Source organism: Dipodomys spectabilis, unplaced genomic scaffold (genome assembly GCF_019054845.1).
Source record: "Dipodomys spectabilis isolate Male_0828 unplaced genomic scaffold, ASM1905484v1 ptg000093l, whole genome shotgun sequence".
NCBI lineage: Eukaryota > Metazoa > Chordata > Mammalia > Rodentia > Heteromyidae > Dipodomys > Dipodomys spectabilis.
In genome coordinates, this window is record NW_024870770.1 from 1,935,377 (window position 1) to 2,007,465 (window position 72,089).

Here is a 72,089-nt window from a genome sequence, read left to right on the forward strand (position 1 = left end):
GATGGCTCTACAGTCCTCATATCAAATGTAGACAAAACTCAGAGCTTCTCACACATCTGGAATGGCTCATAATTCAGCATGGCACTTCCTACTGTACTCACTGCTATGAAGAAAAGCCAGCTACCTTATTTTTGGTTGTCGGTCATGGGGTTTGAACTTTGGGCCTGTGTGTAGTCCCCCAGCTCTTCAGCTGAAGGTGTGCGCTCTACCACTGGAGCCATAGCATCACTTCCGGTTTTCTGGTGGTTCACTGGAGATAAAGTCTCTCAGACTTTCCTGCCCAAGCTGGCTTTGAACTCTCATCCTCAGATCTCAGCCTCCTGAGTAGCTAGGATGTTATTTGTGAGCTACGGGCAGCTCCTGGCTTCAGCCACCTTCTTAGACCCAGTGGAAACCCAACTTGTCAGGCCACAAAGCACTTTCAACCCTTCACTTCAGACTTTGGCACCAGCATCCAAAACCATTCTTCCTTGGATGGAGAGAATAAAATTGACACTACCCTCCCACCCTTGCTCTCATTGGTCCACTCCTTAGGTAAGATAGGACACAACCTCTGGAGTTCTTGGTAAGCCAATGCACACCCTGCTGTGACTTCACACTGGGGCAAACCTGGGGAGTTCTTAGAAATGTCTGTACAGTGAGGCCAGCATCTGTTCTTCCAACCACAGCAACCGCACTCCTTCACCATCTCTTGTAAGCAAGGGGTGCATTCTTTTTTGTTTTTTTGTTTTTTGTTTTTATTTTTGGTTGAGGGGCTTGAAATCATGGCTTGGGTACTGTCCCCGATGATGATTTTTGCTCAAGGACAGTGCTCTACCACTTGAGCCATGGCACCACTTTTGGTTGGAGATTGGAGATGAGACTCTCATGGGACTTTCCTGCCTGGGCTGGGAAACAAGTTCTTCTGGATCTCAGCCTCCCAAGTAGCCAGGATGACAGGTGTGAGCCACCAGAGTGGGACTTATGGTTTCTCATTCCTTAGAATTTCCAACTCATTCTCCTCTAAACACTACCACCTAGACACTCCTCTACCTCCCTCAGGCATGGCAAATGGAGGCTCAGAATTGGGGTAGGGCCATGGGTATTAAAGGGCCCCCTTCATATCACTACCTCTCTCTAAGATCTCATCTGCCTCCTCTGGATGGCCTGGTCTTCCAGGGCAGATGAGACCACTAGGTGTTCAGCAGCCTGCCCTGTATCCCCCCGCCGAACCCAACCAGTACCTGAGAATTTCTGGGGCCAGCTGCTCCATGTCCCAGTGGAAAATGTTGGGAGGGTTGCTGATAAGTGGGTCTAGGAGTGCTCAGGACAGAAGGAGTGTCCAGATCCTCACTGTCAAAGAAGGAGACACAATGCATGGATTGATCTACTAGGAGCTACAAGGCATAGCCATCCACCTGTCACCCAGGTCCCGTGGAATGCTGTTTTATATTGTCAGTCCTGGGGCTTGACCTCGTGGCCCAGGCGCTGTCCCCGAGTTACTTTTGCTCGGGGCCAGCACTCATCCACCTGAGCCAGGGTGTGACTTCTGGCTTTTTCTGTGTATGTGGAACCTAGTAATCAAAACTAGGGTTTCCTGAGTGCCACGCAAGCCCACTACTGCTAAGACACAATCCCAACCTTGGAAAGCTGTTCTTCTGTGACCCCTTGGACCTGTCTCAGCACAGTCTTGCACAAATTTACCGAGTTTCTCAACAGCAGCCCTGGCTGGAAATGAACACACTCTGCTGTGTTGTCCTTGATTTACAGCATCTTTGCTCTCTGTGCTTCTTGTCAGATCCTCCTTGTTAAGCAATGCCCCATTTCAAGTGCTGTCTCTTAGAAGCCCACTCCAAAAACCCTGGCAGAGGAGGATCTTTTCCACTCTTCAAGCTGCCAGTATTGTCATACTCTGTCTTCCAGTTGATGTGGGTTGAGAGCACACAAAGGGGAAGGCCTGGCTTCCACCATCCAATTTCTTTCTGAAGGCTCTGATATACTACCCAAGGACCAGTGCTGTATTTAACTCCATGACAAGGCACTCGAGGCCCAGGCAATCTGGGGGCAACAAATGGGGCCATTTCTTTATGTGGGCTTGAACTGAGGGTCTGGGAGCTGTCTCTCTGAGATTTTGTGCTCAAGGCTGCTACTCTATCACTTGAGCCACAGCTCCACTTCTGGCTTTTTGGTGGTTCCATGGAGAGTAGAGTCTCACTGACTTTGCAGCTTCTGGTTGGCTACAATTTTTGATCCTCAGATCTCTGCCTCTCCAGTAGCCAGGTTGTCAGGTGTGATCCTGAGCCAGAGGTGACAGGCACCAGGGCCTTTATTTTGAGATTTTGTTTATCTCATGTCAACTAGCAAGCCCTAGTTAAAATAATCATTTACAGGGGATCAAGTTCCTCTCCTAGGTCAGTTAATCCAAGGAGATAAAGTGCCTTTGGAAAAGGTTAGTCTGAGTTGGCTAGGTGAGTGTGTGTATGTGTTTGAGTATGAGTTTCTGGGATACCTACCAACATCACTCTGGTGCTTCATTCTCCCAGCGGTGAGTACATCCAGGATCTCCACCCCAAGGAAGGTGGGTAGAATAGGGTACATAAGGTCACACCAAGTATGATGATCTGAATTCTATCCCACAACTGAAGCCGGGAGAGTTAATAGAGAGAAGGAGAGGTTTAGTGGAACATCAAAGGAAGCCCCTTACCTTTGGCTACAAGTACCAGAGAGAAGACTGAATCCATCCTTTTTGGTTGTAAGATAACAGGTGCCCACTATTCATTTATTATTTTTTTGTGAGTCCTAGGTCTTGGATTCATTCCCTGAGCTTCTTTAACTCAAGGCTGAGGCTCTAACCCTTGAGCGACAGCACCACATCTGCCTTTTTGTTGGGGGAGAGGTGGTTTATGGGAGATTAGAATCCCTCAGACTCTCCTGCCTGGGCTGGCTCTTAGTCATAACCATCAGTCCTCAGCCTTCTGAATAGCCAGGATGATGGGTGAGAGCCACTGGCACCTGACCGCCACCATCCATGTATAATCCCCTAGGGCCAGTGCCGGGCCACCCTCAGTGCACCCTCCTTGTTGTGAGTGGGAAGCAGACATGGGTGGGTTTGATACTTCAACAGCCTACCTACCTTTGAGCATTGTTCTGGGTCAGTCTGATGGCTGCTTCTTCCTTATCCACAGCAATGACTTGGCTCTGTCACAAGAACAAATGTTCCCCAGGAGATGTTAGTTCTCAGGTCTTTCCGCTGCACACCGCCCCCCACCTCTCCGAAACAACACACCACAGCAAAGCGAAGTAGACATAGAGTGAATTCATTTTCTTATAGTCAGAGTCTGGCCAGATAGGTGGCGGTGAAGATCAGAGGCCCGGGATCGTGCTGTGCAGTTGGACAACGGAACACTTCCTCATCCACTTTCCTTTAAATGTCTTAGCAGAGGGTAGTGGGGAAGGTCTCACCAGACGGACTGACAAGGAATAACCATCATAGCCTATCCCGGGCACAGAGAGGCTTACCTCAAGGAGCTAGTTCAACAGGCTGAGCGAGACAGCTCCTAAACCACAGCCCACCTCCAGAATGAGAAGGACACCGTGACTCACAGCCACATGGGGACCCTGGGCCACCTCCTCCAACACCCATTTAACCAGTTCCTGTGAGAGAGTGAGAGAGAGAGAGAGTCAGAAATACACTTAAGCCGGGTGCCAGTAGCACAGGCCTATAATGGTAACTACACAGGAGGCTGAGATATGAGGATCATGGCTCATAGCAGCCCAGGCAGGAATGTCTGTGAGACTCTTATCTCCAAAGAACCACCAGAAAACCGGAAGTGGTGCTGTGGCTCAAGTGCTAGAGTGGTAGCCTTTATCTGAGGAGCTTGGAGACAACGCCCAGGCCCAGAGTTCAAGCCCAACAACTGACAATAAGTGGACTTTCCACCACAAGAAGTGGACTGAATAGCACTCATTGTCCTAGGGAGCATGGCAGAGAAGTCAGGCTGAGCTTCCTGTCAGCTTGGGGTCATGAGTAGGTCACCCAGTTTCTCTGTGCCTCATTTTCTCCAGCTACAAAACTCAACAGTGAAGGATCCCCTTCCTCATTGGATAGTGTAAGGATGAAAGGGAGCCATGTTTTGTTTCATAATCCCATACCTGCATCACAATAAATAATAGGCCCCATTTGAGCTCTTTCCAGGTATCTTCCTGTCATATGCTCACATAATTGCCAAAAACCATATCTGATGACCACTCCCTCAATGCCTGGTTCTACCCCACAGATCCCCCTGTATTGATCCCTTCTTTCCTCACAACTGTCCTGTGAAGAGACTGAGGTCAGAGTGTTGAGGCCCAATGCAGAGCTTCAACTGTGGTCAAGAATCAGCTGCCATGGATTAAGAGTTTGGGACAATCCATCTAACCAATGACTGAGCATGGCGTTATATGTCTAGCATCCCAACTAGAGAAGGACCAGGCATGGTGACCAATTCCTGTCACAGGAGGACAGCAATCCAGCCCAGCCTGAGCATATATTGAGTCTCTATCTCAGAAATGACCAAGACAGAAAGGCTTGGCTCCTGTGGTAGAAGACCTGACTGGAAAGCCTAAGGCCTTGAGTTTATACCCTAATATACCGAAAATAATCAGAGGCCCACTGCCAGAGGCTCGTGCCTATAATCCTAGATACTTAGGAGGCTGAGATCTGAAGATCACAGGTCAATATTTAAAATAGGGTTGGCCTCTTCCATCAGACATCATGATGAGAAGACCCAGTCTGACCCATGCAAATATGCTCCATACTAACGGGGCTCACATCCATACTAAGTGCTGGCCACGTTCCCTGTTGCCCTGGGTAGCCACACCCTGTGGGCCCCACGCCCAGGTCCTCCCAATCTCCCTCTGTCACCAACCAGGCCCAAGGGAGTGAACAGTTCCAGGGCACACAAATCCCTTCATCTTATAATTTAGCAGCCCTGAGTCCCCTTCAAGTCTCACCCTTTCAGGCCCCCAGACCTCAGCCATAAAGCCCATTCACCCCCCAAAGACAGCGGTTAGAAGTTATCAAAGATTCAGGTGCTCTTTGTTACAACCCACTTTTATACACACACACACACACACACACACACACACACACACACACACACACACACAAAGCCAGCTCAAGTGGCTCCTGTCTGTCTTCCTAGTTATTTAGGAGGCTGACATCTGAGGATCACTATTCAAAGCCAGCTCATGCAGGAAAGTCTGTGAGGTCCTTATCTACAGTGAACTACCAAATAGCCAGCGGTGGAGCTGTGGCTCAAGAGTCAGTGCAATAGCTTTGAGCACAAAACTCAGGCACAGCACCTAAGCCCTGAGTTCAAGGCCACTTTTTCTACCTCCAAAAACACACAGACGCAGACACACACACACACACAGACACAGACACACAGACACAGACACACACACACACACACACACACACACACACAGACATGTATAGCCCAAGCCTTCAGCAGTCCCTGAGAACGGAACCATGAACTCCCTCCATTAGGGTCATATCCCATCCCCAAGAAGCTGGCACTCCCGACTTCAGACCCACTGTAGACAAAACAATGAGCCTCTCACATATCTGAAATGTCTCACAACCCAGCATAGAATTACCTACCATACACAATGCTATACAGAAAACTTAGTCACCTCTTATTTTCTTGTTGGTCATGGGGTTTGAACACTAGGCCAGGGTACTGTCCCTCAGCTCTTCAGCTGAAGATGAGCACTCTCCAATTGAGCCACAGCACTACTTCCTGTTCTCTGGTGGTCCATTGGCCATCGAATCTCACAGACTTTCCTGCCCAAGCTGGCTTTGAACCATGATCTTTACAGCTTTATGAGTAGCTAGGATGACAGTTGTGAGCACCGGCGGCGCCCGGCTTCAGCCACCTTTATATACCCAGAGGAAACCCAATTTGTCAAGCCACAAACTTCTTTCAAACCTTCACTTCAGACTCTGACACCCAGCATCCAAATCCATCCTTCAATGGAGAGAATACAGACACAACAATCCCACCCCTGCACCCATTCACCCAATCCCTGCCTGCTACAGGCCACGTCCCCCTGAAGCTGTGGCTTCAAACTGGGGCAAAATTGGGGAGTTCATAGAAATGTCTGTACAGTGATGCCATCACCTAGTCTTCCAACCACAGCAACCGCCTGCCTGCCCCCCCCCCACCGCCCCCACCCTTTGCAGGCAAAGATGTCTGACTTTCTTCCTTTTTTTTCTGTTGTGGGGCTTGAACTCTGGGTCTGGGTGCTGTCCCTGATCTCTTCAGCTCAAAGCAAGCACTCAACAACTAGAGCCACAGCTTTACTTCCAACTTTTTTGGGGTGTTTAATTGAAGATAATGAGTTCTCATTGACTTTGATGCCAAGGGTGGCATGCAACTACAGTCCTCAGATCTCAGTCTCCTGAGGGGATAGGCTGACAAGCATGGAAAATATCTTTCACTGGATGCCAGTAGCTCATGTTTGTCATCCTAGGTACTCAGGAGCTGAGATCTGAGGACCATATGTCAAAGCCAGCCGGGTCTGTATAGAGCCTGAGACTCTTGTCATCAAGGAACTGACAGAAAACCGGAAGTGTTAGTGTGCTAGCTTTCAGCATCAAAGCCAAGGGATAGGACCCAGTTCCTAGTTTCATGCTTTTTCTAGCAAAGACCCACCCAAGAAAGAGAAGCAGTTGGGCACATGGGAGCTCAAAGTTAACACATAATACTCAAGACCCCCAGAACAGGCCCCATCATGCTCTGATTCTTTAGATTCTATGTCCAACATCATGACAGTCTTAGATGGGACTGACCATGCACCTAGTTAGGACATTCAAGTACAATCTCATACTGAGGATCCCCTGACCTTATCAAAGACTCAGGATCTCTCACTGTACTGCCTCATTACTGAGGAGTGAGGTGAGTTCTAGTTATCTAACCACAAGATGTGGGAACGAAAGGATTTCTGGGCCAAGGGTTCCTCTCTCTTCGAAAGGAGAAAAGGGCTCATCCATCCCAGGAATGTTCCTAGGTGGTGAATATCCTCAAAGAAACAACAATGCTCAGAGCCTAGTGCCTCTAGTTTTCCCACCAGCCTCTACCCAACCTTTCCCCACCTTCAGTTGGCCCTCTCTGAGTCCCAGATCTGCCATCTAGACTAAAGGCTGAGCCAGCAAAGACACCCACCTCTGCCTCTGAGAATGGCAATCACAGGGTCCTAACGCCCACTCGAGGAAGACTGGCACCACTGAAACCGACTCCCCCCCTCATTCCCTGTCTATCCTGTGCCAGTGGCATGCTTACCTCTTTCTCTGGTCGAGAAATGAACAACGGGGATGTGACCTTCAGATTGAGCCTGGAAATCCCACTCCCCAAAGTCGTACTGCACAGGCTCCTGCGGTGGATTATAGCCAGGTGGTCAACGGGCACCAGGACATTTAATTGCAACGTAGCTGGGTCAAAAGCTCTATCAGTGATGGTCTAGGTTGACAGGCAAGGTCCTGACACACCTGAACTGGGATCATCCTCCCTCTTCATCTTCCTTTTTATCCCTTGCTCCCCCCTCTTGACACTCCATCACCCCAACACCTCCCTAGCCCTTACACATTTCCTTCTTATCTGACCAGAAAATAAACTCCTTGGGGCCGGAGATGATTGAAACCTGGTGACCCACCCTGAGCCCAAGGGTCTACTCTAGCCTGCTTCCCGCTTCAGTCGGTGACCACCAGGCTTCTGGATGTCATGAAGTTGCTGAGGGGTCTGTGGCTTGGTCCTACATACTGCCTTTATGCTCTGAAACTGTCCCCACAGAGATGTGAATGGTTGGCTCCTTGATCCAGGGATTCCAAACCAAGGTTTGCATGTTCTTCCTTCTTCCTTCCTTTCTTCCTTTTCTCTCTCTGTAATTCCCTCCTCTTTCTCTTTCCTTTCTTTCTCTCACTCCTAGGCCTTGAACTCAGAACCTGGGTTATGTGACTGAGCCTATTTACTCAAGGCCAACAGACTACAGCTTCAGCCACACAAACACTTCTGCTGTTTTCTTTTTGTTAGTTAGTTGGACATAACAGTCTTACAGGCTTTCCTGCCCCGGCCTTAAGCCTCTATCCTCCCATCTCAGCCTCTTAGTAGCTAGGATGACAGGTGTGAAGCATCGGCATCCAGCTCAAACCAAGGTTTCTTCATGTACTGTGGAATCAGCACTGGAACCTTTCATTGTCTATCGACCCCCCGGAGCCTGGCTCACACTGTAACTGTTTTTTGGATAAATAAATGAGCATATTCCTACGACAATACTACAGAAAAATCCCATCTGATACAGCTAAGCATCCAGGTGTGGGGGGGGGGGAGCCTGATGTAGCTCTCCCACAGTTCTCTGTCTTCCCTCTTCCTGCCCTCCTGGTGCCACTGCACTTAACTGTTTTGGCTCCGAGGAAGTGAGCCACGATGTACTTGCTGGATTCCGGGGCCTCTGGGATGCCTATCTTCTCAAAGATCTCTGTCCAGTGGCTGACCATCTCTGTGGCACTCAATTCCCCACACAGGTGTGAACGAGGTTGCCTGGAGCTGAAGGCCTGGCTGAAGGGGCCTCCTCTTCTCCCCCTAGGGCTAGCCAGGATGGTCTACCATATCTGGCCCCCAAGATATGGTAGACCATCTCTGTTGCAGAGAAAGGATCCTTGAAGGATCCCGGGTTTCTGAATCTCCAAGAGTCCAGTGCAGATGCTGGGAAAAATCTCTGCTCACAGCAGGAAAGCTGGAGATGGTGAGGTCACAATCTCTGCCCCCCCCCCATGTCCTCGACTGTGGTGGTCACCCTAGAGAGAGCAGGAATAGAATCAACAGCTGCCAGAGAAAGGCAGTCAAGGCATGATGTTCATAGCAGGAGACCATCTGGCTAGGGAACTCTGCCTGTGGTGCTTTGAACGTCATTGTTTGGTGGCTGAAATGGTCTGTCAAATTTGACCTATAATCCCAGGTGTTAGTGCAAATTGCCAGCTTCATGATAAAACCCTAGAAAACATGGTATTTAATTTGTCCCAATCAAAAGGTTCCAAAGTCAGCTGTCCCCTTTTCCTTCTAGACAGACTACACAGGTTACAGAAACTGGCATTCAGAGGAGTTCCTGGAAGATGGCGGAGGAGAAGCTCGAGGCTCAACAAGCTCTCGCAAAGAAAGCAGTTTTAGAGTTCCAGTGAACAGTCCTAAGCCAGAGAATCACACCAAGTGTCCCAGCACAGGACAGAGAGTTAGGCCAGAGAGGGAAAATCCAGGCAAGGAGACAGATCTGAACTCTGGCCAGCAGCGGCCGCCGCTTCCGCTGCGGCGGTGGCTGTACTGCCATACCTGAAAGAGAGAGAGTCTGGGACGAAAGAGCCAGATGCGGCAGGCAAGCGGATTCCACTCAACACCACCAAGAACCGACAAGGAGCAGCCATCTTCATCCTGCAGTTTGCAGACCAGAGACGACCCAGGAACCAAGGCTTGGCGTGAGTAGAAGCCTGACATCCTCAATCCTTCATAGAGAGCAGAAGAGGGAAGGCCACCCCTCCCCTCCCAGTACGGGAGATCTCTATCTTGGATACCAACAAAGCTCGGCGGAGCTGCTAGCTCCAACTCAGGCCTTGGAATAAAAGGCGTCATTTATCAGGTCACAAGAACTTAACGGCATGAACTGCCAGACTCAGCTCCACCCAGGGAAAAGTCACCCAGTTCGGGTGCCAGCCCTAGGAGTGGCTTTCTTCACTGGGTAATCAGAGCCAGAGGCTGCCCCTACCTTTAGCAGCCTCTATATCAGTAAAGAGAAACCCTGAGAGTGGCTCCAGGCTGGGCTCTGTGAGTTTCTCACAAACTAGCCCCCGGGAAAAGCTACTGTTTACTGAAAGGCCTCAACTCTACCCAGAACCTAGCCTCATCACAGCATCTCCAAACTTGAGGAAAAAGCCATCTCCCTCTTTTGTGATAATCAAAGCAGACCCCCCTCCCATTGAACTAACTTGGATCACAAAATCCTGGGTAAAGCAGAGCATTTTTCTGCCTGTCCAAACAAACTGACTTAAGAAATCAACAAAGCCACAGGACCACAAGCAGACCATAGACTGCAACCAGAGGCTGATTACAGACACAAGGGAGATACAGGATTTTTCCCAACCCTCCCAAAAAAAATCGAAGAATTTTTTCTTCTTCTTCTTCTTTTTTATACCTTTTACAAAAATTTTTTTCTTTTCTAAAAGTTTATTTTAATTTTTAAATTTTTTGAAAAAAATTGTTTTCTAGAAACATTTTCCCCTTATAATCTTTATTTTAGTGATACATGCGTGTGTGTGTTTTTCATTTTTTTCCCTTTTTAAAAAAAATATTTTTTTCTTTTTGTTTTTTGCTTAGCTTGACTGAACTTCTGATCTTTTTTTTTGCTTTCTTCCTTATCCTTCTCAACTTTTTCTCTCTTTCGTTCTTCTTTATGGGACTTAATTGTTGTTCTGCACATCCTCACATAAACCTGTATTTGACTCTTAGACCCTATCCCATATTGTGTACACATTTAATCCACAAATTTATTACTCAATTCAAAACCTCTGAGACTTAAATTCCTTAATAGCAGTACTACCTCTTTATACCTATATAATATTTTAAGTATTTTTATTTTTAAATTTTTCACATCTCCTTTATATCCCTCCCTTTCTTTCATTACATTCACGTTCTTTGAATAGTTTGTTCTGGTTTCTGCATATTAATAATTTTTATTTTTGTATTTTTTCTGGTCTCTTTTTTTATTGCTTTCTCTTTCTTCTTGAATTCTCTCTCTCTACTTTCATCCTATCCAACCTATTTCCTGCTTTGAGACTAGGATTTAGTTAAGTTAACTCTCCCTGTACCTTCCCACATCACACTATTCCTATATTTTACCCACAACTCTCCCTAACCCTAATAATTTCTGGTTTATCAAATTCTTCTTTGAGGTTCATAGTCCATTAATATATAGCTGTTTGATGTTGAATAGAGGTATCTGTTGAACTAGATTGTATCTGCAGACTATTGACTGTGCAAATTCAGACTTTCGTTGATGCATGCCTTAAGTTAGTGTTCTAGCACAAAACTGGTGTTCTTTTTATCGCAAATGAGCAGAGTAAGCCGGAAAACCACAAGAAAAATGGCATTATAATCAAGGGACATAACAGATAATGAATAATCCAAAGGAGAGTTCCCAAATAGCTCTACAAACACTGCTGACAAACATGATAAATGAAAACACACAAAGAACCCTGTATGAGCAAGATAGGAAGAGAGAGGAGGCAAACAAAAGGTCAATACAGGAAAAGATTGAAAACCTACAAAAGACTCTGTATGAGCATGATAGGAAGAGAGAATAGGCAAACAATAGGTCAATGCAGGAAAAGATTGGAATCCTACAAAGGACTCTGTATGAGAGTGAGAGAAAGAGAGAGGAGGCAATCCAAAGCTTTATACAGGAATATCATCAGCGTGAGGAAGCTACTCAAAAACTGATACAGGATTTGCATGAGCAGCTTGAGAATACTCAAAGAGAAAGGCAGGAATGGTGTGAACAGGCTGAGAACACTCAAAGAGAACTACAGGAATGGCATGAACAGGAGGAAGCTAAGCAAAGAGGAATACAAGAATTGAGAGAGCAGGATGAGAATACAAAACGATCACTAAAGGCATTCATGGGATCCTTTAACAAAGAGTTGAAGCAAGTCAGGGAGACCACAAAGGGAATGCTGAATGGAACCCAACAGAAGGAATGGGAGTCCAAGGAAACCATAACCAATCAACGAACTGATTTGAGAATAAAGACTGACCACCAAATTAAGGAAGTAAAGAAGTTCATACAAGATCTAAAACAAAGCTTCAACAAAGAATTTGAAAACATCAAAGCTGACCAATTGGAAGGAAAAGAAATAAAAAACAAAGTCGAAAGTCTTGACAGCAGGTTAGACCATGCAGAAGACCGAATCTCAGGGATTGAAGACAGCCTGGATATTATAGAGAAAGAACATACAACCATCCAAGACAAGTCCAAGAAATATGATAGATCTATCCAACACTTGGAAGACACCATCAGAAGACCTAATCTAAGGATAATGGGTGTAGAGGAGCACGTAGGAACAGAAGTTAATGGTCTAGGAAATTTGTTTAACAGGATCCTAGCAGAGACCTCTCCAAAAATGCAAAAAGATGGACCTATTCAGATACAAGAAGCTTTTAGAACTCCAAATAGACCATCCCACCGTCACATTATAATCCCCACAGGATCAACTCAGACCAAGGAAAAGATCCTTAAACCTGTGAAGGAGAAAAGATTAATCACCTATAAAGGAAAACCAATTAGAATCACCTCAGATTTCTCAGCAGAGACAATCAAAGCAAGAAGAGCCTGGAATGATGTATGCCATGCCCTAAAAACAAACAACTATCAACCAAGAATACTGTACCCATCTAAACTCTCCTTCATAACTGAAGGCCAAATATAAAACTTCCATATCAAAGAAAAATTGAAACAATACATCTCCTCCAAACCAGCCCTACAAAAGATTCTTAAAGATGTCCTACATATAGAAAACCAACAAGACCACAATAAAGGCCAAGAAACTGCACCCAAACTGAGAATCCAAGAACCATAGGAAGAACTCAGTTTTTGCAACGCCCAAGAAGGTGGATAACATGGCAGGAACTCCCAAATACCTCTCAGTCCTATATCTTAACATTAACAGACTTAACTCTCCAATTAAGCGACATAGACTGTCTAGTTTGATTAAAAACAAGATCCTTCTATCTGCTGCTTTCAGGAGTCACATGTTGCCCATAAAAACAAACAAAATTTCAATGTTAAAGGCTGGAGAAAAATCTACCAAACAAACGGACCCCATAAACAAGCTGGAGCTGCAATCCTAATATCAGATAAAATAGATTTCAAATTAAAATTCGTGAGAATATGTAAAGAAGGTCATTAAATACTAATTAAGGGATCCCTCCTTCAGGAGGATATTACAATTCTAAATATCTATTCGCCAAACAATGGAGCACCCAAATTTATCCAAGAAACACTACTTTCCCTCAAATCCCACATAGATCCAAAGACATTAATTATTGGGGATTTTAACACACCACTCTCCCCACTAGATAGATCAACTCTGCAAAAACTCAACAGAGAAACCGCAGATCTAAACACCTGCAAAATCAACTAGATTTAACAGACATCTACCAAATATTTCACCCAGCAATATCATAATACACGTTTTTCTCAGCAGCACATGGAACAATTTCTAAAATAGACCACATTTTAGGCCACAAAGCAAACTTGTCCAAATTCAGAAATATTGAAATTATACCTTGCATTCTCTCTGACCACAAGGAAATAAAATTAGAACTCAACACCAAAAGCCACCAAAGAAAGTCCGGTAACACAAGGAGGCTGAACAACACACTACTGAATCACGAGTGGGTCATGGAAGAGATTAGAAAGGAAATTCAAATGTTCATGCTATTCAACAAAAATGAGCACACAAATTACCAGCTCCTCTGGGACACAGCAAAGGAAGTACTCAGAGGCAAGTTTATAGCTCTGAGCTCCTACATCAACATATTGGAGAGATCTGAAACCAACAATTTAATGACACATCTGATACTCCTTGGAAAAGAGCAGCAAGATAAACTCCAATCCAGTAGATGGAAAGAAATAATCAAAATTAAATCAGAATTAAATGAATTAGAATCCACAAAAACTACAGAAAGAATCAACAAAACCAAAGTTGGTTCTTCGAAAAAATTAACAAAATTGACAGACCTTTAGCAAATCTTATCAGAAAAAGAAGAGAACACACCCAAATAAATAAACTCAGAGATGAGAATGGAAACATCACCACGGAAACAACCAAGATTCAGAACATTTTAAGGGAATACTTCTCAAAACTTTATGCTAATAAGTTTGAGAACTTGGCAGAAATGGACCTTTTCCTAGCAAATATTGACATGCCAAAACTAAACCAAGATGAGTTAAACCATCTTAACAGGCCCATATCAAGCATTGAAATAGAAACAGCAATAAGAGACCTCCCAGCTAAGAAAAGTCCAGGACCAGATGGTTTTACAGTGGAATTCTACAAGGCCTTCAAAGCAGAGCTCACACCAATACTCCTCCAACTCTTCAATGAAATTGAAAGAGAAAGTTCACTACCGAACACATTCTATGAAGCCATCATAACCCTCATCCCAAAACCAGGCAGGGACTCATCAAAGAAAGAGAACGATAGACCCATTTCTTTGATTAACATTGATGCAAAACTTCTCAACAAAATTTTGGCCAATCGACTCCAACAATTCATCCAAAAAATCATACACCACGATCAAACAGGATTCATTTCTGGGATGCACAGCTGGTTCAATATATGCAAATCAATTAATATTATTCATCACATCAACAGGAGCAAGGATAAGAACTACATGGTTATCTCAATAAATGCAGAAAATGCATTCGACAAGATCCAACACCCCTTTATGATGAAGGTTTTGGAAAAATTAGGAATCTATGGAACATTCCTCAATACAATAAAGGCTGTATATGACAAACCTACAGCGAGCATTATACTTAATGGTGAAAAAATAAAGCCATTTCCTTTTAACTCATGAACAATATAAGGACGACCACTCTCTCCACTTCTCTTCAATCTCGTATTAGAATGCCTAGCTACAGCAATAAGAAAAGATGCAAACATAAAAGGGATCCAAAGAGGGAAAGAAGAAAAAAAACTCTCACTTTTTTGCAGATGATATGATCTTGTATTTAAAGAACCCCATAGACTCCAATCCCGAATTACTCAAGCTGATTCAAAACTTTGGCAACGTAGCAGCGTATAAAATTAACCCCCCAAACTCAATGGCTTTTCTGTATGTCAACAATGAGAAAAGTGTGGCTGAAATTAGGAAAGTAACTCCATTTGTAATAGCCCCTCAAAAATAAAATACCTAGGAATTAACTTAACGAAAGAAGTGAAGGACCTCTATGGTTAAAACTTTACAATCTTGAAAAAGGAATTCAAAACAGAACTTAGAAAATGGCAAAACCTCCCATGCTCCTGGATTGGAAAGATCAACATCGTGAAAATGGCAGTACTTCCCAAAGCTATCTACAAATTCAATGCGATACTTATCAAAATTCCAACCTCATTCTTCAAGGAAATAGAAGAGCCAATCCAAAAATTCATATGGAATAATAAAAGACCCATAATAGCTAAAACGCTCCTCAAGGCAAAGAACACTGCTGGAGGAATATCAATACCAAATTTCAAACTCTATTATAAAGCCATAGTAATCAAAACAGTTTGGTACTGGCATAAGAGCAGACCTCAGGACAAATGAAATAGAATTGAAAACCCAGAAATGAACCTACAGACCTATAGCCATCTAATCTTCGATAAGGGAGCTAAAATGATAGAATGGAAGAAAGACAGCCTCTTCAGTAAATGGTGCTGGCAAAATTGGTTAACTACTTGTAGAAAACTAAAGCTAGATCCTTATATATCACCCTGCACCAGTATCAACTCCAAATGGATCAAAGACCTCTGAGTCAAAGCAGACACTCTGAAAACATTACAGGATGGAATAGGAGAAACCCTAGGTCTCCTTCGCTCAGGCCGAAATTTTCTTAATAGAGACCCGGAAACACAACAAATCAAAGAAGGGTTTGACAAATGGGATTGCATGAAGTTGCAGAGCTTCTGCATGGCAAAGGACATATCTTGCAAGATCAGTAGAAAGCCCACAGATTGGGAGTAGATCTTCAATAGCCTTACAATGGACAAGGGTCTCATTTCTAAAATATACTTGGAACTCAAAAAATTAAATCCTCCAACAACAAATCCTCAAAGAAACAACTGCCCAATAAATAAGTGTGCTAAAGACTTAAAGAGAAACTTCTCTGAAGAAGAAAGAAGGATGGCCAATAGACACATGAAGAAATGCTCAACAACCCTAGCCATAAAAGAAATGCAAATCAAAACAACATTGAGATATCACCTCACTCCAGTTAGAATGGTTATAATCAAGAACTCTAACAACAACAGATGCTGGAGGTGATGTGGACAGAATGGAACCTTACTTCATTGTTGGTGGGAGTGTAAACTTGTTCAACCACTTTGTAAACAGTAAGGAGGTTCCTCAAAAGACTTCACATAGAGCTCCCCTATGACCCAGCAATACCACTTTTGGGCATTTACCCTAATGTTTACAAACAAGACCACACTAATGCTACCAACACAACTATGTTTATTGGAGCATTATTTACCATAACTAAGATATGGAACCAACCCAGATGCCCCTCAGTAGATGAATGAATCAAGAAAATGTGGTATATATACACAATGGAATTCTATGTCTCCATCAAAAAGAATGACATTTCCCCATTTGTTAGGAAATGGAAAGGCTTGGAAAAAATTATATTAAGTGAAGTAAGCCAGGCCCAAAGAAACATAGGTCCCATGGTTTCCCTTATTTGCAATATCTAGTATATGTATGAGTCAAGCAGAAAAGGTCAGATAATGTGATGTTAGGAAAATGAACCTTTAGATATGTATTTCAATGTTTTATTTGCTTTCATGCATGTGTTTCTAACTCATTTATAAGATTATTTCTTTGTTGCTTTGTGTGTCCCTCCTCCACAGTATAACCCCTGCATTCACTATATTTGATATCTGTAATTTGTGGAGGAGATGGGGAAAAACAAGTCGTTTAACGTTTCAACTTTGAGAAGTAGAAGTTGTCATGTCGAAAACGAACTTTACAACTTTGGTGCGGGGCGGGGGGAGGGAGGTTGTGTCGGGGGTGGGCGGGTGGAGGCTGGGAAGGGATGTGAAGGGTAAACAAAGGAGGAGGCTGCAATGCTTGGTAAGAAATGTACTCATTATCTTGCTTATGTAATTGTAACCCCTCTGTACAGTATGTTCACAAAAAATAAAAATTAAAATAAAAAAAAAGAAACTGGCATTCAGAGAGCCCTTGCTAACTGCCATGGCCTGATAACGAGCGGGATCCGCAGGGGGAATGCACGTGCCTACCACTGCCCAGCTGGAAACAGCCCAGGCGGGACACAGATTGGAGTTTTCTGGACCCCAGAGATGATTGACCACTGGTACAATGCCGCGCGAGGGAATCCATGTCACCAGTGGGGGTCCAGAGCACCCTGCCCAGATTCCCACGGACACAGTCAATGCTCTGGGTAAGTTTGCCTTCTCATCCTTGGTCGTGGTGAACCATGTGCCATGTCACACCGTTCACCACTCTCCAAACCCTCCTACCCTCACAGCCCCTGCCCTCCTCCCTCACCCCTCCGCATTTAATTCCTTAATTATATTTGGCAGGCACATTCCCAACCCTTGAATTAGCTCCAAGTATACACATGAGAGCAGACTGTCTGGCTAGAAGAATACGGCTGCATTCACACTTGCCTCATCATCCTTCTGGCTGAAGACAGAAAGACAGGTGTCCACTCTGGTCTGCAATTCACACAGGCCTCCTAGGGGAGACCCACACAGGCCCAGCAGCTACTGTGGGCTAGAGGAAATAGGGAAGAGGTAGGTGGAAAGGAACGTCTACTGAAAATTTCTCCAAAAAGGAGCCAAGAAACGTTCAAGGAGAAAACAAAAATTATGGCTGGACTCATACTTGGCATTGATGAAAAAAGAAGCATACACACACACACACACACACACGCATACATATAAAATGCTTTTGCTCTTTTTAGACACAATGACTTAAATATGTTTTCATTGTTCTCCCTGTTCTCCGAACACACACACACACACACACACACACACACATAAATCCAGACCTGTGACAGAAGACTCCTCCATGCAGCACCTGCAATTTGCCAACTGATCACTCACCTGAGCACAGACAGGCAAGTGTAAGGAGAACGATGATCTCTCTCTCCTTCTCTCTCTCCCTCTCTGTCTCTCTTCCTCTCTCTATCCCTCTCTCTCTCTCTGTCTCTCTCTCTCCCTCATCCCTCTCTCTCTCTCTCATGCATACACACACACACACACACACACACACACACACACACAAATAGACCCAGCAGTGTCTCTCCTGAGTTTGTTGGTTCCTCCTCTGGGACAAGGTACAAGCTGGAGCACAGGGATTCCCTTGTCAAACTAGTGGCTCCCACCCAAAGGAGGACCGCTCTAATAACGCAGAACCACTCTGCCTCTCCCTTTCTCAAGGGCCAGACACTTTCCCTTGGGAACTACCAGCATTTCCTCACCATTCACCAAAATCCCAGGCCAGGATTCTCTATGAAGGTGTCCTGAGATAGGTGGATCCTCAGAGCCAGGATTAAAAACAAGCAGGGGTGTCACAGTATCCCAGAGGGGTGTCTGACCTGGGGTGGGGGCAGTGTTGCAAAATGCATGGGGTCCTAAAGGCTACATACATGGACAGACTCCCTATTTCCAGTTTAGATGCTTCTGGGTGACTTCGGGGATTCTTGTGAAGGACTAGGAGAGCAGATGGAATGTGAGCCAGCAGATACTGGGAGAGCTAGGAAATGTGATCACCCTGTGAGAACAGTTGACAGCTGATGTGCGGGGACAGGTCAGGTATATGCGTGTCAGAGGAGGTGTGTTCTTCCCAGATATTCACCTTCTATCTGATTCCAAGTGCCCTCACATAACTATTGGGCTTTTCTGGGACCCTCCTCAGGTGAAAGGGTGACCGAGCACAGAACATAAGGGCTCACACAGCAAGGAGGGCCTATCTTTTGCATCCAACACCCACCACCCCCAGCAAAAAGCAAAAGACCCAAGAAGGCAGGTGTGGAGGTGCTGCTTCCCACCTCTGACTAAAGCCACCAGGTTCCCAACAGGGAGAGGAAAGGTGCAGATGCACAGCTGTGTGGCTCCCACTGTTCCAGGCCACGAGCTCTGGGATCCCGGGGTCAACACCCACTCCCACTCTCCAACCCTGGGGTACATTTGTGGCAGGGACATGACAGGCTGTGGGGCATGGGGCACACAATAGCAGGACAGGAGAGGGGAGGCAGGAAGGGCGGGTCAATGTCAGCAGGAGAGGGTCTTTTGGCAGGAGGGTTCCCAGGGTGCAGGCCCATGGGGCAGCCACTCATGTGTGCTACTGGGAGAAGCTGTAGGCAGAGGCTCCAGAGGCATGCAGGCCCAGAGTATGAGGACTGGGATCCGAGACCTGCTAGGGGCTGCAAGCAAACCAGGGGCGTGCCATCTCTGCTAGGCGACTTCAAGAGGCACCATGGGTCTGAGCCAAAAACACCATGTTTGAAACGCGATGCTGCAGGAAGTGGGCAGGTTCACGTCTGCGGGGCATGTAGGGACTGCACATGGCCTCTGCTCCTCCTCATGAGCCAACACTGCCCCCACCTCAGCCACCTCCACTGCCATACTCCCTGTGCAGGGACCTCAGACTCAGGCCTGCCATGGCCACCACACCTCCGAGTAGCTGCCTGTGGCAATGTCCTGCTGCATAAGCTCCACATGCTCTGTGCTCCCCGACAGGACATGCGCTAAGATTTGGGAGGTTGCCAGCCTATAAAGCTGCTTGCCTTTATGTGTGTGCTCACTCTTCGATCTGCTCTCTCTCTCTCTCTCTGACCTCACTCCTCTCCTGGGCTGCCTTGTCCCCACGGAGTGCACCCGCCCCCTGCTGCGAACACAGTGTGCCCTGGGTCCTACCCCTCCTCCCCTTGCCATGCTCCCTTCCCCTTTGCCCCCCCCCACCCCTGCTGCAAGCCCAGCCCTGACTGGGCCCTAAGGCTTCCAGGCCACGCAATTGTAGCCTCACCTCAGCTCATCACTCCCCCCTAACCCCAGTACCTGCCCAGGTGATCGAATCTCCCCTCAGCCCCACCACAGGAGGAGACTCTCCTCCTTCCCCCTCCACTCTACACACCAAGCAGGTGTACAGTGACCCTTGTGTGCATGTGTGTGTGTGTGTGTGTGTGTGTGTGTGTATGTGTGTGTTTGTGTGTGTGTGCTTGTTGGGGATAACTTCCTCTCAAGGACTCAGAACATAGCACCCTTTGAGATGACTCAGCACACAGCACACTTCAAAAAACAGCCCAAAGCACTCTGTGTAAAAGACTCAGTACACAGCTCCCTTTGAATGACTCAGTATATAGTACACTGTGTAGAGTACTCAGCACACAGCATCCTTTGAAAGAGGGAGTCCATAGCCCACAGTGTAAAGGACTCAGCACATGGCATGCTTTGAAAAACTCAAGCGCACAGCACTGTTTCCCAGGGACTCAATACATAGCATCCTGTGTTAAGACACACACAGCCCCCTTTGAAAGACTGAGTACATTGCACTCTGTGTAAAGCACTCAGTGCATAGCACCCTTCAAAAACTAAGCAGATAGCACAATTTTGAAAGACTCAGCACATACCACAGTGTGGAAGGACTCAGTACATACCACACTGTCAAGGGATTCAGCCCATCGCACCATTTGCAGGACAGTACAGAGCACCCTATTTTAAGGTCTTGGCACAAAGCACTTGAAAAATTCACCTCCTCCCTCATTTCTCAAAGGCTCAGCACATAGCAGGACCCTTTGGGGTGAATTAGCACACCGCAACTTTTGAAGGACTCAGCATATAGTACGTTGTGTAAGGGACTCATCACACAGCACCCTTTTAAAAACCCAGCATGGCCCACTCTTCTCAGGGACTCAGCACATAGCACCCTTTGGGATGACTCAGAAAACAGCACCTTTTTGAGGACTCAGCACAAAACTCCATGTGGGAAGGCCCCAGCAAACAATACCCTGTGAAGGACTCAGCACATAGCTGTATGTCACAATTTCAGCTGTCATTAGAATTAGGGTGCTTTCTTTAGTATCACCATTCTTCAGAAACACTTCACAAATCCTACAAGTTTACTTTAGCCAACCTGTGTTTTATGGGGCAGGGTCAGCTGGGGGTCTTGAACTCAAAGCTTGGGGGCTCTGTCCCTGATCTCTTTGGTTCAATGCTAGAGCTCTAGCACTTTGACCCATAGCTCCAATTTTGTTTTTTTGGGGTTGTTCTTTGTCAGATCTTATGGTGATCAGGAAGGCCAAGTTGGGGTGTCTGTGGGCAAAGACTCTTAGCTCGGCCTGGAGCTGACCTCTCCCTTCCTTGTGCCCCTGGGATCCGGGACTCCTGGCACTCTCTTGGCCTAGGGTGGAACAGACCTGCTCTGGCATCAGCACCCATGGTGAGCAAAAGTCAGCTTGGCCCTGGTCACTTCCCCCAATTGAAATCTAGAGGAAAATGGCACGGCCTCTCATGTTCCATGTCTGGCCAGCAGGGGGCAGGAGTTGCCCACCATGGGGATTGTACCTGTGAGTTGTGTTTACTCTTGATCCAAGCCACCTTGGACAGGAAAGTGCATGAGACTCCTACCTACAATTAACCATCATAAAACAAGTGGGACTGTGGCTCAAGTGGCCAAGTACTAGGCTTGACCAAGAAAACTCAGGGATAGAGCCTAGGCCCTGAGTTCACACACACACACACACACACACACACACACACACACCACATGCATGCAAAATCAGAGATTTCTACACTGCAATCTTTGGGTATTCTCTATCTATTCCCCACTAAGCCTGATAGCTGTTGGCCTAGGTATTTGATGCATACAACACCAACTGGCATCTTTAATTTTGGAGAACAGAATGGCTAGAAGGTGAGCCTTCTCCCATCCCAGCTCCTTGATTGGGTCATGGTCTATCCAGGCCCTTTGCGACTCCTTTTACAGACTTGACAAAATGCCTTCAAAAGTCATCACAAGCTGGGCACTGGGGGCTCATACCTGTCATCCTAGATACTCAGGAAGCTGCGATCTGGAGGATCATGGTGCCAAGCCAGGTTGGGTAGGAAAGTGTGTGAGACTCTTATCTTCGATGAACTATCAGAAAACACTCAACTGGTAGAATGCCAGCCTTAACCAAAAAGAGCTCAGGGACAGGGGCCAGGCCCTGAGTTCAAGCCAGAGGCCTTGAAGAACAAATCTTTGTTGGAGGTTTTTCTTTCCTTTGAAAACAATTTATTGTTTGAGATAAGCATAACATAGGTCTCTTCCCTGGCCACCAATGGGCTATTAGATATCCCTTGAATTCGGGCCGCTTCCCGGCAGCTTCTGCCCTAACTGACCTTCAGTTTACCCTTCCCATCACACGGCAGATGGAGGCCTGAGAGAAGGCTACCTGGCCACTTATTTCTGGTGGCTGAAGGGGCTTTTGAGAATCAGTATGTCACATAGAGAGTCATCATCCACATCAGTCTACAGAAGAAAGAAAGGGAGCGCTCCTTGACCAATCCTACCAGCTGTAGGTGGCTCTGGATGTGGGGCATCTGCTGCAGGATGTGCTCCAAAGGGGAGTCATCTATAGGGTCGGGAACCCAGACCACTCCTCTGTCAGTTTCCAAGCTGTCTTGAAGTTGCAATTCTTCAAAACCTTTCTGCTCCTTGCTCATTTTGCCCACCCCAGAGCCTGAGGCATCTGAAGCAGCTGCAGTTATGGGGGCTCATCCTGTGCCGGCATCTGGAGCCTTCTATCTGCTCCTTCCCCTGCAAGAAGGGACAGCAGCTCCCCCAGCTCTCTTTTCTCCATCTTCTCCTGGGAGAGCCAGCACACACGCTTGGCTTTCTCCAGACACAGTTCATCCAGGATGAACATTTGCTCTTTACACGCCATGAGGGACTCCAAGACAGTCCAGATGTGTGCCAACAGCTGGCTGCATCGATGGTGGTGCTCATCTGCTAGACTATGGAAGTCCACGTCATCATACAGGTCATGGATGAAGCAGATTTTGTTCTCGGATGCCCCCTGTCCCATTTCCCATCCCCACGCCTGCTCTGGTGTCAGCTCATGGGGCAGGAGGCCTGTGGTTCCAGCTCTGTCTGCCACTGAGCTGCTGTGTGGTGATCCCTGCAAAGGGGTCACCACTCCTGCAGCAGGAGTTTCCCCCTGTGGATTTCAGCCTCTGAGTGCTTGCAGAGCCACATCCCTCTAGGTCTGGGGCATGTCTCCATCCTCTGCGATTCTCAATTTCTGGAGGTGTCACCTCCTCAACTTTTGCTTCTCCAAGGCTCACAACCTATGTTGTCATGTAGGACAATGCTTCCACAATAACCCGCCATTAAAAAATTAGCCCCCTGGTTTGCAATTCGTGCCATTTTTTCTGCCAGGCCTGGTATTTGAACTCAAGGTCTAGGTAAATAAGCAGCACTGTGAGAGAAGGGAATATGACCATGCTTGAAGACAAGAAAGTCAGGCCTGTTCCCTAGGTCTGAATTCAAGCTTCAGGCTGGGAAAACAGACTCTTCATATCCATTTTAAACACAGGATTTATACTTCCATACAGATATTCAGTACGTATTGTGTTTGGTGTAGTTATTCATTTTATTTCTGGTTTTATTCATTTATTTAGCAATTATTTTATTGACTCTGATGACACAGTTACCATTTATTACATTGTTTACATCCTATCACAGCATCCAGATTTGTAGATATGATATCCATCATGCCTGACACTCAGGACTCTCCCAGAAAAGGAAAACATGTGTCATACTCGGCTTCTTACTGCAAGATTATATTTTTGGCAGTGCTTGGATCTGAAGTCAGGGCCTAGCAGTCCCAATTCATGAATGGATGTGTGTGAGCACAGCAGCCTCTAGCCAATGAAGCTGTCAGGTGGTTCCCAAGTGCTGAGATCCAGTCCCAGTTTTGGCCAAAACAGTGATACATGGATAGGCAGATGGTGGTATGCAAATAAATACATATTGGAAAGGAGCACCAGATCTGTTTGTCTATGATTGAATGAAACCTACTATATTCCTAACAACTTTTAGGCATTTATTATACCGCCACTGAAGGAATATTATTCTTTTCATGTTCAATAAACTATTAATTAAGATCAATCCGTATGATAGGATTATTTTTTTTTAATTTAATTTTATTTTATTTGAGAACATACTGTACAGAGGGGTTACAATTACATGGGCAGGATAATGCATACATTTCTTACCAAGCATTGCAGCCGTATGATAGGATTGCAATCCGTATGATAGGATTATTGCATCCAATTTTAGACTACACTGAAGCATGAAGTACTCTTTCAATAGGTATTCCTATGCACAGGAATTAGTCTCTTGTGATCTCCTGCCATTGGTAGGTGTCAGGATCAGGATTTGAACCAATGGGCCTATGGTTGACAGGTAGGCCTTTGGTTTCCCTGATAGCCCACCAGCCTTCAGCAATGGCTGGTCAGGTCCGATTGCAGCTGTGTCATTCAGAACCAGGATGGTCACCGTGTAAAGATAAAAAATGTAAACCCCAGCCCTCTGCAGCTCACCACTTTTTGTGGTATCCTACTTTATTTTTCTTCGTGCAAGCCCTCTGGGCCTAGGATCCCAAGATCGGCTATAGGTCCAGAGATTGTACTCCAGCCTAGGGCGATTGAAGCTGAGGCAGAGTTGCACGACCTGAGTTCAACCCCTGTGTTGGCAAAATAAAGATTAAATTAAAAAATTAATTAATCATTTAACTAAATAAAAAAATAAAGCTCCCTGGTTTGGAATTTGTGCCAGTTTTCTTTCCTAGCCTGGAATTTGAACTCAGGGTCTTGGTAAATGTGTTGCAATGTGAAGAAAAGTTCAGAGTTGCCACTACTTGAGATCAAACCCTGTGCAAAGCCAAAAATAAAAAAAATAAGTCACTGAGATCGGCAGGAGGAGTAGATGTGGAGATGGGAGGGAAGGGATGTTTTGGGGAAAACAAAGGAAGAGGCAACAATGTTCAATAGGAAATGTGCCTTGCTCATTTAACTGTAACCCATCTGTATAATATTTTTACAATAAAAAAATGAAAAAAGTCATGCTCAGAGAAGCCTTTTGGGGGTAAGGGAAAAATGTCTGAATAGATACACAAAATTCTACACTGCTTTTTCTTAGTGTTCAGTATGGAACTGAATAAGCATAACTACTTGATTTTAAAAATTTAGTCACTGTCTTGGAACTGGGGGCAGTATTTCCATCATTGCTGGGATTTGATCTCACATTCCAGGTAACTCTTTTGCACTATGGGTGAACGAAAAACTCACTGTCCTGGAGGAAAAGAAATTCAGGCTAGAGTTCTGAATGAAGGACCTGTAATAGAAAAAATATTTCTATATATGTGTAATATATTATATATTTACATGTGTATGTTTATTACATATTATGATTTTAATTGATTTTGTATTTATTTTATTTTATACATTTTATAGTTTATTGTATTTAGTATTATTATACACATAATATTTATTATGTTTTTCACATCTATTAGAAAATTATACAAAATAAATTAGGTCATTGACTTGTTTTTCATTAATACTTTATTAAGTGTTGAAACATGATACATAATTAAATGGAGGCATTAGTCACAGTCATCACCTTTAGAGTCTCTCCCAAGTGTGAGCTTTGTCTTAGTTATCTTTTGACAACTTCCTAAGGGATTTCTTTAGATGATTTACACTCAGAAGCCTTTTCTTGAGGATAGGCAAGTTGTGGGATAAAATGTTAAGGGTGGGGCTGGGAATGTGGCTTAGTGGTATAGAGCTTTCTCAGCATGCATGAATGCCAGGGTTTGAATCTTCAGTGCCACATACTCAGAAAAACCTAGAAGCTGTGGAGTGGTTCAAGTGGTAGAGCGCTAGCCTTGAGAAAAAGAAGCTCAGAGACAGTACCCATACCCTAAGATCAAGCCCCAGGAGAGTAGAAACAATAGGCCAGATGCCGGTGGCCCACAACTGTATAACTAGCTTCTCAGGAGACTGAGATCTGAAGACCACAGTTCAAATACAGCCTATGCAAGGAAAGCCTGTTAGACTCTTATCTTCAATGAACCACAAAAAGACCACATGTGGCACTATGACTCAAGTGGTAGAGAGTTCACCTTGAACTGAAGGGCTCAGGGACAGTGCCCAGGTTTGAGTTCCAGACAGACAACTGGAAAAAAGTGAGGGTCAATCAAATTACTTTTCCTATTTGCTGATTAGGAGAACATTCTCTGGAAATGAACGCTGATGTACACCAGAATTGGAGTCAGAGCTCCAGGTTCAAGTGTAGCACATCCATATGCCCAGTCTCTCAGACTCTAGAATTACAACATTGTGTCCTACAGGGTTCTGAAAGGTCCATTGTTGAAAGGTTTAATATGCTCCCCAAACCCTTTATGATGAGCCTTGACTTGTATTGTCAATGTCATTACAGTTCTGAACCTAGCAGAGCACCAGTTCCTCACACCTGTCATCCTAGCTGAAGTCTCAGGATCACAGGGTGAAGCCATCCAGGGCAGGAATGTCTATGACACTCAGGCTTCCACTGCTGAAATGTCAGAAGTTCAAGGGTTTCCTGTGTTTCCGTTGGTGATAAGTACTTGCACTCTAAATGTTCTTAGAGTTCTCCAGGTATAGAAGCAGGAAAGAAACATTATTGACCCATCCTGGGTTCAAATGAAGTTCTCAGGATCTGAACCCTAGCCTTGTTAGCAGGAAGAACTCCAGGGTAACATTGTATTTGAAGGTAGAAAACAGTTATGAAAGCCCTTCTTTCCTCCTGACATCCAAAACCAGATTCATCTCTCATCTTTCTATGTATCTATCTATGTATCTATGTATCTACATACCTACCTACGTACCTATATACCTAGCTATCTCTTTGCCAGTTCTTGGGTTGAACACAAGGCCTTGGCACTGTCTGTAGCTCTCTACTACTTGAGCCACAGAACTAATTCTGCCTTATTCTGTGTATGTGCTACTGAGGAATCGAACCCAGGTCTTCTTGCATGGCAGGAAATGACTCTCAGTAATCCACATTCCCATCCCCTTCATCTTTTTTTAATGGTAGTTTTTATGCTACCATTTTATGTTCCAAAGTTTAATTTTCTGAATATTGATTACTTCTAAGAAACCTCATCTTCTCTTTCCCTGCCTGGTTTGTGCTTGTTCCTGCATTGGCCTCAGCATAAAATGTAAATAAAGGCTGCTGAGGGTCACCTGCTTTACCTGGATGGCTGCACAGATTGTTCTATATATCTGTTTGTTGCCAGTTCCAGATCTTGAACTAAGGATCTGGGCACAGTCGATGAGCTGCTTTTGCTTAAGGCTAGCCTCCTACAACTGGAGCCATACGCCCCAACTTCTGGTTTGTTGGCACTGAAGTAGGAAAATGGGCTCAAGGACATTTCTGCCTAGGGTGACATTGACCATGATCCTCCTATCACAGCCTTATAAGTATCAAGGAGGAATGCTGAGAGACACTTGTGCCTGCCTTATCACTGCTCTTGCTAATGTTCTTGGACAGACAGGTGAGTTCCCTATTCTCAGGTTTAAGTGGTGGGAGCTGGAGCCCACAGTTCGAATCCTGATCCTGCTACCTTTAAATGGCAGGAGAGCCTAAGAAACTCATTCCTATCCATATGAATACCAATGGAATGTGATGTTTGTCCTGATTGAATGGGCACTCCTTGAATCATTCTAGGATAAAATCATACACAATTATATTATAGGACACTGATCGATTTTAATTACTAAATTATGAAGGATTTAAACAATCAAATTCATTAAATGGAGGCAGGATGAAATACCTAAGAATTGGGCACCACATAGTATAGAGATGCCATTTTTTCTTCCAGGACTTTCTTTAGTTAATCGGTATATACCATTTTCTGAATGTAGTTTAGTATATGAAACTAGGATATATTATATCTGACCAGAAAATCAATTATTTAAACATTTTTTATCAGTAATGCTTAAAGTGAATTGTAGAGGTACATCCAAATTACGTATATTTGAAGGCAATGCTTGGTTAGTCTTCTTCTCACATTCCCCATTCCTTTCAAGAGAATAATACACATTTTAAGGAAATACTTAGAATGTTTTGGAGAAATAGGTTGATTTAAACCAGTGAGTTGCTCTATGATGCATATTGTTATTTTATATCCAGAAAAGCTAAATTCTTACTTTATCATTTTCCTTAGGCTTTATATTCAGACTTAATCTCTGATGGGTGACAAAGATATAAACATTTTTAAACAGTGGCTGAATTTAGGCTGAGGTATCTAGGTACAATGATACTCATGCAGATAGGCCTCACCAGTCATGAGACCCTGATATCCAAATGTTAACCAATGCTTTTGGTGTCATGCTTATGAGATTTTGTGTATTATAAACAGTGGCTATTAGAATTATTTTGTAATCAACATCATTTCACGGGTTAGGAACGGAAGTGAGACATTACACTCAGAACAAAATTTAAGGAGGCATCCAAAATTAGTTACCAAGTTATACATCATTTAACACAATGTTTTAAAAATAGCAAACTAAAGGAAATAATTAATGAAAAAATCAACATTTACAATAAATACAGAATCAGTATGACTGATTTATCTTTTTTATTGTGAAAAGTACTATACAGAGGGGTTACAATTACATGAGCAAATAATGAATGCATTTCTTATCAAACATTGTAGCCTCCTCCTTTGTTTCCCCTTCCCATCCCTTCCCATCCTCCTCCCGCACCCCCATCATCCTCCCCCCACCAAATTTGTAAAGTTCATTTTCGACATAACGACTTTTACATCTCATTGTTGAAATGGGTCCACCTGTATCCCTATTTAAACGATTTGTTTTTTCCCTTCCCCTCCACAAATTATACAGACATCAAATACTGTGAAAGCAGGGGTTATACAGTGAGGAGGGACATAAAAAGCAACAGAGAAATCATCTTATAAATGTGTTAAAAAACAATCTCATGAAAGAAAAAAAAACATTTGAATATATATCTTAGGGTTCATTTCCCTAACATCAACTTATCTGACCTTTTCTGCTTGACTCAGACATATACTAGTTATCACAAATAAGGGAAACTATAGGACATATGTTTCTTTGGGCCTGACTTACTTCACTTGCTATCATTTTTTCCAAGTTTTCCCATTTCCTAACAAATGGGGCAATGTCATTCTTTCTGATGGAGGCATAAAATTCCATTGTGTATATATACCCCATTTCCTTGATCCATTCATCTACTGAGGGACATCTGGGTTGGTTCCATATCCTAGCTATGGTAAATAAGAGTGCAATGAACATAGTCGTGCCTGTAGCTTCAGTGTGGTCTTGTGTGTGAACATTTGTGTAAATGCCCAAATGTGGAATTGCTGGGTTATAGGGGAGCTCTATGTGTAGTCTTTTGAGGACCCTCCATACTGCTTTCCAAAGTGGTTGAACAAGTTTATACTCCCACCAACAATGTAGTAAGTTTCCCTTGTGTCCACATCCCGTCCAGTATCTGTTGTTACTAGAGTTCTTGATTATAGCCATTCTAATTGGGGTGAAGTGGTATCTCAATTTTACCCCAGTTGCAATACAGCTTACATGATGACTTTTCTGGTTATATGTTTAGTTAGGTCTTGATATTTAGTTGTAGAAGTTATGTTTTTTCATATATTTATTTGTCAGGTCAAAGAGGAAATGAATTCCTTGCCAGAGTCAACATCCATAGAAATGTTACAGATGTATCCTGCAACTTTGCCAAAGTTTCAAATCAGCTCGAGTAACTTGGGTCTTTTTCTGGATCTAACTAAATAGGTGTGCAATTTTTTCAGTACTAGAAAGATTTTGACCACCATTTATTAAACTAGTATTTTCCAGTAACTACTTCTCTCTTTTCATGAGATTTTTATCTCATTTATATCATGTATTGAAGTTTTCCTTTAGATAACCCACATTCAGTCTTCTACAAAGTGTAATTTGGAGTAGTTTAAAATTATGTAGACTCATGTACACTGCTCAGATTGTATAGTTGCATATTTTTTCTTGTTAAATCAGTAGGAATCAGTTTTCAATATGGATATTATTGGACTTATTCATTGCATTTCTGAATTTTTAAAATATGTCATGATTTTGTTATTTTATTCTTTTAATTTTGTGCCAATCTCAATTCTCATACAGTCATATTTGTTTTAAACAATTTTATCCATTCAAGGGATTTGCTATATTAGGTTCATCTAGACGAATTTAGTTACAAATTAACACAACCGTATTTTTGAGACACAGTTATCTTTATGGCTCTACTCCAAGTTAATATGTATTTGAGTTATTTGTGCTTTCAAAAAAAAAATGGACAAACATGTTTTTGTTCCGGGGGGAGTTCTACTTTGTTGGTTGTTTTTTCAGTTGTATTGACTTCAACATATGTGTGCATTATATATAAATTGTTTTGTGTCTATATTTTGTTTCATGTAACGGAAAGTACAAAAAGAATCAGTGATTGAGAACTTTTCCAAATAGAATTCTAAGAGAGACACTTGAAACTTTGTGACAACTGGGAATTGGCAGGTCATCAAAGAGGTGGGGTTAGCAGAATAACGGAGACATTGTTTGACATGATTTTAATTCTTCCTCCTCTTGCCTCACTATTTCTAATAGTGTTACTTCAAAGTCTTTAGTGGAAAGAAAATAATTATGTCTGTATGAACTCAGAATTTTAGGTTCAGTTGGGACACACTACACATTCATATTTCATTTAAACTTGAAAAAATTTTTTCCTTCGTTTAAAATCACAGATGTGAATTTATAATGCTAAAATAGCATCTACTAATTTATATGAAATGGTTCACTTCACACTATATGTAATATAGACTCTAACAATAATAGTGAGTTATATAGTATGTAATAATTGACTTTGAGGGAAATCAATTGCAGTGGATTTTTGTGAGATACTTAGTAATAATAAAACTTATATTTGATTCTATCGAAAAACTCACAGTTACGTCTAAAAGTTACTCATAGTTATAAACTAATGCTTACAAAGTAAGATTGTTTCTTGGAAAAAGCCAGAAGTTTCAATAAGCTTGCTTTTTTAAGATTGTCTTGGATCTGCGCTTTGTTCACTCATCCTGTAATCCTAGCTACACCAAAGTCTGAGATCTGAGGATAGTGGTTCAAAGCCAGCCTGGGTAGAAAAGTCTGTGAGACTCTTATCTCCAACATAACTCTTGAAAACTAGAAATGGTACTGTGGCTCAAGTGGTATAGTGGTATCCTTGAACTGAAGAGCTGAGGGACAGTGCCAAGGCTCAGAGTTCAAGACCCATGACCGACAAAAAAAAGTGACATGGATTTTTACTTTATATTTGCATGATTTTTATTGTAAAAATACACACAGACTGTTTACAATTACATGAATAAGGTAATGAGTACATTTCTTATCAATCATTGTTGCCTCCTCCTTTGTTTCCCCTTCCCATCCCTTCCCATCTCCCCCTCTGCACCTCCACACCCCACGGCAAAGTTATAAAGTTTGCTTTTCGACAGAATATCTCGTAGATGTCATTGTTGTAATGGGTCACCCTGTATCCCTATTTGTTTTTCCCTTCCCCTCTCAAAATAATACCAACATCAAATATTCTGAAAACAGGGGTTAAACCGTGGAGTAGGAACATGCAAAGCAACAGAGAAATCATCTTATAAATACACTAGAAAAAAGAAAAGAAAAAAAATTTGAGTCCTTACCACGGGTTCATTTCGCCTAACATCAACATATGTGACCATTTCTGCTTGTCTCAGACATAAATTAGTTATTGCAAATAAGGGAAACTATGGGACCTATATTTCTTTGGGTCTGGTTTACTTCACTTAATTTTTTCCAAGTCTTTCCATTTCCTAACTAATGGGGAAATGTCATTCTTTCTGATGGAGGCATAGAATTTCATTGTGTATATATACCAAATTTTCTTGATCCATTCATCTACTGAGGGGCATCTGGGTTGGTTCCATATCTTAGCTATGATAAATAATGCTGCAATGAACATAGTTTTGCTGGTAGTTTTAGTATGTTCTTGTTTGTGATCACTTGGGTAAATGTCAAAAGTGGGATTGCTGGGTCATCAAGGAGCTCTATGTAGAGTCTTTTGAGGAACCTCCATACTACTTTCCAAAGTGGTTGAACAAGTTTACAATCTCACCAACATCCCGTTCAGGATCTGTTATTATTAGAGTTCTTGATTATAGCCATTCTAACTAGAGTGATGTTGTATATCAGTGTTGTTTAGATTTGCATTTCTTTTATGGCTATGGGGGCTGAGCATTTCTTCATGTGTCTATTGGCGATCCTACTTTCCTCTTCGGAGAAGATTCTCTGTAAGTCTTTAGCCCACTTATTTATTGGGCAGTGGTTTCTTTGAGGATTTGTAGTTGGGGGATTTAATTTTTTGAGTTCCAGGTATATTATAGATATGAGACCCTTGTCCCTTTTATAGCTAGTGAAGATCTTCTCCTAATCCATGGGCTTTCTATTGATCTTGAGAGCTTTGTCCTTTGCCTTCCAGAAGCTCTGCAATTTCATGCAATCCCATTTGTCCAACCTTTCTTTGATTTGTTGTGTTTATGGGTATCTATTAAGAAAATTTAGTCCTGTTCCAAGGATATCTAGAGTATCTCCTATTTTGTCTTGTAATGTTTTTAGGGTGTCTGCTTTGACTCCGAGGTCTTTGATCCATTTGGAATTGATTCTGGTGCGGGGTGATATATAAGGATGTAGCTTTAGTTTTCTACAAGTGATTAACCAACTTTGCAAACACAATTTACTAAAGAGGCTGTCTTTCTTCCATTCTATTTTTTAGCTCCTTTCTTCAAGATTAGGTGGCTATAGATCTGTGTGTTCATTTTCTGGGTGTTCAATTCTATTCCATTGATCCTGAGATCTGTTTTTGTGCAAGTACCAAGCTGTTTTGATTACTATGGTTTTGTAGTACAGTTTGAAATTTGGTATTGATATTCCTTCAGCACTGTTGTTTCTGTTGAGGATTGTTTTTGCTATTCGGGGTCTTTTATTGTTCCATATGAATTTTTGGATTGCATCTTCTATTTCCTTGAAGAATGAGTTTGGAATATTGATAGGTATCACATTGAATTTGTAGATAGCCTTGGGAAGTATTACCATTTTCATGATGTTGATCTTTCTAATCCAGGAGCATGGGAGTTTTTTTTTTTTTTTTTTTTTTTACCACTTTCTAAGTTCTGATTTGATTTCCTTTTAAAGTTTTCATCATAAAGATCCTTCACTTCTTTGATTAAGTTAATTCCTAGGTATTTTATTTTTTGTGGAGTATTATGAATGGAGTTGCTTTCCTAATTTCAGCCACACTTTTCTCATTGTTGGCATACAAAAAAGTCATTGATTTCTGAGAGTTAATTTTATACCCTGCTAATTTGCCAAAGTTTTGAATCATCATGAGTAATTTCTGAATGGATCCATGGGATTTTTTAAATAGAAGATCATGTCATCTCAAAGAGGGAGAATTTTACTTCATCTTTCCCTATTTGGATCCCTTTTTTATTTGTATCTTTTCTTATTGATGTAGATAGTCATTCTAATACTAGATTGAAGAGAAGCAGGCAGAGTGGACATCCTTGTCTCCTTCCTAAGAGAAAATGGCTTTAGTTTTTCACCATTAACTATAATGCTGGCTGTAGGTTTGTCATATAAAGCCTTTATTGTATTGAGGAATGTTCCCTGGATTCATAGTTTTCCCAGAGCCTTCATTATAAAGGGGTGTTGGATGTTGTCGAATGCTTTCATTGCATCTATTGAGATAACAATGTGGTTCTCACCCTTGCTCTTGTTGATGTGATGAGTTACATTAATTGATTTGCATATATTGAACCAGCTTTTCATCACTGAAATAAATACTGATTGATCATTGTGTGTGAGTTTTTGGATGAAATGTTGATGTCGATTGGCCAAAATTTTGTTGAGGTGTTTTACATCAATGTTCATCAAAGAAATGGGTTTATAGTTCTCTTTCTTTGATGAGTCCCTGCCTCGCTTTGGGATGAGGATTATGGTGGCTTAATAGAAAGATTTCTGTAGCGAACTTTCTCTGTCAATTTCATTGAAGAGTTTTTGGTGTATTCGTGTGAGCTCTGGTTTGAAGGCCTTGTAATATTCCTTTTTAAATCCATCTGGTCCTGGGCTTTTCATAGATGGGAGGTTTCTTACTGCTCTTTCTATTTCTATGCTTCTTATGGTCATGTTACTTGATTTATCTCATCTTTGTTGAGTTTCTGCAAGTTGATATTAGCTAGGAAAATGTCCATTTCTGCCAGGTTCTCAAACTTATTAGCATAATGGTTTGAGAAGTATTCCCTTACAGTGTTCTGAATCTTGGTTGTTTCTGTGGTGATGTTTCCATTCTCATCTTTGAGCTTATTTGGGTGTCTTGTCTTCTTTGGTAAGAATTGCTAAGCGTCTATCAATTTTGTTAAATTTTTTTGAAGAACCAATTCTTTGTTTTGTTGATTCTTTATATGGTGTTTTTGGATTCTAATTCATTTAATTCTGATTTAATTTTAATTATTTCTTTCCATTTCTTGGATTGGGGTTTATCTTTGCTGCTCTTTTTTAAGGAGGTTCAGATGTCTGATTAAATTGTTGGTTTCAGATCTCTCTAATTTATTGATGTAGGAAATCACAGCTATAAACTTGCCTCTCTGTACTGCCTTTGCTGTGTCCCAGAGGAGCTGGTAATTTGTGTGTTTATTTTTGTTGAATATCATGAACATTTGTATTTCCTTTCTAATTTCTTCCATGACCCATTTGTGATTCAACAGTGTGTTGTTAAACCTCCATGTGTTACAGGACTTCATTTGTGGCTTTTGGTGTTGAGTTCTAATTTTATTCCCTTGAATGCAGTTTCTCACCCTTTACTGTGGTCTTGTTCATTTTCTATGAGTAGGACACCTTTAAGTATCTTTTGTACAGCTGGTTTGGTGGAGATTTATTGTTTCAATTTTTCTTTGAAATGGACTCTTTTTATTTGACCTTCGGTTATGAAGGAGGGTTTAGCTGGGAACGGTATTCTTGGCTGATACTTACTATCCTTAGGGCATGGCATACATCATGCCAAGCTCTTGCTTTATTCATCTCTGCTGAGAAATCTGAGGTTATTCTAATTGTTTTCCTTTTAGAGGCGACTGATCTGTTCTCCTTGACAGCTTTAAGGATCCTTTCCTTGGTCTGAATTGATCCTGTGCAGATTACAATATGACGGTGGGATGTTCTGTTTTGGTCTGGTCTACAAGGGGTTCTAAAAGCTTCTTGTATCTGAATAGGCCAATATTTTTGCATGTTTGGGAAGTTCTCTGCTAGGATTCTGTTAAATAAATTTCCTAGACCATTAACGTCTGTCTCTAGGTGCTCCTCTACACCCAGTATCCTCACATTCGCCTTCTGATGGTGTCTTCCAAGTGTTGAATAGATCATATTTCTAGGATTTGTCTTGGATAATTGTATGTTCTTTCTCTATAATATCCAGGCTGTCTTCAATCCCCGAGATTCGATATTCTGCATGGTCTAACTTACTGTCAAGTCTTTCTACTTTGTTTTTTATTTCTTTTCCTTCTAATTGGTTTGCTTTGATGGCTTCAAATTCTTTGTTGGAGATTTGTTTTAGATATTGTTTGAACTTTACTTGCTTAATTTGATGTTCAGTTTTTATTCTCAAATCACTTAGTTGATTGGTTATTGTTTCCATGGACTCCCATTCCTTCTGTTGGGCTCCATTCATCATTCCTTTTGTGGTCTCTCTGAATTGTTTCAGCTGTCTGTTTATGAATTCCATGAATGCCTGTATTGATCTTCGTCTAATCTCATCCCACTCTCTCAATTCCTGTATTACACTTTGATAAGTTTCCTCACATTCACACAATTCCTGTAATTTTCTATGACTGTTTTCAGCCTTCTCATGTTATCCTTGTATTTCTCTTTAACTGTTCTCAACCGGCTTATGCAATTCCTGTTTTAATCTTTAAGTAGCTCCCTAATGCTCACAAGATTCCTGTATTAATTTTTGTTTGCCTCCTCTCGCTCTCTATCATACTCACACTGAGTCCTTTGCAAGTTTTCAATTATTTCATTCACCATGTTTACCAGCAGTGTTTGTAGAGCTTTTGATAACTCTCCTCTGAATTATTCATTAACTGTTCTGTCAACTGATTATCATGAGTGGGAGTTCAGACACCTGGACTTGCCATTTTTCTTGTGTTCTTCCAGCTTATTGTGCCAATTTGGTATGAAAGTAACACCAATTTTGTGCTAGAATATTATTTTAAGGTAAGCATCAACCAGAGTCCTGTAGTTGCACAATCAAAATGGCTTCAAATACAATATAGTTCAACAGATACAATCTATTCAACATCAAACAACCATGGATTAATGGGTTACAAACAGCAAAGAAGGATTTGGCAAACCAGAAATTATTAGCTTTAGGTAGAAATGTGTGGAAAAATAGGACTAGAGGGATGTGGACAGATTAAAGGAGAGTAAATTGAACCAAGTCCTAATCTCTGAGAGGGAAATGGATTGGGCAGAATTATAGGAGAGATATTTTAAAGAAAAATGGGAAAACAAAAATTCAAGTTTAAGAAGTGAAACACAATTTATGTAAGTTTAAAGAAATGATATTGAGAGAAGAAAAGAATAGGACGAGAAGAGGGGAGGAGAGAAGGAGACATGAAATATTAAAAAATAATTTTTTATATTGGTTACTAGAAAATTATGTAGGTATAAAGAGATAAGACTGCTCGTAAAGAATTTAAGCCTAAGAGGTTGTGAATTGAGTAATAAATTTCTGTATTAATTATGTACAAAATGGGGGATAAGGTGTAATAATTGACAACAGGCATATATCTGGGGATGAGCGGAACAGCAATTAAGTCACGCAAAAAAGAAAGAGAAAATATGAAAACAATAAAAAGGACCAAAAGGTCAAAAGATATTAAACACACACACATACACCAAAAAAAAATTATGAGAAAAATATTTACAGAAAACACTTTAAAAATAAAAATTTAAAAAAATCATAAAAGAGGTCTTTGGTTTTTTGAGTTTTTTTAGGGGGGCAGGGAATGGGAAGAACCTGTATCTCCCCTGTGTCCATAACAAGTCTCTTCGTCGAGTCTCTGGTCTGTTTGTGGTGTTTGGTTTTCCTATAGCTTGATTGGTTTCTTAAGTCAGTTTGTTTGGGCAGAAAATGCTCTGTGTTAGGCAGGATTTTGTGTTCCTCCTCCCAGGCTAGTTCAATGGGAGGGAGATCTGCTTTGAGTATCCGAAAAGAGGGAAATGGCAATTTCCTCTAGTTTGGAGAAGCTGTGATGAGGCTAGGTTCTGTGTAGATTTGAGGCCTTTCAACAAACAGTAGCTTTTCCCTGAGGGGCTAGCTCCTGAGACACAGAGTCCAGCTTTGAGTCATTCTCAGGATTTATGTTTACTGAATTTCAATTGTTTGTCTAGGCTTCTGTAGGGAGGGACAGACTCTACCTCTGTTTACATGGTGAAGAAAGTCACTTCTCTGAGGGCAGAGCTCTCTCTGCCTGGGCGGGGTGACTTTCCCCTGGGTGGAACTGAGCCTGGCTGGTCCCTTCTAGTTCCTGTGATTTGCAAAATGACTCTTTTGTTTTCTTCAAAAGGCTGAGTTGTAGCTACCTGCTCAGCCAGACCTTTGTCAGTATCAAAGATGGAGATTTCCAGTGCTGGAAGGGGAGAGGGCTGGCATTCCCACCTCTGCTCCCTGAGAAGGAGTGAGGATTTCAGGGTTCTACTCCTGTCAGTATCTTAGTTCCTGGGCACTCTCTGGTCTGCAATCTGTAGGATGAAGGTATCTGCTCCTTCTCAGTTCTTGCTGGTGTTGTGTAGAATCCCCTGTCCGCTGTGTCTGGCACCTTTGTCCTGGGATCTCTCTGTTGTAGGGATGATGGCTATGGCCGATGCTGCTGCTGCTGCAGCCACAGCAGCCACGGCTACTAGCAAGTGCTCAGATCTGTCTCCATGACTGGATTTTCCCTTTCTGGACACACTCTCTGTACTGTGATGGCACATTTGGTGTGATTCTCTACCCTAGGACTGTTCACTGGAACACTAAAACTGCTATCTATGAGAAAGCTTTTTAGTTTCCAGCTTCTCCTCCACCATTTTCCTCAGAACTCCCTTAACACTTTATTATGACATGATATTGTGACATCATATTGACATTGTGATATTACTCTACCATTCTGTTCTCACACAACTATTATGACATCTCATGTTAGAAAACTCATGGGTTTTAGGACTTCTATCTCCTTCCTTGAACTCTTTTCCTCATTGTAAACTAGTAGCAATTGAAATCAGACATGTGATTGTAATATTACAAACTCATAATGACATCACTATTCCATGGGTGACCTCATGACCCCAGTGATATCACAAACCTATTGCATCATCACATTGACATTGTGACATCACCATCACATTGTGACGTTTTAATCAGTTATGACCTCTTAGCATCTTTGAAACAGCATATGGCCTTTGTGACAAAAAAATTCAGTAGTTTACCTATGTATTCATTGTGGTCTAACAATTGAGATCAGTTATACCATTGTTATATTAAAAACCCTTCGAAGCAGAATCACCAGTGTGACATCATTAACCAGTCCTCTCCTCATAAATTTGACATGATGCCCTTGTGATACATAAACCCTTTTTGATCTGATAATCTGTTTTTTACTTATTTCAGGTATGACATGTGATATTAGAAATGCACTCTGATATCATGAAAATTATGTCATCACTTTGTCAGATATCATGCACATTGTAATCCATTGTGACATTACATACTTGTTGGGAGTTCATAACGTTTGGGCTAATGCATAACTTTGTAGATCTCACAATCCCATTCTGGATTTATATTCACATTTGTTAAAGGAAAATTGAAGTCTAGCATGTCATTGTGACATCATCAATCCATTGTGACATCATAAACCTACTGTGACCTCACCACCATTATGGCATCACCAACTAATTATGACATCAAAATATTATTATGACTTGATATTGTGACATCATATTGCCATTGTGATATCATTGTCCCATTGGGTATTGCGAACCTATTATGACCTTATAACATTTTACAAAATTCATGGCCTTTGACACTATTAACTTGTAAACTCGTATACTTATGTTGCACAAAACACAAGACAATCTAATAAGACACATTGAGGATAACTTTATTTATGCTAGTAATGGGCCTGCATTTACATTGTCCTGGGCTGTACACACATTGACAAGCCAGCCCCAAACACCAAATCTCAGACCTCCAATGGGCAACCCTGCACATAGTTAATTAGTGTGCAAACCACCAACCCCCCAAATTATCATCTCGAAACTCCACACTTCAATAGGTAAGGCTTTTTCCTTTTCTCTTACTCCCTCCTTCTTTATAGACATGTTCTTCCTTTCCCTTTTTCCCTTCCATCACTTCCTTCTTCTCTTTAGGCCTCTCCACTATCCACAGGCCTACACTTCTCTGGCCTGGTGGCCAATTGGCATCCTTCTCCTACTGCACTCCCTCAAATTCCTCTCCTCCCAAGTCTTTCCCCTCCTGCTATCTCACCACTTCCTTCCTTCAAGGTCTTCACTTGATTTTCTCCAATTCCATTGCGCTGACCATGCAGCCTATATATAGGTTGAACCCCTCTCAGACCCAGTGGGTCTCTTGCCTAACAGTTTTCAACCATCACTTCATGAACTGCACATTCCTCAGTAACTTCTTCACAGCTCATTTGAGAATGACATCCTACCCCCTCCAGCAGCATGCCCTGTCCCCGTTTGTGGCATGACCCATGCACTCCTGTGGGCCAGGACATGGGGCCACATTGATTAGTGGGTCATGCTGATTATTAGGGCTTTGCTGCTTTATACATCCCCTACTGGTTTCATGTCAAATCAAATCCTTGATTCCTTCTTACCAAATCCTAAAAATTCCCATATCTCCACCCACTGACCAGGCTTAAAATGTAAATTTAATTGTAAACAAGTAAATTATAAAAACACACTAGTTATTACTAATTAACACTTAGTAAGTCTTATCCTTATGGGACCCTCGGAGTGTCTGCACAGTCCATCTTGTAGCCTTCTCTTTATATGGGTCCACTGCCTATTTCACTAGAGACTGATGTATCTAATGCTGTTTTTCGTGCTAATATAATAGGCAACAGTGAAGTTAGCACGACCAAGTAAGGTCCTTGCTACTTCGGTTCCAATTCAGGAGTATGATGCAGTTTTACACACACCAGCTGTCCAGGCAAGGAAGAGTGGGTGGAGTTTCTTTTTTTTTTCTTTTTTCAATTCAATTTCTTAGTTTATTTCATTTACTTGAGGTCTAGCTTTTGAATTTAATGCTGAAGTGAGACTTGCTATAGAATACACTACATTACTCTCCCCAAAGAAATTTTCCTTCCAACTGGATTTAATTTCTTATTTTATATTTGAACTTATTTTATCGTCAACCTAATGTTTATTTATTTTTACACAGTTTTTATTATTATTATCTCTAAGTAGTTTTACAAAGAAGTTCCCATCCTACAAAACAGTACATGAATACAAGGTGTCTGACAACATTATCACTCATCCCTCATAACCCTTCCCTTCTCACACGTTTTGAAAAAATCGAGATAGGTGATTACATATATTTCACATATTTCACAGTATTGTGGAATTGTGATACTTAGTAAAGTGACAAACACTTTTTAACCTTGACAAGGCAAATTATTGTTATCATGGTCTAAAGTTTGTTAATTATATGAGCTTTGACAATCCAAATTATTTTTCCCACCTCAGATGATGTTTACATTTTTTCCTTTTGCTTAGTGTAGGCTATTCCCTCTTTCCCTCTTTCCCTCTTTCCCACTCATTCCTCCCTTCCCATCACTGTGTTTGGGTTGCTTAGTTATTTTTCTTCTATGTCCAGTGCAGCTGATGGGCCACTTTGTTGTATGTTGTTCCATTTTCCACTTATTGTGTTCCTCCTCCTGGCTTCCCTCCATTGCGTGCATATTTCAACAGTCTACATGGTCAAGAACATGGGGTCATTAATGGTGATACAACAAAATGAGTGGCTGTCCTTTGTTTCTCGAGACCTGTTTACTTTGTCATACCTTCTTGCATTTTGGCTTTAGCCTCCACATATCAGGTAGACCCTGTGCCATTTGTCTTGTTGTTCTTGGCTTACCTCACTCAAATAATTTGGTCTAGTTCCATTCATTTCCCTGCAAATGCCATCATTTTGTCCTTTTTAAAGGCTGCATAGTGTTCCATTGTATATAGGTACCACAATTTTTGGATCCACTTATCAGTAGTGGCTCATCTGGATTGTTTCCAAATCTTGGCTATTGTGAACAGTGCTGCAATAATCAATGAGGTGTGTGTCTTTGTATACTGGTTCCTGTTGTTCATAGTAGATGCCTAGGAGTGGTATGACCAGTTCATAGGAGAGGTCGATATTTAGCTTTCTGAGGTTCCTCTAGACTGCTTTCCAAAGTGGTTGTATTAATATACATTACCACCAGCAATGCAGTAATGTTTCTCTTTCTTTGCATCCCTTCCAGCATTTGTCATTGGCTAAATTTAGGATGTGGGCCATTCTGAATGGAGTAAGGTGGTATCTCAGATTTGTTTTTATTTGCATTTCTTTTAAAACCAGGGATTATGAACATTTCCTCATGTGTTTCTTTGCTGTTTTTTTTCTCTTCTTCTGAGGACTATCTGTTTAGCTCCCTTGACCATCTTAAGATTGGTTTGTTAGATTTATGAAGAGTTAGATTCTTAAGTTCATCATATATAATGGCTATTAGACCCTTGTCTAATATATTGCTGGCAAATATTTATTTTATTTTATTTTTATTGTGAAAAAACTGTACAGAGGGGTTACAATTAAATGGGCAAGTTAATTGCTGGTAAGTATTTTCCCCAATTATTTGGCTTTCTTTCTAGTTTGATTGCTATTTTTTATCTGTGCAGAAACTATTTATTTCAAGGTAGTACCATCAAGTCATTCTCAAATTTGTAGTGACCCTGGAAATCTGTTCTGGAAGTTCCTGCCTATGCCTATAATTTCAAGTGTCTCTCATACTCAGTCCTGCAGTAGTTTCAGAGTTTCAGGCTTGATGTTAAGATCTTTAATTCATTTTGAGTTGATGTTAGTGCATTGTGATAGGCTAGGATCCACTTTTAGTTTTCTGCATGTGGCTAGTTTTCCCAACACCAGTAGTTGAAGAGGTTGTATTTCTTCCACTGTATGTCTTTGGCTCCTTTGTCAAATATCAACTGACTGTTCAAATGTGGCTATATTTCTGGTTCCTCTAATCTGTCTCATTTATTTTTGGGTCTCTTTTTGTGCCAGTACCAAGCTGTCTTTGTTAATATGGCTTTATTGTATAGCTTGAAGTCCTGTATCATGATCTCTCCTGCATTCTTTGTTTTGCCTAAAATTGTTTTGGCTTTGCTAGGTCTTTTGTTGTTCCATATGAATTTTTGGACTATTTTCTCTATTTCAGAAACGTAGGTCACTGGAATTTTATTGGAAATAGCATTGAATGTGTTTATTAATTTTGGCAGTATAGCCATTTTCACCATATTAATTCTGCCTATCCAGGAATACGGGAAATCTTTTGATTACTGGTATCCTGTATTGTCAAGGTCTAGTGTGTTGGGATCCCTGGGTAAGGGTCACGAAATCACCAGGACACAGGGGATGCAGAGTGCAAACAGCAATTGCCACTGCATGCTGTGCTTTATTGTTAGTGGCATTTAAAGACAAGCAAGCATGATCTTTGCCAAGATTTGGTCAGAAAACCTTCACACAAAAATTTCAACAGATACATTTTTACTTGACATATGAGACAATGTCTTGGTATATTATTATCTAAACTATTTTAGAGCAAGCTCAGAACACTTCTCCAATCTCAGGAAAATGCTTGACCAGCTGTTCATCTATGCTTAAGCAAGCAGAAAAGCTACTTCCTCAGCTTTCAGGAGTCTGTGACATGTGTTTTGAGATAGGGAGAGAGAAAATTTTCCCTCTCTAGCCCGGCGTGCCAAGAGCTTTCCTAATCCCAAACACAGTCCTCAGATAATCCTGAGGCTGGAGCCTGTATCATTCTGCCCCCTCAACATAGACCCTGAGTCTTCACAATTTCCTTCTTTTTTCTTTTGTTTTAAAAGTAAAGCTTTCCACAGGGTTATCATAGAAGCTTGCATTGGGTTCATAAAAATCAAATATAACAGCACAAGTGCAAACAGAATACTCACAATCATAATTCCCATACCATTAGCAGAATATGACATGGTTTGTAGTATTCTTTTCAGATCCAATCCTTCCAACTGTTTAATAAATGTATCAGCAATATTAGAAGCATCATCATTGGCAAATTGTTTACAAAAAATATCATGTACATTAAATTGTAACTGAGCAATCAATTGGGCAGCAGTAGAATTTCCAGATAAATACTGCTGTAATCCATTTCAATCATGTAATGCAAAAGGTAGTAGAATTCCAATAACATTTTAACAATAACTGTTTCTCCAAAACCAATAACTTTTTCCTAACCATCCCACTGTCTGTTTAATAATATTAATCTGTGTTTGTAATTGAGCATCAATTTTTGCCTGTAAGACCCACAATTTATGTGAATCCCGGTGCCATTCTTTCACAAAGTGTTAGTTTATAAGGAAGTGTGTAGGTCAATTCCAGACACCGCAGCAACAGTGGTAATAGTAATTTGGATTAAAATCACAGCTATAATGGCTCCAATCATACGTTTTGTACGTTTTAGTAGTTTGGTAAAAAATTCAATAACAACACTATCCAAAGGATTTTGGGACCATTCTCTTCCTAATTTAACAGGTAGCCAAATATGAGTTCTTTGTGGAAAATCATAATACTATCACTGTCATTAAAATTAAGAGAGGAATTAATGCAAGAATACAGGGGACAATTAAAACAAAAAATAGTAGGATAAAATGTAAAATTTCCCACTAAAAATACATAAGGCAGAGGCACACAAGCAGTTACATTATAAGATTTGTACAAAGTAAAATTATAAGTGGATGCAGAGTTCGCCATCCCCGAAAACAATCCATTTGGTACCATCATGGGTTTCAGCGCCGCTGCGATCTTCTAAAGATGAGTTTGATCAGCAGTGGGTACAGACATGAAAGCCCATCGAGCATCTGTAATGCCCCCATCTCCCCAGGCCATCAATCGAGCTCCAGTAAGCGATCCATTAATGGCATCCGTCATCCTAGTGACATTTGATAAATCACATCTGGTAATATTTCATTCTGAACATGTGTTAATAAATTGTCCAAAAGTTCCCCAATTAATACAATTATTGAACATTTTTCCAAATGTTCCTCTACACTCTTGCCACACAAAAGGCTGATATTTTAAATCAATATAAGTAAAATCAGGGCACATTGGTAAGGATAACTCGCCATCAAAGGTGACTCTTTCCCAGCTACTATTAATGGACTAAGTAGTTAATCGCTGCAGCTGTGTTTTAGAATTGGAAGTGTGTTTCCAAGGTAAAACCCAATGTTGCTAATTCATAAGTAAACATGGAGGAGGCTCCAGAAAAACAGGCAAGGAATGAGTATAGTAAGTAAAATTTAAAAAGCTATCATTATCTTTATTGTAAAATGTCAAATTATTCCAAGGAGGAGATAAAACAGCAGGAACAGTATAGACGGTTATATCCATGTCTCCCCAAACAACAGGTTCCAAAAAAGGAGGGTTAGGAACAAAGGCCCAATAACTTACATTAGCATTAGCATGGACAGGATTCACAGTAAGCAGGGCACACATGGCCGGAACAAGTTCTCACCTGCGACAGGTTTACCAGTGTGTTGTAACAACTTTTGTCCTTCTCCAGTCAACTTTTAAACCTGCCCCCAGGTGGGCAGTGGCGATTCATTCTTCCTCAACTGGTGGACGATTTCTTGCAGGATATCGGGCTGTCCTCACTGGGCCGCGTCTATATCCATCGTACAGGAAGCCAGTATTGTTTGCCATCCTGTGTAGACACAAAACTCTATCCTCGCCCCTTATATAATAATGTTCCTAGTTGCCATTCTGCTTTCAATGTAATCTTAATCCATGTGGGAGCATTTAGATAATGTTTTTGTGATATTTGTTCAAAATGGCGCTCAGCTCTAGTTAAAATATCTCCTTGTGGTAAGTTTAAAAAGTTAAGAACAAAAAGAGCTTGATGTAAAATTATTTTAGGTTTTTGCATGGAAAACCACAAATTATTCATACCTTCATCCAACCTTTTCCTCCTTTTTAATTTTTTAATTTGTTGTTTTAGTGTGCCATGAACTCGTTTAATACTAGTTTGTCCTTGGGGGTTATATTCTATTCCTGTAATATGTACCACATCATAAAGTTCTCAAAATCTTTTAAATTTGATATTTTTACGCTGGTCCATTATCAATCTTTATTTTGGCAAGCACTCCCATAATGTCAAAAGCTTCCAAGAAGTATTCTATTACATGGTTAACAGTTTCTCCTATAAGGGCAAAAGCCCAAACAAATTTTGAATAAGTATCTATTGTAACATGTACAAACGAAAAATGGTCAAAGGCTTGTACATGGGTTATATCCATTTGTCAGAGCTTGTTAGGTGGTAATCCTCGAGTATTTACTCTAGCAGGTACAACTCTCAAATGCATTGGTCTGCAGATAGGACACCTTTTAATAATTTGTTTAGCTTGAGAATAAGGTATTTTATAATGCATATGTGAATAGCCAGCATTTGTATGTAAATGAGCATGATCCTGTTCAGCAGAAGCAAAACTAACTAATTTATCAACCTGATTATTGCCATATACAAGGTACACAGGTAATGAAGAATGACCCTTAATGTGAGTTCCAAATACTTTGGCTTTACGTTGTTGCAGTAATGCTTGTAATTGTTTAAATAACTGAGTTAGCTGGGGTTTAGATGAATACGTAATAGATATTAGTCACATCTACTACAGCTTAGGCAGAATCAGTAACAATATAAATATCTCCCACAAAATCTTGCAACACCTTAATAATAGCAAAAGTTGATTTTGTTGAACTGATGCTAAAGTAGTTGTTTGTACCCAATATTTATTTGTTGCACAATAAGCACTTTTTTTTTTCGAGCCATCTGTAAAACCGGTAATAGCAGTGGGAATAGGGGCCTTGGTAATTATATCATTAATGACAAATTGTTGTTTATGCAAGCAATCCCACAATCTACCTTTGGGAAAATGATAGGAAAATTGCCCACTAAAATTTACTAATGTTATTTGTAGCATTTCATACATGTTTAACAAATATTTTACTTGGTCTTTTGGCAAAGGAAAAATAATTTTAAATAAATCATACCCCGATAGGGTAAATACCCGTTGCCTGGCCTGTTGAATAATAACTGTCAACTGGACAAACAAGTCGTTTAAGGATTCAGGTGGACCTGTTGCAACAATGAGAAGTACAAAATGTCATGTCAAAACCAGCTTTACAATGTCGGTGGGGGGGGGAGGGGGGTATGATTGGGTGGGGGGGAGGGGCGAGGCTGGGAAGGGAGGTGAAGGGTAAACAAAGGAGGAGGCTGCAATGCTTGGTAGGAAATGTATGCATTGTCCTGCCCATGTAGTTGTAACCCCTCTGTACAGTATGTTCTCAAATAGAATAAAATGGAATTAAAAAAAAAAATAACTGTTAACTGTTGTTCATAAGGCATAATATTCTTTGTAAATCTATGCCGTGTATAAATCCATTCTAATCATAGCTCATTTTGTCCTATAATTCGTGTTGGGTATTTCCATGTATCCAAAATATATAAATTTATGGGTTGATTCAGCATTACTCGATGTAAAAACATTTCTTTTTTATTTTTTGCTCTACAAATTGTAATTTATTTTTAGCCTTCTTAGTTAAAATTTTTTGCTATGTAAATCAGGCTCCCCTTGTAACAATTAAAACAAATTATGTAATGGATAAGTAGGAATTTCTAAGGTTGGTCGCATCCAATTAATATCTCCTAATAGCTTTTAAAAATCATTTAACGTATGTAATTGATCACGTCATAAAGATATTTTTGAGGTGTCACTGTTTGTCTGGAAATAACATATCCTAAATATTTAACCACTGTATCTTTTTGTATTTTTTAGGTGCTATTTTAATTGTGATGAAAATTTAACACAGGGTTTATTAGTTTTTTGAATTACTTTAGTCCAAGAGCCATAATGCTCTTCTACTGTCCAAATCCTTTCCCATGCTATGTCTTGTAACTGCTCATGGATCTCTTTCAGAGAGTTCACTTGCATACGAGCCTCCACATATTGTTCTGTTACACTCAACATGGGAAAGGTTATGACCTGTAGGCGTGGATTACTGCTCTGTGCATTTTGTCTAGACCTTTCTGTACATAACTCAGTAAACCACATTTGCCATTGTAGGTATTTAGGTTTCTTAAGCAAGGCTCTACAAAGCATCTTCCGATCCTCGGGAGCAAAATTATTGTAATGTCGAGCAAGCCCATTAAGCAATTCCTTAACATAATGATATTGAGGTCCATACAAAGTCACTGCCTTTTTAAGTTTACCAATATCATAAACAGCAACACCTTCATATCTGGCTGGTTGAGCTATACCATTCATACGGGGTGGTCGAATTACAGCATAAGAAAAAATAGGCATTTCATCATCAAACTCACTGTCTGAGTCCTCTGTTTCGTGAGGGAGTGACGCTGTAAAAATTGTATCAGCCAGCAGAGGAGCCGAAGGCTGCTTTACTTTCACTTTCTCAGGTTCTTCTTTCACTCTGCTAACTTCCAACTCCATATGTTGTAATTTTGATAAAATCAATTCCATTTGCTCATTTTATTTACACTTTCAGTTTGTTCCTTTTCAGCCCATTTTTACCTCTAGTTTTTTCTCTGTTAATTGCAATGCATCCTTATCTATTGCGTCCTTAACCTCAGAGTCCAATTGTAAATCTACAATAGATGGGGTGGCCTCTTTCTTTAAGTCTGCTATTAATGTTTCCTCATTCAAAGCTTTAAAAAGGGTATGTAAAATAGCCCAAAACCTAATAGGACCAAAATCTAATCTCTTCCCCTTCTCGAACAGCTCTTTCTTCATTATTCTTTACTCGTTTACAATTATCAACATCTAATGTTCCTTTATCGGGGAACAAAGGATTCCATTCCCTAACTACATTAATACACATTTCTATGTCAAAAGAAGAAATATTTACACCATAGGCAGCAAGAAAATGTTTAAGCATATGTAAGTACGGAGTAGACTTAACTTGTCCCATCACCCTGTAATTAAAAGTACTTACCTGAATATCCCTTCCTCAATTCAACAATGCAGGGTCCCTGTTTGGGCGCCAATTGTCAACGTCTAGTTCATTGGGGTCCCTGGGTAAGGGTCAGGAAATCACCAGGACACAGGGGATGCAGAGTGCAAACAGCAATTGCCACTGCATGCTGTGCTTTATTGTTAGTAGGTATTTAAAGACAAGCAAGCATGATCTTTGCCAAGATTTGGTCAGAAGACATTCACACAAAAATTTCAACAGATACATTTTTACTTGACCTATGAGAAAATTTCTTGGTATATTATTATCTAAACTATTTTAGAGCAAGCTCAAACCACTTCACCAATCTCAGGAAAATGCTTGACCAGCTGTTCATCTATGCTTAAGCAAGCAGAAGAGCTACTTCCTCAGCTGCCAGGAGTCTGTGACATGTGTTTTGAGATAGGGAGAGAGAACATTTTCCCTCTCTAGCCCGGCGTGCTAAGAGCTTTCCTAATCCCAAACACAGTCCTCAGATAATCCTGAGACTGGAGCCTGTATCATTCTGCCCCCTCAACATAGACACTGAGTCTTCACACTCTATGATTCATTTTTTAAGGCTTTTACACTTTCCATGAAATAGACCCTTAACATCTTTAGTTAGTTTAATTCCTAGATACTTTCTATTGTGAATAGGGTTGTTTCCTTGATTTCCATCTCTGTTGGTGTGCAGAAAGACGACTGATTTTTGTGGGTTAATTTTGTATCCTGCTACTTTGTCAAATTGGTTTATAAGCTCTAAGAGTTTGGGGCTGAGCTTTAGGGATCATTAATTTATAAAATAATGCCATCTGAAAAAAAATAGATAGTTTGTCTTCTTCCTTTCCTGTGTGGATCCCTTTAATGTCTTCTTCTTGCCTTATTGCTCTGGGTAAGAATTCCAGAATTATACTGAAGAAGAGTGGAGATATTGGGCATCTTTGCCTTTTTCCTGTTTTTAGGGGAATTGGTTGTTGTTTTTCCTCATTAAGTATAATATTGGCCTTTGATCTGTCGTGTAGGGCTTTTATGGTCTTTTCAAATGTTCCATATATTCCTATTTTTTTCCAGAACTTTTAGCATGAATGAGTGCTGAATTTCATCAAAAACCTTTTCTGCATCAATGTTGATATTCCTGTGGTTCTTGACCTTGGATCTGTTGATGTGATGGATTACATTTATTAACTTACATATGTTAAACCATCCCTGCATCTCTGGGATGGAGCCTACTTGGTTATAATGTATGATATTTTTTGTGAGGTTTCTGGATTCTGTTGTCTGCAATTTTATTGAGGAGCTTTGCATCTGTCTTAATAAAAGAGATTGGTGTATAGTTCTTTTTTTGTTGAGTCTTTGCCTGGTTTGGGTGTGAAGGTGATATTGGCTTCATAGCATGAGTTTAGGATTACTCCCTCTGTTTCTATTTCTCTGAAGAGCTTGAGGAGTATGGGAATTAGTTCCTCTTTAAAGGCCATATAGAATTCTGTAGTGAATCCATCAGGTCCTGGTCTTTTACAGTTGGAAGAATTCTGATTACTTCTATTATCTCTTTGTAGGTTATTGACATGTTTAATTGATTTATTTCTTCTTGGTTCTGTTTGGGCAATTTTTTTTTCAGGCAGGAAAAGAATTTATTTACCGAACTGCTGCCCCCACCATGCATGGTGGAGAAGCATGGCTGAAAAGGAAGGGGTGACCCACCTCTGGACCAGGACTTATCTAGGCCAAGAACAGGAGAAGGTGTGGCCAGGTGGGGGAAATGTGTGGTCACACTGGATCCAGATGTGACCTCAGGGTCTGGTACCCTCTTAAGATCAGATGGGAGGCATGTGACCACAGGTGGCCCAGGATGTGACCTAAGAGGAGGGGAAAGTGACTGCTTCCAGGTCTGCCAGTTACCTATGTAACAGATACTGGGCTGAAACTTAGCCACGAGGGAGGATGGTGTCCCTGTTCACACCTTATATTCCAGCCTTTTGATAATTATGAAAAAGGGCGAAGATTCTCTCTGGCTACTTCCTGTTTTCACGGGTGTCAACAGTAGGGGTAAAAGGCTGAGATATGTTCCCCTCTAGGAGAAGGCAGCAGGAAACAGCTGTCACTTGGGCATTGAGTGCTTAGATGAAGTCTAGAGGAGACAAGTCTCTTGGATGTAGTCTGGAGAAGACTCAGGCATTGAGGGACTGAAAAAAATAATATAGAGCAAATAAATAACAAGAGGAAGGACTTGGGGCTGAAAATGTTGGTACAAATGTCGCTAGCTATTTCTGACATCTGGTGACTAGGTAGAGAATAAGTCAAGTAACAAAGGCAAGAATGTAAATTCCTTTCCAGTTGAAAGTTAAACAGGTATTGACATTAGATGGGCAGTCTTCTTATTTCTGTTGATCTCCCGGCTCTGGTTAATTTTTAAAGTGCAGGCACAAAATGGATGATGTGATAATATCTCCTCTTACTCCTTTCCATTTTTCCTTGTTCCCCAGACTGGCTGAATCTAGGTGCTTGTTACTGGGATGGTTTGTCCCAGTTGGTATTCAAGGAGGTTTGAACTCAGGACCTGGGCACTGTCCCTGAGCACTTCTGCTCAAGACTAGCACTCTACCACTTTGAGTTATAGTACCACTTGCAGTGTTTGCTGGTTAGAGAAAAGAGGCTTGAGCAAATGCTTCCTGCCTGGCTGATTGCAGGTTAGTTGGTAAATGGAGTCTGAGGGATTTTTCAGCCCGGCCTGGCTTTGAACTGCAATCTTTGCCACAAAAGCCCTTTGTTATTTCCAACTAAAGTAACAAGGAGATCAAATAGAATAAGTAGAGCTTACCTGGTCCTTATCAAGAATTGACCAAATATTCTGCAATGAAAAAACTCATTAGATGAGAGAATCTTAGGACACATATGCCCAATATTTTAGAATCATGTTTTCAGTACTAGAACACAACACAAAACAAAAAAGGCAAAACGCAAAACCTAAATTTTTTGACAATATTTTTTAGACATCTTTGCTAACAAATCACATCAGATGGTTGGGCCTCAGTTACCAGGGTCTGTGAAAAGAGCAACTTGATAGCAAGGCACATTAGAATAGGTGGTTGGAGGAGTAGTAATCTTGGTGGAGTGGAAAGGGTTGTGTGGGGCCAAACCCTTAATCAACCATGTGGCCAAGATGGTGAACTCAATTTGGCAAATTTCTGAAAAAAATGCAAAGAAAGCCTAAACAAAAAAATCAAGCTTAGTTTGGCAAGCCTTTGAGAGGGAACCCAGAGGGGGTCCCTGGAACCCAGCCCATATTCCATTTTCAGGACACAATCCAAAAAGTTGTAGAAAAGAAAGGGAGAGATATAGAAAGTTGGACATGAATAGCAGAGAGCATAGAGAACCTGAAAGTAAACAGACTTCTGACCATGTACCATTGCAGAGGCAATAATCGTCTAAATCTGAGAACAGTATTAAAACATTAGGTGCTCTGGCTATCCAAAGAGCACAGGGGGCATATCAAAGGTGTTTCACGGCTCGGGCATGACTCACAGCACCCCAGTAAATGTGTAGGAGAGTCAGTCTGGTGAATGAAGAAGAGCTGACCAGGCAGAAGCAGCATCCCGACTTTCCACAGAGACCTCTAGAGAGAAATGGCCAAGCCCCACAAACCTAGCATCCTCAGCTTCATAGGTGACCAGCCTTTCGGCTAAAGGCCATACGAGCTATCTGTCATGGTGCCACATCTGCAGAGAGATTGACCAACAGAGAGCCATAGAGAGTAGTTTCAATCACCAGACTGGACAAGTAATGTGGATGTGGATGTGAAGGCCAGCAATGGTATTGGTTAAAAGTCTCAAGGCAGTTTGGTTCACAGAAAAGTGGTGGTTAGGAAATTCTAACATTTCTGACTCAAAAACCACATCCGAACCATGGCACCATATGTAAGGTATATGAAATAGGTAGGTTTCATTAGGAAGCCAATGAAGAGAACACCACATGCTATTCAGGCAGGAAAAGATGTTTGTTTACCGAACTGCTACCCCCACAATACATGGTAGAGAAGCATGGCTGAAAAGGAAAGGGCAGAATAGAAATTTGAATTTCTGTAGAAATTTATCCCTCTCTGCTAGGTTTTCCTTCCTTTGTGATTAGAGTCTGGAATTACTTCTTTACGATTGTTTGGATATCTTGGATGTCTGTTGTAATTTTCCTGGGATATCTCTGATATTATTGATTTGGGTCTCCTCTCTTATTTTGTTAGTTACTCTTGCCAATGGTCCTTCAGTTTTATTGACTTTTAAAGAAAAACTTTTTATTTTATTAATTTTATTTATAATTTTCTTAGTCTCTACCTCATTAATTTCAGCTCTTATTTCAGTTATCTCTTTCTGTCTAGCAAATTTAGGTTCAAATTTTTCTTGTTTCTCTAGCAGTTTTAGTTGCATCATAAGATTGTTTACTTGATCTTTGTTTTCTTTTTTTCTTTTTTTTTTTTTTTTGGAGGGTGGGGTCTGGTCATGGTGCCTGAACTCTGGGCCTGGGCGCTGTCCCTCAGCTCTTCAGCTCAAGGCTACCACTTTACCACTTGAACCACAATGCTACTTCTGGCTTTTTTTCTTTTTGCTTATGTGGTGCTGAGGAATCGAACACAGGGCCTCATGCATGCAAGGCAAGTATTCTACTACTGAGCCACTTTCCCAATCCGGTCTTTGTTTTCTTGATGTGTGCACTGAGAGCAATAAATTTGCTCCTCAGGACTGCTTTTGGTGTGTCCCATAGATTTCGCTGTGATGTTTCTTCATTTTCATTGAATTGTAGGAAGTTTTTAATTTCTTCTTTAATTTCTTCTGTGACCCATGTATTGGTCAACTGAGTTCTGTTTAATTTCCATGTGTTTAAGTTTTTTCTAATTTATGCCTTATTATTGAGAACTAGTTTGATTCCACTATGGTCAGATAGAATACAGGGTATTATATCGATTCTCTTGTATTTGCTTAAATTCCTTGTATGAACTAAGAAATGATCTATTTCATAAAAAAATAGGGGGTTGGCAAGAATAAGACCTTGCTGGTGTGAATGCCTGTAATTCTAACTATTCAGGAGGCTCAGATATGTGTATTCAGGTGCCAGTCCAGGCAGGAAAGTTCATGAGACTTTTCTGGGGTTGTTCAGGACCACACCCTGCCTCAAGTCTGGGGTTGTTCACCCCCTTTGCCATCATTGGCCTGGCTGGGCTGCTTATGAAAACCAGTATGGAGAAGCGCTGCACCCCACTATGGGTCCGGAGTTGTTCGCTGCTGCTGTTGATGCCACTGCTGCTGCCACAGCTGTTGCCACTGCCTTAGCTGCTGCCACTGCTCCAAGATCAGCTGGGCCACTTATGCAAGCCAGGCACCCCACCACCAGTCAGGTGTTAACCACTGCTTCTACCTCAGGCTAGGCTGGGCTCCTTATGCGGACCAGTATGGAGAGGCACAAACCGTCACGGATCTGGAGTTGTTCACTGCAGCTGTCCCCGCCCCATTCACTGCTGCCGCCCCAGGGTGGTCTGGGCTGTTCCTGTAGGTTAGTGTCAAGAGGCATTGTGCCCGGAGTCTGGGTGGTTTGCCATCACTGCCAGCTGCCGCTGCTTCTCCAGGTTAGGCTAGGCTGTTTAAACCACCAGGACAGAGGAGCCACGCTCAGTCTTGGGTCATTTGCCACTGCTGACAGCTGCTGCTGCTCCTGACTGGATTGGGCTGCTTGTACCAGCCAGGAAGAGGTGCTATGCCAGGGAGGGTGAGGCGAGTTTTCGTGCTGGCTTTGCCTTCTGAGATTTCTGCTTGTATTCTCTAGGTTGGCACCACCTCTTGGCAGTCTTCTGAGAGCCTTGGGATGCTTGTGAGTGTGTGGTCCACAGACAGTCCAGAGCCTGGCCACTTAAGGAGCTGGGCATGAAACCCCACCAATTAAGCTGCTTAGTGTGGAGCCCCATCACCAACAACGGGTGGGGGAAGGGTCTTCCCACTTTACTGTCTGTGTAGGTTTTTCCCTTTTCTTTTTTCACTTCCTGTATCTCTCTGAGTAATTGCCTTTTTTGTGGGTCATTTCGAGAAACAGAGCATTGAAATCCAAACTCTGTATTTGGTTGGAGAGAGCTGAGGTGTTTCCCTGCTGTTCCATCACCATCTTGGCCCCTCCCTTTCAGGTGGAGTTTTTCTTAGGTGGCCAGTGGGCCTTGATTACCAAAGGATAGGTACATAAAAGAATATGTTTTAATGCCTGCAGTCTGTAGTTAGACATTTCTGTTAATATAACCTTCCCAAGTTTAGGAACCAAAGGGGGTGGTCTACACTAAAGTATTTCAATGGGATTAAATCCTTTAACATAGAAGCTACATCTTGCTCAAAGGAGAGCAAAGTGGAGGAGGCTTACGTAGCCATGGCCAGTATCTTTATTTAATTTAGTTAGTTTTCTTTAAGGTCATATTCATTCTTTCTAGTGCCTTGAACTCTAAGGTCTATAAATGGATTGTAACTTCCAATTTATTCCTAGGTTGTTAGTTAATAATTAAGAACTTGGACCATGAATGCAGGGCCATCTTTGGACCCTAAATCTAAGGGTAAGCCAAATCACCTCAGCTCAGCCTGAAAAATTGTCCACTATTACTAACAGATACCAATAGCCATACTTTCCAGGCTTTACATCTGTGGAGTCCACTTTCCCAAATTCATGATCTGAGGTTCTTCATATATGAATTCTTTCCATAGGTTCCAGCTTTTCAGCATTTACCTGATGGAAATTACCTACACACATTACACAGAATTGTCAGGCTGAGGCCCCACTAGTTTCAGAAGTTTTAGGCAGTGGCCTCACTCAATTTACCTGGGTGCAAATATCTATATGTAAACTGACAGAAAGCTTGAGCCTGTATGTTATTTTCACAAGTTCAGTATCAACATTTGCACACATTACTATTGTGTTCGCTTCTTCTTTTAATCTTAACAACTAGTAGCTCTAGAGAACCAACTGGTTTTAGAGTGGTCTCCCAAGCTACGTGATCAGCTCAGATGTTTCCCTGTATCTTAGGGTCTCTAGTTTCTTTACTTCCTGTATTGTACTCTGAACCTTGGAGTCTTCTTCCATTTTATTCTCCTCCTTTTCTCTCAAACTTGCTTTCGTGATCCCACTCTAGTTCTCAATGTGCTCCTTAACCTGCAAGTGTTTTGGCAGGGTCACAGGAGAGTTCTTTGACTAGCCAACTGCTGCTCCTTCTCACAACACCTTTGCTTGCTCTTCAGCTCCTCCCTTAAGTTCACAAAGGTGCTATTGAGAGGTAATTTTTCCCACCTCCACCTGTTCCACTGGGACATGAAGTTTCTGCATTACATTTATGGTGAAGATCTCAGCAGTCTTTTTGGCTTTTTATTCTAGTAGTCTCTCTTTCTAGTTTTCCACTTTAGTGTATTTTTGTGACAGATCTTCCAACTGTTTGTTTAGCTCTTCTGTTTTTGTTCCTAATGCTCTTTTCCTTTCCCCGGCACTCTCTGTCAGAGCATGTGGTCCTTTAACTCTTTCTGAATAGTACCAATCTCTTTCTTGAGCCTGATATTTTCCAGTTCACTTTTCCTGGCCTCCTCTTCTATGACACAGCACTTCCCCGTCTTCTCTGCTAACTACTCTTTCCTTCTTTCTCTGTTGCTTTGAATTTCTGGTGACACTCTTCAAAGCTTATAATCAACATGTACTTCAGCCTAGTACATTCTTATATCAGGTAGAGCTCCTTTGTCATGGCGATGGTTTCTTAATGCAGCATTAGGATCTCTTCTTGGCCTCACTTGTGGTTAGCAAGGATGGCAGCATTGCTGTCCTGTGCTTGTTTGCCTCTGACCTGTGGTCCCCTAATTTGCCTCATGCTCACCCAGGCTAATGTACTTGAATTTCATTTGATTTTCAGTGTTTTCTAGGTTCTTTTTGAGGATTTTCTTCTCCTTTTTGACTCGCACAATTTCTTAATTTATATCTTTAAATCTTTTCTTCACGTCAAATAATTTTCTCTGTTTTCTCCAATGTGCTCTTCTATGTGCTTTCAATCTCTTAGTGGGTTTTGACTGGTATATATTGGAGACTCAGTCTTTTATAAGACTATGTTTTGAGATAGAATGGTGGAATTTTTTCTTTGCCACATTTCTTAACTTCAGAGGGCTGCTTTTTAAATTAAACATAGTTGGAATTCAGAGCCCCAAGCTCCTTTGCATGTTTCTCCAGATATATGAACACATTTTCCAGGTGGTTAATGTGATTAATTAACCTGTCATTTTCTATCTTTCTCCTCCTTGGGCATTCCTTTTCCCAATGTCTATTTTGTTTGCAATAAGCACACTGATGTAGTCCTAGAGGTTCCCTATTGCCATTTGCAAATGAATTGTACTGTCTTTGCCAAGGGTTTCTTGATCCCTATTCTGGTGTTCCTACCAAAACTCAAACCCTTTTCTTAGACTCTTTTTCCCAGGTATCTCTGTTAACAAACACCCTCTGGATGACTAATTCCAAAGTAGAATAAACTTTTCCCTCAAAACCTTCTGACTTTTGAAGCTTTATTCTAATATTGGGGCTGTCTGGGTAACAAATGCCATATTTAGGAGGACTCTTTCATTCTCCAGGGCTTCAAGATCTATAGGCCTATACATCCTATAGGCTTCTGGGAGAAGTTTCAGAAAAGCATTAGGGTACTCACTGGGGAACTGTAAAATCTCACCCACCTTAGATTGATGATTTGGCTTTTTAGCCACTGCAGTATCCCTGCTAACAGAACCTGGCAATAATAGGTAAGCACCTCCATACCTCAATTGCTGTTAGTCTCAGCTTGGGTAAGTCTGTGCAAAGACTTGCTGGTTCAATAGTGGGGCTACTCTCTGGTCGAAGGACCACCTTCAAGTCACCAAGCAGGATTCACTCCCTTTTCTACCAGGTGAAAAGTGACTGTAAAATTTGCTGACACTCATCCCAGATGTGCTTGTGTTTGAAAATTACTGTCTCTAACGAAGTAATGAGCCCCTTTTTTCTGAAAAGCATGGATTTTGCTGTTTCCAGTTATACAGGTCACTAGTTGTAAAGGGAACATATATTAGAAATGGGGCTTGCCCACCATCTCCTCCATGTTCCTGTCTCAAAGGTAATAAGGGTAACATACCACATTGTACCACCTCAGATTGGTACAAGTAACCACTTTTGGTATGGGAGGACTTAACATTAGAGGTGATGATGGCAAAGAATAGGAGAGAGAGTACATCAGTGCATCTTCCTCTGAGGAATTCCGTAAACCTGGAGGCGAATATGTTTTGGATATGACACCTTTAGGCCTTGTTCTCCCATCCTGAGAAAAGGAGTAAACAGAGGTGCATACAGGACACAGAACTATCAGCATACATACACAGACCAATAACCACAGACAACCCACATCTCCCATGCCTCTCAATGTTGACCTCTACAGGAGGTCCCAGATGACAGAGAGAATGTCCCAGATTGTCTCTTGAGGAGGCCACAAATGATCTTTGGAGGATGTCACATATGTCATTCCTAGGAGGCCCTAAAAGACCTCTCATGGTGGTTTCAAATGGCTTCCCAAGGAAGTGTTAGATGACCTCCAAGGGATGTCCCAGATGTCCTCTCAATGTGGCTGAGATTACCTCTCGAGTAGCTCCCAGATGGCCACTCACAGAGGCCACATATGAACTTCAGAGGAGGTTCCAGATAACCCTCTTGAGAAAGCCACAGATTACATCCAGAGAAGGTCCTATATGGCTCCTCAAGGAAGTCACAGATGATGTCCGAAGATAGTCATACATTTCTCATCAAGGTAACCCGAGATGACCACCCAAAGAAGCTCCAGATGACCTCAGGAGGTGGTCCTAGATTGCCTCATAACGAAACCCCAATGACTACTTTTGAAGAGGTCTCAGGTGGCCTCCTGAAGAAGCCCCAGATGACCTCTGGAGAATGTCCAAGACGGCCCCTGGAGAAGGCCCCAGATGAACTCCAGAGTAGGTCTCAGATGGTTTCTTAAGGAAGTCACAGATGTACTCTTGATGAGGTTCCAGATGGCTTTCTTTGGAAGCCCTACACAGCCTCTCAAAGAGTTCCCAGATGGCTTCCCAAGGAAGCCACACTTGACCTCTAGAGGGGGTCCTCAAAACAAGCTGGCAAGCTTGCCCAGACGTAGCCTTAGAGGTTCCTAAATGACTTTTGTCCCTCTTGGTCCTCTGGAGACAAACACTCGAGGTAAACTCTCAACCCTGAGTGCTGACACTCTCTCCTATGGGGATTTTTCTCTGGGGCCAAGGCCTGTTGCCATCCAAATGGATTATGTCAATGTGGTCTCTAAAAATTAGGACCTTTATAGTTCAAGAGAATCCATCAAGACACAGTTAATATAATAAATGTTCTCCAAGCCATCAACCCCCAAAATTATGATATCAAGAGCTCCAAACATCAAAGGGCAAACCTTTTTCTCCCCTTCCTTTGTCTCTCCTTCACAGTCCTATACTTCCTTCGAGGTCTTTCCCTTTTTCTCTTCTACCAGTTCTTTCTTCTCTTCAGGCCTCTCCACTCTCCACAGGCCTGAACTGCTTTGCCTGGGTCGTCAGTTGCCATTCTTCACCTCCTGCTCTCCCTCAACATCCTCTCCTCCGAGGTCTTTCCCCTTATGCTATCACACCACTTTTTTCCTTCCAGGACTTTTCCCTTTTTCTCTCCACTTCTATTGAAGTCTGTACCCCTTCTCCACTCCAACTGCCTAACATTTTTCAACTGTCACATCCCAAACTGCCCACAGCCCAATAAATTCTTAACAGCTCAACACGTGGAGATTAATGCACCAGCACCTCCCACCAAATGCCCCACCTTCTTTGGTGGCATACTTTGTCCTCTCCAGCTTGCCAGGAGATGGGGCCACGCTGATTATTGGACCCTATATATTATTGGGACCCTGCTGATTATTACAGTATCTTCCTTGTGAACTGGTAGCAACTGAAATTGGAAATTTGATTGTGATATTACAAACTCGTTGTGACATCACAAACACATTTTGACATCATCACCACCACGACATCAGAAAGTAATTGTGACCACATTGTCATTGTTACATCATGATTCCATTGTGACATCTCAAATCTATTATGACCTCTTAACTCCTTTGAAAAATCACATGCCCTTTGTGTATCCATATCCTTGTTGTTAAGTAATGACAATTGAGATCAGACATGCCACTATAACATCAAAAAGTGTTTGTGACATCCTCAACAGTGTCATATCACTTTTTCATTATGGAAACATCAGCTCATTGTGACATCACCAAACTCAATGACATATTGCATTATGACAACAATTCTCATTATAACATCATAGACATATTGTGAATGCCTATTCTGTGATTCTGTGGTATGAGAATTGATATGAGAAAGGCACTTTTGTGCCTACATAACCATTTTGACATCATAATCACTTTGTGACATCACAGTGCCATTGTGCTATCACTAACACAATGTGACAACACAAACTTCTCCTGTCCTCATAACTTTTGTGACATGCTGACATTGTGATATCTTAGACCTTTTGCCCTCAGAATTTGTTTTCAACCTCATATTTCATGTGTTACATGAGATACCAGAAATCCACTGTGACATCATGACCATTGTGATATCACACTGATAGATGTCATGATCATCGTGTAATATTATGACTTCACAAATTTTGATGTCACAGTTAGTTTCTGATGCCATACAGATAAGGGGTAATCGTAGGTCTATGATGTCATAATTGGTTGGTGATATCCAAATGATAAAAACAATCCCATTTGTCATGAAATCACAGAGAATAAGAGTTCACAAACAGACTGAGGTATCTCCAAAGGCAGGTGTTGTCACAAATGTCCTAAGAGGCTTGTGATGTCACAGTGTGACGCAATATTCATGGTGTCTGTCAGTATGATGTCATAATGATCATAATGTCACAGTGGATTTATGATGTCACATATCATAACTGAAATATTATAAGGTTTAAAGCAGATTACAAGCTTATAAAGGCCCTAAGACATCACAATTGCAGCACATCTCAAGACTTATGAGGACAGGGCAGATTTGTGATGCCACGGTGTGTTAGTGATACACCATGGCACTGTGATGTCACAAAGTGATTATGATGCCATATATTTATGAGATCACAATGGTTTTCTGATATCAACCCACATGCCACATTTGAAATAGAATGAAATAAGAGAATAGGCATTTACAATGTGTCTATAACATCACAATGACAATATAATGTCATAATGCTATGAGGTCATTGTAAATTGGTGATGTTGCAAGGAAGTAATGATGTCATAATGAATATGTGGTGATGGGGTCACAAAGGGTTTGTGGTGTTACAACGGCATATATGAATTCAATTGTCATGTGTTCACAATGAAGATATGGGTACACGTATGGACTGTGATGTCACAAATGCCATGTGTGTTTTCAGAGGTACTTAGGGGTCATGATAGCTTTATGATACACAGTTGTGATGAGGTCACCATGGGTTTTTGATATCATGATGATTTTGTAATATCTCAAACACATGTCCCAATTCAATTGCTAGTATTTCACAATGTGCATAAAGTTCACAAAAGGGGCTTGAAGTCCTAATGGGCATGGATTTTTAAAAATGTTATGAGGTCATATTAGGTTTGTGAATACACAATAGGACAGTGATATCACCATGGCAATATAAACTCACTACATCATTTCAAAATATTCTTTTGGTGTCACAATTAGTTGATGATGCCACATTCGTGATGAAGTCACAAAAGATCAGTGATGTCACAATGTATCGGGCATGTCACAATTACATGATGGTTCTCAATTGTCTTTAACTTACAATGAGTATATGAATTCACAAAGGTACTGTGGCTTCTCCAAAAGTATGTGTTGTCACACATATATTGAAATCCTAAAAGATTTGTGATGTCAGAATTTGGCACAATGGTTATGACATCTGGCAGTGTGATCTCACCATGGTCATGATGTCACGGGGAATTTGTGATATCAAATGTCATATGTGAAATCTAATGAGGTCGACAACAGATTATGAGGACAAAAAGGCCTAAGGTATCAGAATTGCAGCATGTCACAAAAGATGATGACAGGATAGGTTTTTGATGTCACGGTGGGTTTGTGATATTACAATGGCAACGTGATGTACAAAGGGATTGTGATGTCACAATGGTTATGAGTTCATGATTTGTTTATGATATCAACCTACAGGCCACATTTGAAATAGAATGAAATCAGAAAAGGCATTCATACTGTGTCTATGATATCACAATGACAATGTGAAGTTCTAATTCTATCATATCATTTTCGTTTTGTGATTTCACAGTGAGCAGATGGTGTCAAAACTTCAATGTGATGTCACAATTGTGATGATCTCACAAATTGTTTTGATGTGAAAATGTCATGTATGAGTCTCAATTGTTACTATTTCACAGTGGGGATTTGGGTGCACAAAGGGACTGTGATGCCACAAAGCTATGTATTTTTTTCAAAGGTTATAAGAGGTCATAATAGATTTGGGATGTCACAGTGTGATCCTAGTGTCAAAACAACAATGTGATTTCACAATGGGTTTGTAATGTCACAGTGGTGATGAGGTCACAATGGGTTAGTTATGTCACAAGTTGTAATATCACAATTATTTGTCCAATTTCAATTGCTCCTAGTTCACCATGAGGACATTGTAATAACCAGCAGTGCCCCTATAATCCACGGGAACAGATAGTCATCATGGCCTCCTGGTCTAGACCACCGGAGAGGGGTGTACATGCCACTGGAGGGGGAAGGACATGCTGCTGAAGGAGATCGGATGTCAAGCCCCACATGGTGAGCTGCCAAGAAGTGATTTGGCATGGACATTTGGGAAGTTATGTTTGAAAACCCTTATGCAGGAAATATATTCCATTGGGGGAAGGGTACAGCCTATATATAAGATGCATGTTCAGAGCAACAGAAGGGGAGAGAAAAAGGAGAAAGTCCTGGAAGGAAAGAAGTGATGAGACTACAGGAGGGTAAAGACCTCGGAGGAGAGGAAATTGAGGGAGAGCAGGTGGTGAAGGATGGCAACTGGCCACCTGGACAGGGCAGGGCAGGTCTCTCAAGAATAGAGCAGCCTGAAGAGAAGAAGGGAATGGTTAAAGGAAAAACTGAAAAGACCTGAAAGATAGGACAGGTCTGGATAGAAGTAGGATGAAGAGAAAGGAAAAAGCCTTTTCCTTTGAAGTGTAGAGCTTTGGAGTTCAATATGTTGGGGGCTGGTTGTTTGCAGACCAGTTAACAAATGGCTGGGTTCATCTTGAGAGGTCTGAGGATTCGTGGTTGAGGCTGCATTTAGCTCTGGGCATCCAGCTCAGGTCAAGGTAGTCGCTTATTACAAAATTTGTAAGGTCAAGACAGGTTTGTGATGTTACATTGCATTAATAATATCACAATGTCAACATGAGTTCACAAAGGGATTGTAACGTCACAATGGTGATGTGGTCACAATAGGTTTCTGAAATCAACCTATATGCCACATTTGAGATAGAATGAAATCACAGAATAGCTAATCACATTGTCTCTATGACCTCACAATGAAAATGTGATGTCATAATGCTATGAGGTCATTGTCATTTTGATATGTCACAATGGGCAGTTGGTATCATAACAACGTGATCTCACTCGAGATGATGTCACAAAGCATTTGTAATGGTACAATGGGATGCCTGATGTCAGTTGTCCTTTGTTCACAATGAAGACATGGTTATCCAAAGGGACTGTGATGTCACAAACACCATGTGCTTTTTCAAAGGTGCTGAGAGGTCACAACAGGTTTGGGATGTCACAAGGTGATCATGATATCACTGTGGTAAGGTGATGTCACAAAGGGTTTGTGATATCACTTTGGTGATAAGGTCACACATGGATAGTGATGTCACAATGAATTTGTGATATCACCATTATATGTCCAATTTCATTCTACTAGATCACAAGATACGAGTTCACATAAGGAGCTAGAAACCAGAAAGGCCATGAATTTTGTAAAATACTAGGAAATAATAGATTGGTGAAAATGCAATGGTGAAAATCCCATTGACAATGTGATGTTACCATTACATGAGATGGTATTTTTTTGAAGTCACAAACAGTTGGTGATGCCATACAGGTGAAGAGGTCACATAGATTTGCGATTTCACAATGGGATGGTGATCTCACAGTCTCATGCCAGATCTCTAATTGACAATGAATATATAAGTTCACAAGTGTTAATTGTCTCTCCAAAGGAATATATTGGCACAAGTTTAATGAGTTTTAACAGGATTGTGTCATAATGCGACTCAGTGGTCATGACATCTGGCAGTGTGATGTCACAATGGTCATGATGTCACAGTGGATTTATGATATCACGTGTCATACCTGAAGTATTATGAGTTAAACAATTTATGATCTCAGAGAAGCCAAAGATAACACACTGGAAGCATGTCAAAAAATTATGAGGATAGGACAGTTTTATGATGTCACAGTGGGTTAGTGATATCATAATGCCAATATGGTGTCATAAAGGTATTGTGATATCATAATGGTTAGTGGTCACAATGCATTTCTTTTTTTTTTTTCTTTTTGGGTCCGGTCGTGGGGCCTGAACTCTGGGCCTGGGCACTGTCCCTCAGCTCTCAGCTCAAGGCTGGCGCTCTACCACTTAAGCCACAGCGCCACTTCCGTTTTTTTCTTTTTGCTTATGTGGTGCTGCGGAATCGAACCCAAGGTCTTGAGGATGCAAGGCAAACGCTCTACCACTGAGCCACCTTCCCAGCCCTCACAATGTATTTCTGATATCAACTCACCTGCCACATTTGATATAGAATGAAATCACAGAATAGGCATTCCAAGGTATCTGTAACATCACAATGACATTGTGATGTCATAATGCTGCGATGGCAATGTTGTTTTATTATGTCACAATGGGCTGATGTTGTCATAATGACAATGTGATGTTACACTGGTAATGATGTCACAAAGGTTTTGAGATCTCAATTGTCATTAGCTCAAAGTGATATGGGTACACAAAGGTCTGTGATGTCACAAAGGGCATGCTTTTTTCAATGCTTTTGAGATCACAGTAAGTTTGAGACATCACAATGTTCATGGTGGCACAATGGCAATGTGATATCACAATGAGTTTGTGATGTCACCGTGGTGATGAGGTCACAATGGGATAGTGATGTCTCATCAAGTTTGTTATATAACAGTGACATATACAACTTCAATTTCTTCTAATTCACTATGAGGATACTGTAATAACCAGTGGGGACAGAATTATCTTTGGGAGCTGATTATCATTTTAAATTCTTGGCCTGGCCCCCCGGAGAGTGTGGGGAATGCTGCCAAAGGTGGAGGTGTCTAACCTCACATGGTGAGCTGTCAAGAAGTGATTGAACATTGGGCAGTTTGGGAAGTGATGGTTGAAAACTGTTAGGCAGGAGACCCGTTTGAGTGAGGAGGGTTACAACCTATATATAGGTTGCATTTTCAGAGCACTGGAAGGGGAGATAAAAATGGGAGCTCACGGATGGAAGAAAGTGGTGGGACAGCAGGAAGGAAAAAATCTGAGAAGAGAGGAAGTTGAAGGAGAGCAGAAGGTTGGCAAGTGGTCACTGGCACAGAGAAGGGCAGGCCTGTGTAGAGTGGAGTGGCCTGAACAGAAGAAAGAAGTGGTGGAAGGGAAAGACCAGGAAGGAAGGACAGGTCTGTGGCGAAGGAGGGAGGAATGGAAAAGTAAAATGCCTTGCCCATTGAAGTTTGGAGCTTTGGAGATGATAATTTTTTGGATGTTGGTTTGCAGACCAATTAAGAAAGGGTGCCCATTGGAGGTCTGAGGTTTGGTGGTTACGGCTGCTCTTGGACCTGGGTATCAAGTCCAGGGTAAGGTAATCAGTCCCCTTTCTAGTGTAAATTGGTTTATTATATTAAATGTGACTCAATGGATTTTCTCCTTGCCTTAGAGGTCATAAGTACAGGAGTTCACAGAAAGAGCTTGAAGTCTCAAAGGCCATGAATTTTCTAAGATGTGATGTGGCCATAATAGGTTTGTAAAAACACAATGGGACAGTGATATCACGCTGGCAATACCACAATGTCATGTCAATGCTTTAAGACCACAATTAGTTGTTGATGCCATTGTCATCATGAGGTTACAATAAGTTTGTGATGTCACAATGGGTTCATGATGTCAGAGTGGCATGGCAGTTCTCAATTGTCATTAATTGGCAATGAATATATGAGTTCAAAAAGGGACTGTAATGTCCCCAAAAGCATGTGTTGTCACAAATGTGATGCCATTCTAACAGTTTTGTGATATCACAATGTGACACAATGGTCATGACCTCTGGCAGTATGATGTCACAGGGGATTTCTGATATCACATGTCATACCAGAAACATGAAATTGAAAACAGATTGTGAGCTCGCAAAGAGCCTAATATATGACAATGGCAACATGTCAATAAACTTATAAGGACAGGACTGGTTTGTGATGGCACAGTAGGTTAATGATATCACAATGCCAATGTGATGTCACAAAGGATTTGATATCAGAATGGTTATATTGTCAAAATGGGTTTCAGAAATAGAATGAATTCCTAGAATAGGCCTTCACACTGTTACATATATGATGTAACAATGTCACTGTGATTTATAATGCTATGATGCCATTATCGTTTGGTGATGTCACAATGAGCTGATGGTGTCATAATAACAATTTGATGTCACTGCTGATTTATAATGCTACAATGGTTATTAGGTCACATTATGTTTCTGATATCAACACACATGTCAAATTTGAAATACAATGAAAATGTTGGGCGCTGGTGGCTCACACCTGTAATCCTAGCTACTCAGGAGGCTGTGATCTGAAGATAACAGTTCAAAGCAAGCTCAAGCAGGAAAGTCCATGAGACTCTTATATCCAATAAAAACCACTAGAAAACCAGAAGTGGCGCTGTGGCTCAAGCGATAGAATGCTCACCTAGAGCTGAAGAGCATGGAGTGCACCCAAGCTCAGATTTCAAGCTCCACGACCCACGACCCACACACACACACAAAAAAAGATTAAAAATAGACATTCACATTCTGTCTATAACATCACAATGAAAATGTGTCCTCTTATCACTGTAGTTTTGTGATGTTAAAAGTAGTTGATGCTGTCATAATGAGAATGTTATATCACATTGGTGATGTCACAAAGGGTTCGTTATGTTACATTGGCATGTCTGATATCAATTGTCAGTTCATAATGAGGGTATAGTTACACAAAGGGATTGTGATGTCACAAAGTATATGTATTTTTTCAAAGGTGCTAAGAGGTTCTAATAGGTTTGGGATGTCACAATGTGATAGTGATGTCAAATGACAATGAAAGCTTACAATGGGTTTGTGATGTCACATTGGTGATGAAATCAAATAGTTTTGTGAAGTCACATCTCATAATCACATGTCCAATTTCAGTTGCAACTATTTCACAATGAGGATATGAGTTCACAGAAGAAGAATGAAATATAAAAGGCCATGAATTTTCTAAAATGCTATGAAGACATACTAGATTTTTGAAAAAACAATGGAACAGTGATATCACAATGGTAATGGATGTTGCAATATGATGACAATATAGTTTTGACATCACAATTGGTGAGGCCACACTGGTGATGAATTTACAAGAGGTGTTTGAGGTCACAATAGGTTGGTGCTATCAAAATGACACATATGATCTCAATTGTCATTAACTCTCAATGAGTATATGAGCTCACAAAGGGACTGTGATGTCTCCAAAGGCATGCATTGTCTCAAAAGTGATGCAGTCCTAAAAGGCGTGTGTTGTCAGGATGTGACAAAATACTCATAACATCTATCAGTGTGATGTCACCATGATCTAGATGTCAACTGAATTCAGGTATCACATTTCGTTCCTGGATTGGGTATGAGAGGATTGCAATTTCACAGTGGGTTAGTGATATCACAATGAAAATGTGGGATCACAAAGGGATTGTGCTACCACAATGGCTATTAGAACACAATGTGTTTCTACTATAATAGGTTTGTGTTGTCACAATTGGTTGGAAATGTCACCATGCCATGCCAGATCTCAAATGTCATTAATTCACAATGAAGATATGAGTTCACAAAGGGACTGTGTTGTCTCCAAAGTCATGTATTGGCACAAATGTGATGAAGTCCTAACAGATTTGTGAGTTCACAATATGATACCATGGTCTTGATATATATCATTGTGATGTCACAATATTCATGAGGTCAGAGTCAATTTCGAATATCATATGTCATACCAGAATTATTATGAGTTTGAAAACATTATAAGCTTACTAAAGGCAGCATATCACACAAGTTATGATTAAAAACTCAAGGTCTTTGGAGCTTAAATTTCTTTCTTCAAAATTATTTCCTCATTGTGAACTAGTAGAAATTGAAATTACACATGTCATTGTGATATTACAAACTCATAGTGACATCACAAATTCATTTGGTCTCATCACCACTATGACAACACAAACCCATTGTGACATCACCTTGCTGTTGTGCCTTTGCAATCACATTGTGACATCACAAAGCTATTGTGAACTCTTAGCACCTTTATAAAACATATGACCTCTGTGGCATCACAGACCCTTTGTGTACCCATATCCTCATAGTGAACTAATGAAAATTGTGATCACACATAGCATTGTATCATCACAAATACTTTGAGCAATAATTATGACTGTGAAATCACATTGTCATCATGACATCTTCATCTCATTGTGACATCACCAAACCCCAATGACACCATATCATTTTTTCTTTTTATTTTCTTCTCTGTTATTTATTGTAAGTATAGTGTACAAAGGGATTGCAGTTACATTAGCGAGGTAATGAGTACATATCCTATCAAACATTGCTGCCTTGACATTATATTGTCATTTGGATGTCATAGACCCATTGTGAATGCCTATTCTTTGATTTCATTCAATTTCAAATGTGCCATGTGAGTTGATATCAGGAAACCATTGTGAACTCATAACCTTTGTGACATCAAATTTCTTTGTCACAGAACATTGCTTTTGTTATATCACTAACCCACTGTGACATCAAATACCTCTCCTGTCCTCATAATTTTTGTGACATGCCATTGTGATATCTTAGGCCCTTTGTCAGTTGAAATACTGTGTTTGACCTCATATTTCAGATATGACATGAGATATCTAAAATCCAATGTAACATCATGATATCACAGCACTGGACATCATAACCATTGTGTCACTTTGGACATCTCAGACCTGTAAGTTCTTCACCTTTTTGATTACATATACTTTGGTGCCATCAGAATCCCTTCCCAAACTCATATATGTATGATGAGTTAATGACAATTGAGATCCTACATGCCATTGTGACATCACCAACCCCTTGGGACATCTCAAATCTATTGAGACCCCTTATCCATATGGCGTCACCAATTGTGACCTCAAAACATTATTATAACATGATGTTAAGACATTGCATTGTCATTGTAAAATCACTGTCCTATTGGGTTTTCACATGCTATGACCTCATTCTATGAAGCTTCTTCTATCACCTGGTATCCTCACATTGAATTATGAGTAATTGGAATTGGATATATCATTCTGATATTATAAATAAACTGACATCTCAAGACTTTTGTGACCTCATCACCACTGTGACATCAAAAACCCAATAAGACATCTCATTTCCATTGTGACATCTCATTCCCATTGTGACATTATGGATCACATTTTGCCATCACAAACCTATTATGACTTCTTACCACCTTTGAAAACACACGTGACCTCTGTGACATCACAGAACTTTTTTGTATCCATATCCTCATGGGGAACTAATGACAACTGACATCAGACATACCATTGAAACATAACAAATCTTTTCTGACATCATCATAATTGTGAAATCATGTTGCCATTATGACACCATCAGCTAATTTTCACATGTAAAACTACAATGACATCATAGCATTGTAACATCACATTGTCATTCTGATGTCATATACACGTTGTGTTTGCCTATTATGTTATTTGATTCTATTTCTAATGTGGCATGTTGGTTGATATCAGAAACCCATTGTGAGTTCATGACCATTGTGATATCACGGTGCCTTAGTAGCATCACGTTGTCTTTGTTATGTCACATTGCCAAATTGATGTCACAAAGGGATTTTGATGTGACAATGGTTATGACATCACAATGAGTTTCTAATATCAACCCATATGCCACATTTCAAATACAATGAAATCACAGATCAGGCACTCATAATGTGACTATGATATCACAATGACATAATGGCAAATCCTATAATGTCATTGTCAATTTGTGATGTCACCATAAGCTAAAGATGTCATAATAACAATGTGATATGACACTGGTTATGACGTCACACAGGGTTTATAATGTTACAATGGTTATGAGGTCACAATGTGTTTCTGATATCAACTGATATGCCACATTTGAAATATTATGAAATCACAGGATATACATTCACAGTGTGTCTATGGCAGCAAAATGACAATGCTATGATGTCACTGTAGCTTGGTGATGTCACCATGAGCTGATGGTGTCATAACGACAGTCTGATGTCAAATTGGTGATGATGTCACAAAGGTTTTGTGATGTCAAAATGGCATGTCAAATCTCAATTCCCATTAGTTTATAGTGAGGATATGAGAATGAAATCATAATGACATACACAAATGAACTGTGATGACACAAAGGCCATGTGTTTTTGTCAAAAGTGCTAAAATTCCTAACAGATTTCAGTTTTCAAAATGTTAATGATATAAAAATGGGTTAGTGATGTCAAAACTAGTTTGTAATGTCACATCTTATTTCAAATTTCAATTGCTACAAGTTCATAAGGAAACACGTTCATAGAAAGAGCTTGATATCCCAAAGGCCATGAATTTTCTAAGATGTGATGAGGGCATAATAGATTTGTGAAAGCATGATGGTACAGTAATACTACAACTGCAATATGATGTCAAATTATGTCATGAGTGTTATGTGACAATTAGTTGGTGATGCCATAATAGTGATGAGTTCAAAATACCTTTGTGATGTTGCAATAGATTGCTGATGTGACAATGGCATGCCAGACCTCAATTGTCATTAACTCAAAATGAGTATATAATTTTAGAATGTGATTGTGAGGATTCCAAAGGCATTTGTTGGCACAAATGTGATGAAGTCAGAACAGATTTGTGATGTGACAATGTGACACAACAGTCATTACATCTAGCAATGTGATGTCACAATATTCATGATGTCACAGTATATTTCTAGTATTTCCCTAATTCTAATGACAGCTTGTGGAATAGATCTATGTGCTGAGTCCTTCATTGCATGCTCTGTGCTGAGTCTTGCACAGGGAGCTATGTGCAGAGTCTTTCATAGGGTGCAGTGTGCTGAGTCTTGCATTGGGTGCTGTGTTCTGAGTCTTTCACAGGATGCTGTGTGCTGAGTCAAGCTAAGAGTGCCATGTGCTGAGTCCTTCTCAGGATGCATTCTTTCATTGGGTCCTTGTAAGAGCTACATACTGAGACGATTATGCAGACAAGAAGTTTGAGCTCAGATATGTCTCCATGGCAGGGACAAAATTATGTATTACTGAAGACTAGTGAGTTGTCTCCTGAAGACAATTGTTTTGTTCTGTTTTGGCTAAGTCATGACCTTGAACTCAGGGCCTAGGCTCTGACCCTTACCTCTTGGGCACATGGCTACCACTCCACCATGTGGAACCACGGATCCCCTTGCAGCAGAGTGCCATGACCTAGGGGTCGATAGCTGTCTTCTCAGGAAGCTGAGATCTGAGGATCTAGGTTCCAAACTATCCCAGACACAAAAGGTCCTATGAGACTATTATGTCCAATTGACCCCTAAGAAACCTGAAGTGGAAGCTTGGTACTTTTGGCTCATGCCTGTCATCCTAGCTACTCAGGAGGATGAGATCTGAGGATCATAGTTCAAACTAGTCTGGGGCAGGAAAGTCCTTTAGACACTTAGCTCCAATGCGTCACCAGAAAACCTGAAGTGGCTCTGTGGCTCAAGTGGTATACCACTAGACTTGAGCTAAAGAACTCAGGGACAGCACGCAGGCCCATGCATCATCTCCTACAACCAACAACAACAAAAAAGCAGAAAAAAATCTAACAAACCTGAAGTAGAGGGCTGGGAATGGGCCTTAGGGGTAGAGTGCTTTGCATATATGAAACCCTGGGCTTCATTTCTCAGGACCACCTCACTAGAATAAAGCCTGAATTAGCTCCGTGGTTCAAGTGGGAGAGAGCTATCCTTGTGCAAGAAAAACAAAGTACAGTGCTGAGTTCAAGCTCCAGGACTGGTGTATGCGCGCGCGCGCACACACACACACACACACACACACACACACACACACACACACACACACAGACCAGAAGTGAAACTGAGACACAGAATGGTAAAGCACTGGGCTTCTCCATTGAGCTCATGTTCAGCACCCAGGCCCTGTGTTCAACCCAAACCTAGCCACCCAGGGCCCAACAAGGAGAGGTCAAATGTTTCAAAACATGATGAGCTTCACCAGCCCTAGATGACAGGAAGCTTTCTGTTATGTGATATGTGCTTGGATTTCCCAAGCTTCCAGAAACCTAGGAAACGCATCATAGGCCCATCATCACCTGCAATTAAACATTTCATTAGGTTCAATATCTTAGTTTTCTGCCAGAAGAACTCCTGAATTTTATTGAGCACTGTATCTGAACACCGGATTATAG